A 72,089-nucleotide genomic window follows, 5' to 3' on the forward strand; every position below is an offset into this window, starting at 1 on the left:
AGTTATCCAGCCTGTTGCATAAGAAATGTAAATAGACAGCAAAACATAGGCTCTCTCTCTTTCTATCTCTCTCCATATGTCTGCCTGCATTCCAGATTGCTGAGGGACAACATAGTCAATGACACGTTTTTGATATTCTAGAGAAAACAGACCATGTCCAATGCATTTTTTTAGTTTTGTGTATATGCACGTCTTTCAGACATACAGAGTGAACAAAACATTAAGAACACCTGCTCTTTCCATGACAAAGACATACCAGGTGAGAGCGATGATCCCTTATTGATGTCACTTGTTAAATCCACACTCCATGCCCCGACGAATTCAGGCTGTTCCGATGTTTGGTATACTCAGTGTATATGATATTGGGATTACTCCGAATATCACACATGGACATTTCCTATGGCCGGATATGGACTCATTCAATATCCTGAGACATCCTATTTTCTCTCTTCATGTTGACAAATACTGACGGTTTACAACATCACATATGTGTTTTCTCAGCATTCAATATGTTAAGCTATATTAATTCCAGATAGGCCTATGTTTGTCTTGGCTGAGGTCCATATCAGGATCTTGATATGCTTTTTGATATGATGAAAATAAGGACGATATCAGATGCATTTGAGTTTTCCGCCCGTGCTCAATAATTTGACAAATATGAAATACATATTTATTTTATGCAAAAATCTTTCCCTCAGGATATCATACATAATATGGCCGGATATTGACTCATTAGATATTCTGAGATAGAGAAAATAAGATGTCCACATAGGCCTATGATGACAAATACAGTAGGCCTACATAGTATATTTTCTCAGCACATACAATTCATATGAGCTTGCCTGAGGTCCATATCAGGATCTTGATTTGCTTTTTGATATGCTAAATAAGGACAGTTTCTGATGCTTATTTGAGGACATGCTCAATAATTTCACAAATATTAAATCCATGTCATTCTTTCATACACTAGCTATAATTTTTATATTGACTCTGCGTAAATGTGCGCACAAACTAAAATCACTGTAACTGGTAGCCTAGCAACAATAATCAAGTATTTTCTGCTGTTGAGTTCCAACTGTAATTTTTTTATTTGGGCGCCACAATGAGTCGGTAAATGGTTTGTGATCAAACTGACAACTGGAGTAACAAAATGTGAAGCTGTTCAAAAAATACCTCAAGGAAGTTTAAAGTAGCTAATTTGAGATGTTTTATTTATCTCAGTAACTAGAATCAAGAACGTTAGCTAATCAAAAATATGAAATAACATATGGAATCATGTAGTAACCAAAAAAGTGTAACAAGTATATTTGATATTCTTCAAAGTAGCCACCCTTTGCCTTGACAGCTTTACACACTCTTGGCCCTCTCAACCAGCTTCACCTGGAATGCTTTTCCAACAGTCTTGAAGGAGTTCCCACATATGCTGAGCACTTGTTGGCTGCTTTTCCTTCACTCTGTGGTCCAACTCATTCCAAACCCTCTCAATTGGGTTGAGGTCAGGGGATTGTGGAGACCAGGTCATGTGAGGCAGCACTCCATCACTCTCCTTCTTGGTCAAATAGCCCTTGACACATCCCTGAGTACCGCTCTTCATATTTTCAAGCATGGTGGTAGCTGCGTCATTTTATGGGTATGCTTGTCATCGGCAAGGACTATGGAGTTTTTTAGGATTAAAATAAAATGTAATACAGCTAAGCACAGTTAAAATCATACAGGAAAACCTGGTCATTCTACTTGCCAACAGACACTGGGAGACAAATTCACCTTTCAGCAGGACAATAAACCTAAATCACAAGACCAAATCTACACTGGAGTTGCTAACCAAGACGACATTGAATGTTCCCAAGTGGCCTAGTTATAGTTTTGACTTAAAATCGATTAGAAAATATGGCAAGACTTGAAAATGGCTGTCTAGCAATGATCAACAACCACCTTGACAGAGTTTGAAGAATTTAGAAAATAAAAAAATTGGCAAATATTGTACAATCGCTACAGAACTGTTTTGCTAGCACAGACGGGAATATGTTGCGGGACTCATTCAATGGCATTGAGGAATATACAACCTCAGTCACCGGCTTCATCAATAAGTGCATCGACAACGTTGTCACCACAGTGACCGTACGTACATATCTCAACCAGAAGCCATGGATTACAGGTAACATCCGCATTGAGCTAAAGGCTAGATCTGCCGCTTTCAAGGAGCGGGACACTAATCCGGACACATAAGAAATCCCACTATGCCCTCAGACGAACCATCAAACTGGCAAAGCGTCAACACAGGACTAAGATTGAATCCTACTACACCAGCTCTGACGCTCGTTGGATGTGGCAGGGCTTGCAACCTATTGCGGACTACAAAGGGAAACCCAGCCGCGAGCTGCCCAGTGACGCAAGCCTACCAGATGCGGTAAATGCCTTTTATGCTCATGACGAGGCAAGCAACACCGAAGTATGCATGAGAGCACCAGCTGTTCCGGATGACTGTGTGATCACGCTCTCCATAGCCAATGTGAGCAAGTTCTTTAAAACAGGTCATCATTCACAAGACCGCGGGGCCCGACGGATTACCAGGATGTGGACTCCGAGCATACGCTGACCAACTTGCAAGTGTCTTCACTGACATTTTCAACCTCTTCCTGACCGAGTCTGTAATACCGACATGTTTCAAGCAGACCACCATAGTCCCTGTGCCCAAGAAAGCGAAGGTAACCTGCCTAAAGGATTACCGCTCCGTAGCACTCACGTTGGTAGCCATGAAGTGCTTTAAAAGGCTGGTTACGACTCATATCATCCCAGAAACCCTAGACCCACTCCAATTCACATACCCACCCACCCCAACAGATCCACAGAAGACGCAATCTCAATCGCACTCCACCCTGCCCTTTCCCACCTGGACAAAAGGAACTCCTATGTGAGAATGCTGTTCACTGACTACAGCTCAGCGTTCAACACCATAGTGCCCACAAATCTCATCACTAAGCTAAGGGCCCTGGGACTAAACACTTCCCTCTGCAACTGGATCATGGACTTCCTGATGGGCTGCCCCAAGGTGGTAAGGGTAGGCAACAACACATCTGCCTCACTGATCCTCAACACGGGGGCCCCCTCAGGGGTGCGGGCTTAGTCCCCTCCTGTACCCCGTTCACCCATGCCTGCGTGGCAACATTAAGTTTGCTGATGACACAACGGTGGTAGGCCTGATCACCAGCAACAGTTGTGGCCAAAAGGTTTGAGAATGACACAAATATTAATTTTCACAAAGTTTGCTGCTTCAGTGTCTTTAGATATTTTTGTCAGATGTTACTATGGAATACTGAAGTATAATTACAAGCATTTCACAAGTGTCAAAGGCTTTTATTGACAATTACATGAAGTTGATGCAAAGAGTCAATATTTGCAGTGTTGACCCTTCTTTTTCAAGATCTCCTCAATCCGCGCTGGCATGCTGTCAATTAACTTCTGGGCCACATCCTGACTGATGGCAGCCCATTCTTGCATAACCAATGCTTGGAGTTTGTCAGAATTTGTGGGGTTTTGTGTGTCCACCCACCTCTTGAGGATTGACCACAAGTTCTCAATGGGATTAAGGTCTGGGGAGTTTCCTGGCCATGGACCCAAAATATCGATGTTTTGTTCCCCGAGCCACTTAGTTATCACTTTTGACTTATGGCAAGGTGCTCGGTCATGCTGGAAAAGGCATTGTTTGTCACCAAACTGTTCCTGGATGGTTGGGAGAAGTTGCTCTCGGAGGATGTGTTGGAACCATTCTTTATTCATGGCTGTGTTCTTAGGCAAAATTGTGAGTGAGCCCACTCCCTTGACATGGCATGACACAGAACTGATGGTAGTGCTCACCTTGTCTTCTCCGGACAAGCTTTTTTCCAGATGCCCCAAACAATCGGAAAGGGGATTCATCAGAGAAAATCACTTTACCCCAGTCCTCAGCAGTCCAATCCCTGTACCTTTTGCAGAATATCAGTCTATCCCTGATGTTTTTCCCGGAGAGAAGTGGCTTCTTTGCTGCCCTTCTTGACACCAGGCCATCCTCCAAAAGTCTTCGCCTCACTGTGCGTGCAGATGCACTCACACCTGCCTGCTGCCATCCCTGAGCAAGCTCTGTACTGGTGATGCCCCGATCCCGCAGCTGAATCAACTTTAGGAGACGGTTCTGGCACTTACTGGACTTTCTTGGGTGCCCTGAAGCCTTCTTCACAACAATTGAACCGCAATCTTACTGGCAGAAATATCCTTGCCTCTGAAGCCCTTTTTGTGCAAAGTAATGATGAGGGCACGTGTTTCCTTGCAGGTAACCATGGTTGACAGAGGAAGAACAATGATTCCAAGCACCACCCTCCTTTTGAGGCTTCCAGTCTGTTATTCGAACTCAATCAGCATGACAGAGTGATCTCCAGCCTTGTCCTCGTCAACACTCACACCTGTGTTAACGAGAGAATCACTGACATGATGTCAGCTGGTCATTTTGTGGCAGGGCTGAAATGCAGTGGACATGTTTTTTTGTGGATTCAGTTAATTTGCATGGCAAATAGGGACTTTGCAATTAATCTGATCACTCTTCATAACATTCTGGAGTATATGCAAATTGCCATCATACAAATTGAGGCAGCAGACTTTGTGAAAATGTATATTTGTGTCATTCTCAAAACTTTTGGCCATGACTGTATAGGGAGGAGGTCAGAGATCTGGCAGTGTGGTGCCAGGACAACAACCTCTCCCTCAACATGAGCAAAACAAAAGAAGAAGCTCATGGACTACAGGAAAAGGAGGGCCAAACACTCCCCCATTCACCAACAATCTATCATGGTCCAAACACACCAAGAAAGTAATTAAGAGGGCATGACAATGCCTTTTCCCCCTCGGGATACTTAAAAGATTTGGCATGGGTCCCCAGATCCTCAAAAAGTTCTACAGCTACACCATCAAGAGCATCCGGAACGGGTGCATCACCGCCTGGTGTGGCAACTTACGGCATCAGACCATAAAGCACCCAGTACATCACTGGGGCAAAGCTTCCTGCCATCCAGGACCTATATACTATGCAGAGTCAGAGGAAGACCCCAAAAATTGTCTAAGAGTCCAGTCACCCAAGTCATAGACTGTTCTCTTTGCTACCACAAGACAAGCGGTACCGGAGTGCCAAGTCTAGGTCCAAAAGGTTCCTTAACAGCTTCTTCACCAAAGCCATAAGACTGCTGAACAATTAATCAAATGGCCACCCGGACTATTTGCATTGACCCCCCCCCCCCCCCCTTTGTTTTTACACTGCTGCTACTTGCTGTTTATTATCAAAGCATAGTCACTTTACCCCCACCTACATGTACAAATTACCTCAACTAACCTGTACCCTCGCACACTGACTCAGTACCAGTACCCCCTGTATATAGCCTCATTGTTTATTTATTGTGTTATTTTCTTTTTTACTGTAGTTAATTTCGGAAATATTTTCTTAACCAACAATGCAGGTTTAAAACAAATAAAGTTAAGGGCTTGTAAGTAATCATTTCAAGGTAAGGTCTGACAAATACAATTTGATTTGATCAAGGTGTGCAAAGCTTAGACTTACCCCAAAAGACTCCAAGCTCTAATCGCTGCCAATGGTGTTTCTAACATGTATCGACTCGCTAATCAAGACACTAGTGTTTTATTTTTCATTCATTTTTAATGCTCACATTTTTCTTTGACAGAGTATTTTGTGTAGATGGATGACAATTTAAAATTAAATCCATTTTAATCCCACTTTATAATAACAAAATGTGGCAAAAGTCAAGGGGTGTGAATACTCACTGAAGGCACTGTATGTACATGAAGACAGGGTCAAGTGACTAGGCATCAGGATATAATAATAATAATAATAGTGGTACAATATAGAACAGAGTAGCAACAGCATGATTAGTGTACAAGTGTGTGTGTGCATATGAATGTGAAGATGGAATTGAGGGACATGCTCAAGCATGCTCTCTCAAACACACACACACAAATGTAGTGCACTTCTTTTGACCGGAAAGCTATGGGCTATATAGTTTCCTACTATAAAGGGAATAGGATGCCATTTGGGACAGTCTAGGATGGAGATGAATGAGGGGAAGTATCTGCTTCATCTAATTGAATCCCTCAGTTTTAACGAGGGGAACTGCTAATCACCTTCACTCACTTCCAAATATTCAGACACATTTCACTGTTAAGGTGACACATTTCTCAGCATTTGGAGAACAGCAAGAACAGAACATAAGTTCTAATGGGGGCAGGCCATCAATTCTGGAGGTGGGAGAGAGGGAGATGGGGTTTGCGCTAAAATTAGACTTGCATCCTCTTACCTCAAGTTAAATTTCTACAATCGGAGTGGCCCTCGCTCTCTGTTAGCTTCTGAAGGAAAGAAAACGAACCAGACAACAACCATTTAGAGGTGAGGGCCCCAGAATGGTTTGTTGCAGACAATACTGCTGTAAAAACTTCTGTGAGGCCCTACTGAGTGAGTCAGAGAAATACTGTGATGACATTTACAAATGAATCCTGTTGCTAGCACTAATTCCTCACCCTCGGACCAAGGTGAACAGAAGAGCAAACAGAAGATAAAATATGCAGCCTCTCTAGGACAAAGGAAGCAGAATTTGAGAAGGCTTTTGTATTGCTAAAACTAAACCTTTCCGGCATGTAGAATTCACCTGATACTCCCTGGCATCAGCGGTATGTGTTGGTTTTTAACAATGTAGAAATATTTTCCTGTTGCGTTCTCATGATAACCATTTATTTATTTATTTTGCTCCTTTGCAGCCCAGTATTTCTACTTTGCACATTCATCCACTGCAAATCTACCATTCCAGTGTTTTAATTGCTATATTGTATTTACTTCGCCACCATGGCCTTTTTATTGCCTTTACCCCCATTATCTCACCTCATTTGCTCACATTGTATATACTCCATGTGTAACTCTGTGTTGTTGTATGTGTCGAACTGCTTTGCTTTATCTTGGCCAGGTCGCAGTTGTAAATGAGAACTTGTTAAATAAAGGTGAAATAAATAAAATAAATAAATTCACCACAGCACCACCAGGAGGAAACATTACATAGTTCTGTTTCTCAAACAGTGATGTTCTGAAGCTGTTCAACCAGAAAGTCCCAGCAGGTGGCACCAGGTACAAATATCAACTGTCTGTCCTGTTTATTTAGAAAGGGTAAAAATCACGTGTAAAATATTGAGGTACTTCAGTTTATTGTATTATTTAAAAGCATAAGGGACAGAGCACTATACTAACAATGAAATATTTAACACTAATATACTAATTGTAAATGCATAACTGTACTTCCAATGGGCTTAAATATATGATATATACAATGACAATCACATAAAAAATATCTTCCATATATTGATGTTTGAGGGCATAGAATGAAATTATCTGCATGTATATGCAATGTACTCAATCTAGAGACTAAAATGTCAGAAATTAAACTCCTACACAGAAAGGCCACCGGTCGTGGGGATATAATTACTGTAGGAGAGTGATTTGCCTAGCAACCTCTAATAAGTTTCAAGCTGTCAACCTGGACAAGAGAAGAGGCAGTCCATACAGACTACATCGCTCATTCGTTTCACTAGGCTAAGATTTACAATTGTGGTCTCAGATCGCTTGTTGAGTGCTTGGATACGAGGGCATCATCTTGGTCCCGCTTTAAAACGAACATCAACTTTGAAGCCTTCATAAACCCTTTATAAGGGCCACATAGAACCTTCACAAATGATTCCATACACTAAGCATATGTCTATGTGTAGCAGCGAGGGTGGAGGTTTGAGGGGCTTGCGGGTAGTTTCATTCAAAGACGGCTCTTCCAGCGGAACTGGGGGGTGTATTTCTACCGAGACGAGGGGTTCCCTATGGAAAGAGGGTGGATGCACACACACCACATGCACACGATTAGTTGGTATGGAACAGATGTACATCATTTTATAGAATAGGTATATAAAAACGAACTGAGGGACCCGATCTATAGATATTGCGTGTTACGAACCCCTGCCTGGCATTTGGAGAAGTTGACATGGGCATAGAGCAGCACTGCTATGTCTTTATGTCCAGTCTCAAGAGCTATGGACAGGGCCGTGCTCTCATCCTGCATACACACAGACAAACAGGGCACAAACAGTGAATCAGACAAACAGAGACACTAACACAGTGATAGTCTGCTACGGTGAGTGACAAACACACACACAGTAACTCACGCTATCACTCAGGGTGGCGTTACAGCCTGGCTTGGCCAGCAGCAGCCTGACTATCTCAGCGTGGCCGTGTTCGCTGGCACACATTAGCGCTGTAGAGCCCTCATCATCCTGAAGGTTGACCTCTGCCCCCTTGGCCAGGAGGGCCCGCACCATGTCCATCCTGCCGTGGCTCACTGCCAGCATCAGGGCTGTCTGACCAGCCTGGGGGTCAAGGGTTAGAGGTCAGCAGTAAGAGGTCAGAGACAGAAAGATGGACTCAAAGAGATTGCCACTCGGGAGCTTGAAGACGACACACTCAGCCAGTGACCAGACAAGCTGACTTAACTTGTCAAAGCTACCCCCCCCCTTTCCACATACCTGGCTGGCCTTGGCATTAACATCTCCTTTACTGAAGAGCTCCTCTACCACCTCCATGTCCTCTGGGGCCTCCACAGCAGCCAGGGCAGCCAGCATGATGGGGGTATATCCTGCCTTGTTCTGCTGGTTCACGTTACACACATCTTGAATGGAGGCCAAAGAGGAAAGGTGACAAAACAATGGCACAGAATTAAAAATAACACTACGGGTAGCTCAGTTAAAACCCTCTGACCAGATTGCGGGGATACTCGGAAAGTATAGAACAAGAAGGCCCGCACACTGTTAAAGCTCCAAATTCGCTGCTTTGTCAGGTCAACCAAACAAACTGAGTGCTCACATCCTAAAATATACACATTTCACCTCACATGACCACCACAAACTTTTCTATACCCTGAAAGAACACATTTTAGATGAATGTACTCAACAGAACATCATATGAGTGAGAGGTTCAAATAGAAGTCAGGTTCAGGTCTGAGTCAGAATCAGTACCTGCCAGCAGCATCCTCTTTACGACGGTGAAGTTGGAGTGGGACACGCTGTAGTGGAGTGCTGTGTTACCGTTACCGTCCGCCATGTTGGCTACGTGTCTCAGCACGGCTGGAGAAACTGACCGGAACGCCGTTAAATAGTCCCCCACCACAGCCGGTGCAGCTGACTTCTGACTGGACACACGGAACCACTCGTGCTGCAGCATGTTCAGGCAGGACCGCTGAGGGTGGGACACAGGATAATACATTCTAAGCAGGACGTCAACCAACACATGTATGGGCACACAAACATTTATGACATACACACACTCCTAGTAGAGACCTTCATTAGGTGAATTTGTTCTAGCTCGCCTGGACCGGCAGAGATTTCACTTTAGAACCAATGGCATGGTCTAAATGTCCAAACCCTGCACACCAGGGTGAGCTAAAACAAATGCAGCCAAACAAAGTCACACTGTCAAGCCTTCGTGTTTTTAATTTGGAAAAAGCAAAAACAGGCGTTGTTGTCAGTCAGGACGAACACAGAGTACTGTAATTTAGCAACCCTCCATCATGCAGTGTGTACAGAGCAATTTGAACAGTGAATTACCAGAGACATGTTGTAATTATAGGGACATTACTGAATGAAAATAAACATAATCAGCCAATACTTCAGTTCCTTTGACCTCACCAAACCCTCTTCCTTAGGGAGGAGACTGACTGACTGCCGATGGCAGTTACAGATCATCCACAACTTCCCTCTCACTACAAAACTAACTATTACAGGGGACTAGTGCCCAGGGCATTTTGAGTGGTGTTCAGAACATTAGGTATGGTTAGGACGAGGAAAAGTAACTATTACAGGGGACTAGTGCCCAGGGCATTTTGAGTGGTGTTCAGAACATTAGGTATGGTTAGGACGAGGAAAAGTAACTATTACAGGGGACTAGTGCCCAGGGCATTTTGAGTGGTGTTCAGAACATTAGGTATGGTTAGGACGAGGAAAAGTAACTATTACAGGGGACTAGTGCCCAGGGCATTTTGAGTGGTGTTCAGAACATTAGGTATGGTTAGGACGAGGAAAAGTAACTATTACAGGGGACTAGTGCCCAGGGCATTTTGAGTGGTGTTCAGAACATTAGGTATGGTTAGGACGAGGAAAAGTAACTATTACAGGGGACTAGTGCCCAGGGCATTTTGAGTGGTGTTCAGAACATTAGGTATGGTTAGGACGAGGAAAAGTAACTATTACAGGGGACTAGTGCCCAGGGCATTTTGAGTGGTGTTCAGAACATTAGGTATGGTTAGGACGAGGAAAAGTAACTATTACAGGGGACTAGTGCCCAGGGCATTTTGAGTGGTGTTCAGAACATTAGGTATGGTTAGGACGAGGAAAAGTGGTCAAGGATATCACATGGTTGGTCTAGCACAGGGCAGTTCATTGTCGGTCCTGGAGGGCCGAAACACTTCTGGTTCTCATCCTGTTCTTGTAACATGGGAATAATTCAGACCTGGGACACCTGGTGAGTACAATTAACTACCAGGAAGAAACCAAAACCAGAAGTGTTTCGGCTCTTCAGAACCAGAATTGAACAGCCCTATGCTACCATATCAGAACACTGTGTGAATAAGATTCTCTCTCTCTCAAACTCTCCATCCCTGCTCTTCTTTCTCCCCTGGGATGTATTCATTATACCAACTCTGTTGCAAAATGTTTCTTAAACGGAAGCAACCAGAACAAAATGGGGGAGGGACCAACAGTACCTGAATTTGTCCAGTAGAAATTTTTGTTGCAAAATGTTCCATTTTGAAACTGTTTGGACTAATGATTACACCCCTGCTCTTCTTCCTCCTTCTGTTTTCTATCACTCAACCAGTCACTATGACAAGATAAAAAGCAGATGATGTGGAACACATATGGTGGCGTCAGAGTCAGTTAGGTTTCAAGAGGCGTAAAGGATATAAACCAAGACAGAGCTACATGTTGTTGTCTGGCTGGAACACAGACAGAGAGGGTGTCTCTGTAACTCATACACAACCAGGCCTTGAAGTCCCTGCCCAGAAACACTACCAGAGGGCAGAAAATTACAGGAGTCGGCACATTCCTCAGTTATACATGTCACAAATGAAATATTTTTTCCTCTAGTTTAGATTCCAAGACATCGAGTTGACCTCGTGCCAACATTTATATGGTTTCATAAATTCTTGTATGATGAATCAAAAGGGACACAGGCAATTAGATAGCTCCTAAAGTCACAATTGTAGTCATTAACCAGTAATGTTCATGACCATTCCCATACATTCTTGTTAACAGACAAACAAACACACATTCATACATACATACACACACACACTTCCAGTCTGTCTACTTGTGCCACTGGCCTCTGTTTAGCAGTACTCACCAGTTCTCTGCTGGATAAAATCTGGTCGTCACTCAGATGGGTCTTCAGTGCATGGCAAGCAGACAGCATCTTCTCACTCAACTGAAAACTGTAGGGAGAGGATCTAGTTATTTGATACACTAATTGCACAATAACTATATACCCTGAACAAGCTGGAGAAGAATTCCAAGAGTGCGATGCAAAGTTATTGATGGCTGATGCTCCCCGAGGAGAGATGAGCCTAAGTGAAGTACATTCCCTAAAACCACTACCGTATTCACCTCTCCTGTATCTCGGTCCTCCCATGGCCACTACATTCTCTGTTGGCCACCCCTTTGTTCCCGCCCATTCGGCTCCGATCCTGGAAGCCACAGACCTCCCTCCCGTTCCCGTTCTTCTCCTCTTCTTCAGAGCTGGATGGTTCACTAGTGGACATGGACTCACACCTGCAGCCAACACACTCAGTTATTTCCTCTACTAGGCCATAGCTTACACAAATGAAATATGTTTAACCCATGATATGTAGACTTGAACCTGCAGCCAACACACAGAAATGAGATGATTTTAACCAGTGAAACATGATATAGTGAAGGAAAAAGTATTTGATCCCCTGCTGATTTTGTACGTTTGCCCACTGACAAAGAAATGATCAGTCTATCATTTTAATGGTAGGTTTATTTGAACAGTGAGAGACAGAATAACAACAAAACAATCCAGAAAAATCCATGTCAAAAATGTTATAAATTGATTTGCATTTTCATGAGGGAAATAAGTATTTGACCCCCTCTCAATTAGAAAGATTTCTGGCTCCCAGGTGTCTTTTATACAGGTAACGAGCTGAGATTAGGAGCACACTCTTAAAGGGAGTGCTCCTAATCTCAGTTTGTTACCTGTATAAAAGACACCTGTCCACAGAAGCAATCAATCAATCAGATTCCAAACTCTCCACCATGGCCAAGACCAAAGAGCTCTCCAAGAGTTCAGGGATTTTTTTGTTGTTATTCTGTCTCTCACTGTTCAAATAAACCTACCATTAAAATTATAGACTGATCATTACTTTGTCAGTGGGCAAATGTACAAAATCAGCAGGGGATCAAATACTTTTTTCCCCCCTCACTGTACATAACATACATAGTTCCAGTCCATAGTTTGGACACACCTACTCATTCAAGGGTTTTTCTTTATTTTTACTATTTTCTACATTGTAGAATAATAGTGAAGACATCAACACTATGACATAACACATATTGAATCATGTAATAACCAAAAAGTGTTAAACAAATCAAAATATATTTTAGATGTTTGATTCTTCAAATAAGATTCACTTTGCCTTGACAGCTTTGCATTCTCTCAACAAGCTTCATAAGGTAGTCACCTGGAATGCATTTTAATTAACAGGTGTGCCTTGTTAAAAGTTCATTTGTGGAATTTATTTCCTTCTTAATGTGTTTGAGCCAATCAGTTGTGTTGTGACAAGGTAGAGTTGGTATACAAAAGATAGCCCTATTTGGCAAAAGACCAAGTCCATATTATGGCAAGAACAGCTCAAATAAGCAAAGAGAAATGACAGTCCATCATTATTTCAAGACATGAAAGTCAGTCAATACGGAATATTTCAAGTTTCTTAAAGTGCAGTCACAAAAACCATCAAGTGCTATGATGAAACTGGCTCTCATGAAGACCGCCACAGGAAAGGAAGACCCAGCGTTACCTCTGCTGCAGAGGACAAGTTCATTAGAGTTAACAGCACCTCCATAATTGCAGCCCAAAATAATGCTTCACAGAGTTTAAGTAACAGACACATCTCAACATCAACTGTTCAGAGGAGACTGCCTGAATCAGGCCTTCGTGGTCAAATTGCTGCAAAGAAACCACTACTAAAGCACACCAATAAGAAGAGACTTGCTTGGGCCAAGAAACACAAGCAATGAACATTAGACCGGTGGAAACCAAATTGGAGATTTTATGTTCCAACCGCCGTGTCTTTGTGAGACACAGTGTAGGTGAACGGAAGACCTTTGCATGTGTGGTTCCCACCGTGAAGTATGGAGGAGGTGGTGTTATGATGCTTTGCTGGTGACACTGTTGTTGATTTACTTAGAATTCAAGGCACACTTAACCAGCATGGCTACCACAGCATTGTGCAGCGATAGTCCCATTAAGCGCAAACCAGATGAAATGGCCTATCATTTATTTTTCAACAGGACAATGATCCAACTCACCTCCAGGCTGTGTAAGGGCTATTTTACCAAGAAGGAGAGTGATGAAGTGCTGCATCAGATGACCTGGCCTCCACAATGACCCGACCTCAACCCAATTGAGATGGTTTGGGATGAGTTGGACCGCAGAGTGAAGGAAAAGCCAAGTGCTCAGCATATGTGGGAACTACTTCAAGACTGTTGGAAAAGCATTCCAGGTGAAGCTGGTTGAGATAATCCCAAGTGTGTGCAAAGCTGTCAAGGCAAAGGGTGGCTACTTTGAAAAATCTAAAATATATTCATTTTATTAAAAAAAAAAATTGGTTACTACATGATTCCATGTGTTATTTCATAGTTTTGATGTCTTCACTATTATTCTACAATGTAGAAAATAGTAAAAATAAAGAAAAAAAACCTTGAATGAGTAGGTGTGCCGAACTTTTGACTGGTACTGTTTATCAGACCCTCACCCTGTGGTCACACCCACAAACTTCAGGCTCTTCCTGGTTCCAGTGTAGCCTCGGTCACCATCTTGTTTCTTCATGATGGACCTCAGCATGTTGGCGTTCGTGGGCTGACCTGGAGCGTTAATGTTTCCCAATGAATTCTAATTTGATTGTTGTGAACCACTTGTTGTGAAGTTGAGGATTTTGTTAACTTATTGAATGTCTACTTCGCCTCGTACTTTCTAAAGAGAGTACAAACTCTCTCACATATACAAACACTCATACATAGACATACAATTTCAGCTCCAGCCTGTCAGCCACAGACCGCTGTGTAGTGAGAGATGTGTGCTTTCCCAAACCCAGCATCAGCCCAAATATTTCAATAGTAGGTCTTCCAGAGCCAATGCCAAACCAGAGAAAGAGCTATTTCCTCCATGGTTCTACTGGTTCAAAGAGGCCAGGCTTCTTCTAGGGAGCGGTCTGCCAGCAGAATGCTCCTTTAGTTTCTATTTTTCTCCCGCTCTCAACCCATCAACATTATGGAACTATTTAAAAAGGCACCACTGGGATACAACTGCATCCAGCCCCTTACATGCACACACAAACAGACACATACCAAAAAAACAAACACACCGTGCAATGCAGAGGAAGTTTGGTGTTCTATGCGTAGTATCTTTTGCTTGACCTCTGACTCCTTGGTGACATGCTGGCTGACCCCTGACCTTTCTGTGTTTCTCTGAGGTGAGGTGTTAGTGAACTTGCCGGGCCCTGCATTGGACTGGGACTGTACACAATCTATACAAGGGAGACGGAGAGAAAGGAGAGAGGAAGAAATCACTCACTGGATTATTGTGTATAAAGAAAAATGTCCATGATACAAAACAATTATTCCTAGTAAATACCCACTGCAGACACGAACTGTGAGTGTAAAGACTAGACAGACTATATCCATACCTGTGGATTGTGAGGGTATTGGCCTGTCCTCCGTGCCTCCCTGTGTCATGGCAGAGTTGATGGGTGACATGATGAGAGTGGTGGTGTTTGACGCCGGCTGGATGAACACCTCTCCCAGCTCACTGTAGCTCTCAGTCAGCAGGCCCTGCTGCTCCATCAGCAGACACTGCATCTTCTCTATGTAGTGGTCCAGACCAGGCTCTAACTGGGATTGCCCCTGGGCCTGGTGAGAGTGGGATGTCTGTGTCAGTGATGGTGGTCCTGCAAGGTCCCGTATGCGCCCCTCACCCACCCCGATCCCAATACTCCTGGTCTTGGTGGGGTCGGGGAGACAGGAAGGACCACAGGCGATGTTCCGGGTCTTCAGTCCAACCAGGAAGTTGTCGTTCACGTTAGTCATCCCGACCCCAGCGTCTCTGGTTGTTGCCTTGGCGACGGCCGCATTGGTTTGGGTTGGTTGTTCTGCGTTTCCTCCCCATGGCACGGTCGTTCCAATGCCGACGGAGCAGGTCTTAGCTACGGCCTGGATTAGCTCTAGGACCCTGCTGTTGCCAACAGCAATGTTCCGGGTGATAGTGTGTGTGGTGTTGGTGTGTTTCTCCTGGGTGTTGAGCACGGTGTTGGTGCTGGAGTTGGTGTTGAACGAGCGGCAGGTGTTTGTGAAACGGGTGACCGAGCTGAGTGTTGGTGATGTGTTGGTGCGCTGGGAGACCGTCTGAGGTGACACCATGACACCTGAATCCACCCGTCTGACTGGAGGGTCGGTTGCCATGCCGACCTCCTTTACAGCACTCATCACGTCGTCGACCGTACAGTCCCCGCTCCCCACCGACACCAACTGACACTCCCCCATCCCCCATCTTCTCGCTGCAGCCAAACTCTCCATGGTCAGATCTGTGTTCACTCCTGCCTCACACACCCTCACCCCTGTCCCCACACCTTGGGTGAACATCACCACCTGTCTCCCAACACATTGGTCCCGGGTCTCCACTCTCTCTCTGACCACCCACCAAGTCATCGGTACCTCTGGTCCTGAGCTCACACTCTTCAGCTCTGGCCTACAGGACACTCCAACACTACAGCCCCACCCCTCCACCTCCAGTCTACCTCCAGCGGAGGCATCCTGGACCTCTGTGTGGTTGCCCACCCCCAGGCTCCTGGTCTGGGTCTTGGGCCTGGCCTCCGGGGCCTCCGTGGCTGTGGAGGTGCTGTGGGTGGATGGCCTGGCGGTGGAGCCTTTATCAGCCTTGTTCCTGGCCCCGGCAGCCTGTAGCTCCAGCTTCAGCCTGCCCATCTCCGTCTGCAGGGTGGACTCCTTTACCTCTGCCTCCAACTGACACACCCTCTCCTTCAGAGCTTCTATGATTCTCTGCTGGGTATCTAGCTCCGACCCCTTATCCGCGGTGACAACGAGGTGGGCCTCAGTTACACCCGTTGCTACGCATCGTGTGTCTGTGGGCTTGGTCTTCATGGCGATGTCCCTGTGTTGTTTTGAGGACCTGACATCTAAGATGGCATCCAAGTCTTCATCAATGCCGATGGATACTGATTTGTGAGCTCTGCAGTTGCTGCGTAATGTGTTCTGGTTGAGGCCATGCCGTGCTTGCAGGCGACCGCTCTTGATGTTCCTCTCCAAAGCCTCCATCTCAGCAGTCAGCTGCTGGAACTCCTTCAGGCCAGAGGAGGCACTGTTGTGCTCATCCTTGTTCTCCAGCCCATCTTCAGGTTTCCCTAGAAGTTCAGAGCCCTTCCCAACCCGGAACCGACCGGCGCTGCCCGTGCTGTGGGCTCTCTTCCGGAACACGTCACTCAGCTCTTCTTTGTCCTGGTTCTTCATCCGAGAGACCAGCTGTCTCTTCTCCTCCTGGAGGACAGAGATCTTCACCTGTAGAACAGGGATGCTCCTCACCTGTATAGAGATACATTAAAATCAGCTAACTAAAACTGGCTAGCTAGCTAACTAACATATACTTGCACACTATCTACAAAATCATTATACTGATATTTTTTACCATGTTTGTGAACAATTTCTTATTTAACATAAATTAATACTGGGATTAAAACACACAATAGCTTTTTATACTTTATTTTAGCACATTAAGTCAGTTTCTAGAATGAAAGATTCCCTGACCAAGATGGCTAACATTTTAGACCTGATGCCAATGTCCATTCTAGTGTTCTATTTAATTCAGTGCTGACCTGTTCCTCCAGCTCCTTCAGCCTCTGGATAGCCATCAACATCTGGTCCCTGACATGCTGCAGGTGCAGGGGGCTGAGGCCCGTGACTGGGGTGTCCCTGCCAGAGCTCTGGGGGCTGGGTCTCAGGGACCCTCCGCTGCCCAGGGAAGAGCCATGGTGGAGGGATAGGGGCAGGGAAAGCTCACCTTCAGCATGGGGCTTGTTGACGTTTCCGCTGTTGTTCTGGTTGTAGGAACCACAGCCGGTGAAGGCGGACAGGGAGCCACTGGAGCCCACTCCCCCGAAGCTGGCTAGGCGCCGGCGGGGATGGGGCTCAGGGTGGGGCTGGGCTGGGGTGGTGCTGGAGGTTTTCTCCTGCTCCAAGCGCCAACGGGTCTCCACCAGGGTCTTCTCCACTAGAGGGTTGAACCTGGGGGTGTTCAGGGAGCGGACGGCCGGAGCAGGCTTCCCCTCTTGGGGTTTCAAATGGACGGAGGACCCCTCTTGACTAGACGGGGTGGTGCTGCTGGTGGTAGAGGCACTGTGGGGTGGAGGAAGAGGGGGTTTCCCTCGGTTACCGGTCGACATGGCAGACTGACTCACCCGCGTGTCACCACTACTCGCCGAGGACAGGGATTCCGATGAGGTCCATGATTGGCTGGGTGTGGTGCCACTTTGCGCTTCTGCCCTGCTGTTGGTCGCCCTGAGGGGCTTCCTCCTCAGCCTATTAATGGTGGAGCCGTTCTGGATGTCGTCCACGTACTTGAGGAAGTCCAGGTCCAGCTGGTAGCCGTAAGGCGTCTCCAGACAGTAGGGGGCGGTCACCTCAGTAGCACTGACTGACCTTCCTCTGTTACCTGGTAGAAGAGAGTTAAAGAAAATGACTATTGTTCAATTGTACATGTCCTACCATCAGGACCAGAGGAGAAGAAAGCAGGAAGTTATGTTATGGCTTATGAATTCATGAAGAAATATTTAAAAAACATTGGGTTGGTTGGTATGAGGAAATGAAAGACAGCAGGCAGGAATGTGGAAATTATCAGATTCCTGAGAGCTCTCCCTGGTATCAAAAATAGGGTAGAAATCATGATTCAGTTAAATGTAGAAGACAAAGTTGTCAAACTGTATCATGTAGAACTACTGTTAGTTTGCAATAAAGATTTTGAATGCAATAGGCCTAGACATACCAGTATTTGATTTGTCGTCCGATGACCAAGAACTAAAAGCATTCCATTTGAATCAATGTATTTATTAATTCATTCATTGTCTGCATCAAGATTCTTTAGAGATATTTCTTTAGAATATAGATTAGACATATAGATGTAGACATATTTGGCTAACTCTAACCAAAAATATTTGCACGTATGTTTCTCAAATTTGTAAGGCAAATAAAGGAAGATACAAGTTCAATAACAAAGTATTTTTTCAAATTGAACAGTACTGAGTGGCATCAACCTTACCTAAATGTTACACGTCATCCTCAATCCAGTAGGCCTACACGGTATTGTTGTCCATGTTCTCTCCTCCCTGTATTAAGATTGTTGCCTCTCCTAACTTTTCTGACAATATCCTCTCCAGTCTCTCCAATGAGGCAAAATGAGATCGGCCAAGAGTAGACTATACCAACACAGAATGGAACGTCATTGGCTGACAGAACCCTCCAATCAGTAAGCCTCTCTACTTAGACTGGACCAACTGAACTCTATAATTACTGTGCAAGTAATTATATTGCCCAACCATTTTCTTGGCATTCATTCTATAAACTTCCTCCTTTTACAAATATTTCAGCTGCTCACTTACATAAGGATATTGACTAACTATGCATATCAGAATTCGGGTTATCAGTAGTTTACTGTCCTTCACAGGGTTACAACTCCTTCACAACCTCAGTGAATGACTAGGACACCACTTAGGTAAGGACAGAAACAACAATTGTACAATACCTTGGCCATTTCTGTAAATGTGTGTGTCTTGAGCCATTGGTACAGTTGATCCTTATGGCAAAGAAATGGTTCTGGGTCCATCCATGTGTGAAGTCCAGCTCAAGGCCTAATGTGCATCTTGAAGACTGTCAAATAGACAGAAATATCTTATAACATCTTGGAAGAATATAAAGCATATCTTCTCCTTTTGTCTCTCACACACACACACACACAAGCTGGCAATAACAGATCAACAGTGCTTACACATATGTAACTAAATACCAAATGAGACGTACTGTATGAGGGATAATTCTGCAGAGATGTAAAAGCTCAACACCGATCCTTAGAATCAAACAGTTCTTACTGCACTAGTATGCTTTTGGCACCAGCATTATAATACTGTACCCCTTTTCCTGTAAGGAAGAAGCACACAACAGTGATTAAGACAGACCATTATCTTCTTAGAGAGTAATGTAATTTCATTGAAGGAACATTTCTACTAGGAAGGGGTTCTCTTATAAAAAGGCTGATCCTCACAGCAAGTCTCTACGCCCTATGCAGGGAATAGGGTGCTATTTGGGACACAGCCCAGAGTTCTGTCCTATGAACCTGCTCTCTTTCACACCTTTCTAATCCAGCCAATTCCTACTGTCAACTTCTGACACTGTCCAGGTACATGTGTAGTGCTGCAGACAACAGTAGTGTCAACTCAATACATAATGGTGTTCAAATTCTATTTCTATGGGTGGACTCTGAACGAACACACACACACACACACACACACACACACACACACACACACACACACACACACACACACACACACACACACACGCTTAGGACTGTGAGGAATGCATGCAGCCTAGCACTTAATCAGCACATGCCAATCTGAAGCAGGTAAGGAGGGACATGTTTGGCATTGAGACTTGTGAACTACACTTTACAACTCTAAAATTAAAAGTATGACAAAAATTCTGTCAGGCAGTTCGAAGTCATTATGATCCCATTCAAATCACTGCTCGTTTATGTATGGGGTGAAGCTGGCAGGGAGGGTTGATTTTGGTTGGAAACGCTCCACTCTGCCCCATAAAAAGCCCATCTATTTGAGGACTCTGGTTAGGACTGTTAGATGGTGGTGAGAAGCCACCATTGGCTCCAGCTCAGAGCCAAGGCAGAAAGAAAATGCAGCAGCAGCCTGCCTCGACCCAACCTACACTGCACTGCCATCTGTAGGGCTTGGAGAAGAAGATGTTGGTAGGAGCTGAGCAGAATTGGCAACATTCGATTTGGCCAATCATGAAAATTAGAAAAAAACATTCAAGCCCAAATCAGACTATTTTGTCACAGAGTAGACAGCTATGGAAAAGAGTCCATGATGCAGGGCCAAACTGAGAACATCCAGGGCGGGGCAGTCAGAGACTTGCCATGCTGAGCCAAGCCTTACTGACCCAATCCAAGCCACCTCCATCAGGGCAAGGTGGCCTGAAGAACACACTCATCAACAGCTTATATTATATTTAGAGGTTCACATGTCCTGCCATTGTTAGGTGAGGAGGCAGAATTTGGATACATGGCTGTTTGTACTGGGTCCATTACTTAAAGACATCCTCTTGGATGAAGTCAGTGAATGCAATTTGGTTCAGATTTTCCTCAGCAGACAACTGGGAGTTTGGGACGTTGTACTCAGAGAAGATAAAACAATACAGAAAAACTCACAAGCATGCCAGAGGTCAATTATGGACTTGTCTGCTTGTGTGAGAAGGAAGCTGGCTGTGTAACTTCAGAGAGAAGAAAGAACAAACTTGGTGTTCTATACTTCATTATAAACTGAGTAGTTTGGGTCCTGGATGCTGATTGGCTGAAACAGCATTTCAGCCGTGTGTCAAATCAAAATCAAATTTGATTTGTCACATGCGCCGAATACAACAGGTGTAGACCTCACCATGAAATGGTTACTTACAAGCCCATACCCAACTTTGCAGTTCAAAAAATAGAGTTAAGAAAATATTTACAAAACAAACTAAAGTAAAAAAAAAAATAACAAGGCTAAATACAGGGGGTACCGGTACTGAGTCAATGTGCTGGGGTACAGGTTAGGCGAGGTCATTTGTACATGTATGTAGGGGTAAAATGACTATGCATAGATAAAAAAACAGCGAGTAGCGACAGTGTAAAAACAAAGGCTCCGGTACCGATTGCCGTGCGGTAGCAGAGAGAACAGTCTATGACTAGGGGGACTGGAGTCTTTGACAATGTTTTGGGCCTTCCTCTGACGTCGCCTAATATATTATGTACTGGATGAAAGGAAGTTTGGCCCCAGTGGTGTACTGGGCCGTACGCACTACCCTCTGTAGCGCCTTACGTTCGGATGCTGAGCAGTTGCCATACGAGGTGGTGTTGCAACCGGCCAGGATGCTCTCGATGGTGAAGCTATATAACTTTGAGGATCTGGAGAACAATGCCAAATCTTTTCAGTCTCCTGAGGGGGAAAATGTGTTGTCCTGCCTTATTCAAGACTGTTTTGGTGTGTTTGGACAATGACAGTTTGTTGGTGATGTGGACACCAAGGAACTGGAAATCTCGACCCGCTCCACTACAGCCCCGTCGATGTTAATAGGGGCCTGTTCGGCCCTCCTTTTCTTGTCGTCCACGATCATCTCCTTCGTCTTGCTTATGTTGAGGGAGAGGTTGTTGTCCTGGCACCTTCTCCCTATAGGCTGTCTCATCATTGTCGGTGATCAGGCCTACCACTGTTGTGATGTCAGCAAACTTAATGGTGTTGGAGTTGTGCTTGGCCACGCAGTTGTGGGTAAACAGGGAGTACAGGAGGGGACTAAGCACGCACCCCTGAGGGGCCCCAGTGTAGAGGATCAGCGTGGCAGATGTTGTTGCCAAGCCTTACCACCTGGGGGCGGCACGTCAATAAGTCCAGAATCCAGTTGCAGAGGGATGCGTTTCATCCCAGGGTCCTCAGCCTAGTAATGAGCTTTGTCTAAATGCAGCTGTATTGACCCTCTGGGAAGAATTAAACTTGTTTAAGCTTTCATAGTGTCCGTTGAGTTTTTTCTACTCTGAGAATTAGAACCTAACAGCGTGAAGAAAAGACAGAGACAAAGGGGGCAGAGATCTGGCTGCCTTCTGAGAATTTGTAGGCGAGTGAGTAAACCCCCACTGCCATCCGTTCTATTGACCAATGAGCAATCATTGGAAAATAAAATGGATGACCTACGATCAAGATTATACTACCAACGGGACATTAAAAACTGTAATATCTTATGTTTCACCGAGTCGTAGCAGAAAGACATGGATAATATAGCGGGATTTTCCATGCACCAACAGGACAGAGAAGCTATGTCTGGTAAGATGAGGGGCGGGGGTGTGTATCTATTTGTCAACAACAGCTGGTGCACGATGTTACATTTTAATGAAGTCTCGAAGTATTGCTTCCCTGTGGTAGAGTGCCTTATGATAAGCTGTAGACCACACTATCTATCAAGAGATATCAGTTATATTATTCGTAGCGGTCTATTTACCACCACAAACCGATGCTGGCACTAAGACCACACTCAACCAGCTGTATAAGGCCATAAGCAAATGAAAAAAATGCTCATCCAGAAGCAGAGCTCCTAGTGGCCGGGGACATTAAATCCATTTTTCCCTAATTTCTACCTGCATGTAATAATAATAATAATATTAATTATTATTATTATTATTATTATTATTATTATTATTATTATTATTATTATAAAAATATATATATCAAATATTAAAAAATAAAATAGAAATAGGCAAATCGGTGGCCAAAAATACCGATTGTTATGAAAACTTGAAATTGGCCCTAATTAATCGGCATTCCGATTAATCGGTCGACCTCTAATCCAAGTCATAGACAGTTCTTTCTGCTACCGCACGACAAGCAGTATCGGAGCGCTAAGTCTAGGACCAAAAGGCTCATTAACTGCTTCTATCCCCCCAACCCATAAGACTGCTGAACAATTAATCAAATGCCCACCGGACTATTTACAGCGACAACCCCCCCATTTAAAAATAAATGATTTACACTGCTGCTACATGCCGTTTATTATCTATGCACTTCACCCCTACCTGCATGTACAAATTACCTCGACTAACCTGTGCTTCTGTACCGGTACCCCCTGTATATAGCCTCGTTATTGTTATTTTATTGAGTTACTTTTACCTTAGTTTATTTGGTAAATATTTAAACTTTTTCTTGAACTGCACTGTTAAGGGCTTGTAAGTAAGCATTTCATAGTAATGTCTACACATGTTGTATTCGGCTCATGTGACAAATAAAGTTTGATTAGATTTTTTTATAGTTTTCAAGTCTTCACTATTATTCTAGAATGTAGAAAATAGTAAAAAATTTATAAAAACCCTTGAATGTGTAGGTGTGTCCAAACTTCTGACTGGTACTGTATGTGTGTGTGCGTGCGTGAGTGCGGTAAGGTCCGGAGAATCAGAGCAGGTGGTCAGTCCAGTTCGTCTTCAGTAGTCTGATGGTTTGTAGATAGAATCAGGTTCTGAACCTGTTGGCATCAGACCTCATATTCCGATAGCGTCTGCCCGACGTTAAGGGAGTGAACAGCTCGTGGCTGGTGTGTGGGTTCCTTGATTTTGCTGTGGGCCTTCCTCAGGCACCGTTTCCAGTAGATGTCCTGGAGGGGTGGGAGCACTGTACCAGTGATGTACTGGGCCATCATCACCACCCGCTGGGGGGCCTTGCAGTCGTGGACGGAGCAATTCTCACACCAGGCCATGATGCAACCAGCCAGGATGCTCTTGATGGTGCAGCAGTATTATTTGGAGAGAATTTCTTCAGTTGCCTTAGGAAGAAGACGCTGTTGCGCCCTCTTGACAATAGTGGTGGTGTTGTTGGTTCATATCAAGTCCTCAGTAATGTGGACGCAGATTAACTCAAAACTTCTGACTCTCTCTACTGCAGTCCTGTTGATGTTCGATCGTGGCATGTTCGCTCCTGTGTAACAATCAATTATTTTGTTTTTCTGACGTCGAGGGCAAAGTTTGTGTCCTGGCACCACAATGCCAGTTGATGATTGAGTTGGTTTTGTGCAAAGCCACGCTGTCGTGTGTGAACAGGAAGCACAGCAGAGGGCAGAGGACACACCCCTGGGGGGCCCCTGTGGTAAGAGTCAGTGTGGATGAGGTGTTGTTGCCAATCCTCACAGCCTGTGGTCTGCCTGTCAGAAAGTCCAGGATCCAGTTGTTGCAGAGGGTGGTGTCCAGACCCAGGCATCTGAGCTTGGTGGGAACAATACTGTTGAATGCTGAACTGTTGTCAATGAACAGCATTCTCACATAGGTGTTTCTCTTGTCCATATGCATTACTACTGTGTGAATAGCGATGGGAATTTTCCATGGATCTGTTGGAACGGTAGTCAAATTGGATTTGTCCAGTGTGCCTGCCATGCAAGCCTTGATGTGGGCCATGACCAGCCTCTCAAAGCACTTCATGATGTCCGGGTCATTTGGGCATGTCACCTTGTTTTTCCTTGGGCACTGTGACGATGGTCTCCTTGAAGCAGGTGAGGACTACAGCCTGGGACAAGTTGAAGATCTCAAAGAAGATGTCTGCAAGCTGGCCAGAACACTGAGGACACGACCAGGGATGCCATCTGGGCCGGCGGCTTTGTGAGTATTCACTTTTGGAGAGTTTTCCTCACGTCAGCCTTGGAGAGCGAAAGAATCTGGTCTGCCTCGAAGCAAGCATAGAATGTGCTGGGAGGGAGGCTTTGGTGGGCACCACACAGCTGGAACATGAATTCAAGTTTGAGTCTTGACAATATATCACGGGTATGATGCATAGATACTTGTTTATTGTTCTATTAATGTTGGTAACCAGTTTATAATAACCAATATATTATAAACTGGGGGCTGTATCCAGGCACTACACTTCTCGTCCTGCATAAGAACAGCCCTTAGCCGTGGTACATTTAAGCAATAAGGTCTGAGGTGGTGTGGTATATTTGCCAATATAGCACGGCTAAGGGCTGTTCTTAGGTACGAGGCGAAACGAAGTTGAAAATAAGTTATAGGGAATGGGATGAAAAGAAGGACGAACAAACTGAATGAGAGAGGGACAAATGACAGAGCAAAGAGGGGGAGGAAATGGCAGAGAACAAGGACAAGGCTTCATGCTGATAATGTCCTGAGAAAAGACCTCCAGCACCTATTTTATCTCGCTCTCCCTCAGCGAGGATGTTCCCATTCAGCACACTGGTCGACAAGGAAGCCCTGTTGCCAAGGTGATCCCTCCCTGGCCCAGTCTCTGCTGGGAGGGCAGAAACCTGAGAGGGCCTTTCTCTGAGTGGGCCTTTATAACAGACACTGAGCTGAGGAGGCTGAACAACCAACACCACACACACACACCAAGCCTTTAGAACTCTACACAGCACTCTAGGACAGTGGATCCTGAATGTTTCTGAGCTGTGACCCATCTCCAAGTCGTTTTAATTTCCTTGTGACTGAAACAATGTTGAAACTTCCTGACTACAGTCTAATCTTTCCCTGTGATCCAAAATAAACGAGCTCCTGACACAGATGGGAGACACTGTAAGGGAGACCTGGTTGTCAGAAAGCGTGTAACTATAAACCATGCATATGTGACTGGATGTCAAAGTTCCAGCCCTGGAAGTAATCCCACTTAAGCCTTGCTAAATGCAAAGAGGAATGATTTCACATTGTTTAAAACAAAATACATTTCTCAAGACTAAATATCCAATTAAAGTCCTACAAAATACTTCTACACTATGGTTTCTCAGAAATCTCTAACCAGACCAGTGCATGAATGCTTTGATGTGTGAGATTATCTCTACTTGGTACAAGTTACAACCAGGAACAATTTTGCCAGATCTATGGATTACCTGGATTTGGGGGACTGGTACAGAATAGTCCTATTTCTTATCTTCTCTATCCATCCATCAATCAAACCTTTTTAGACCATAATAGCCCATCACAGCCATCATTCTCAGCTGAAACACTAAATGAATATGCATGGCTTGCAGTGACGTAGATTGAGGTATGATTCACTGGTCCAATAAAAAATAGAAATAGGAGAATAGCATAATTGGGGAAGAATACTTTTGTAAAGTTTCAGGCCAAAGTAAAAACATTTTTTTTAATGGTTTGATATTCTGAGTTCTCTCTTCGACAGAAGGTCCTAGAATGATATAAATGCAGCAAAAAAGAAAATTCCCTTGTTCAGGACCCTGTCTTTCAAAGATAATTCGTAAAAATCCAAATAACTTCACAGATCTTCATTGTAAAGGGTTTAAAACACAGTTTCCCATGCTTGTTCAATGAACCATAAACAATTAATGAACATGCACCTGTGGAACGGTCGTTAAGACACTAACAGCTTTCAACGGTAGGCAATTAAGGTCACAATTATGAAAACATAGGACACTAAAGAGGCCTTTCTACTGACTTTGAAAAACACCAAAAGAAAGAAGCCCAGGGTCCCTGCTCATCTGCGTGAACGTGCCTTAGGCATGCTGCAAGGAGGCATGAGGACTGCTGATGTGGCCAGGGCAATAAATTGCAATGTCCGTACTGTGAGACGTCTAAGACAGCGCTACAGGGAGACAGGACAGACAGCTGATCGTCCTCGCAGTGGAAGACCACGTGTAACACCTGCACAGGATCGGTACATCCGAACATCACACCTGCGCGACAGGTACAGGATGGCAACAACTGCCCGAGTTACACCAGGAACGCACAATCCCTCCATCAGTGCTCAGACTGTCCACAATAGGCTGAGAGAAGCTGGACTGTAGGCCTGTTGTAAGGCAGGTCCTCACCAGACATCACCGGCAACATCGTCGCCTATGGGCACAAACCCACCGTCGCTGGACAAGACAGGACTGGCAAAAAGTGCTCTTCACTGATGAGTCGCAGTTTTGTCTCACCAAGGATGATGGTCGGATTCGCGTTTATCGTCGAAGGAATGAGCGTTACACCGAGGCCTGTACTCTGGAGCGGGATCGATTTGGGGGATCCGTCATGGTCTGGGGCGGTGTGTTACAGCATCATCGGACTGAGCTTGTTGTCATTGCAGGCAATCTCAACGCTGTGCGTTACAGGGAAGACATTCTCCTCCCTCATGTGGTACCCTTCCTGCAGGCTCATCCTGACATGACCCTTCAGCATGACAATGCCACCAGCCATAGTGCTTGTTCTGTGCGTGATTTCCTGCAAGACAGGAATGTCAGTGTTCTGCCATGGCCAGCGAAGAGCCCGGATCTCAATCCCATTGAGCACGTCTGGGACCTGTTGGATCGGAGGGTGAGGGCTATGGCCATTCCCCCCAGAAATGTCTGGGAACTTGCAGGTGCCTTGGTGGAAGAGTGGGGTAACATCTCACAGCAAGAACTGGCAAAGCCATGCAGTCCATGAGGAGATGCACTGCAGTACTTAATGCAGCTGGTGGCCACACCAGATACTGATTGTTACTTTTGACCACCCGCCCTTTGTTCAGAGACACATTATTCAATTTCAATCACGTCTGTGGAACTTGTTCAGTTTATGTCTCAGTTGTTGAATGTAGTTATGTTCATCCAAATATTTACACATGTTAAGTTTGCTGAAAATAAACGCAGTTGACATTGAGAGGATGTTTCTTTTTTTTGCAGAGTTTACCTAGAATCAGATGACGATAGAGAGCAAGGTACCGAATTTTCCCTCCCTTCCCCATATGTTTTCAAAAAGTGACTTTAGTTGGTTTTAATAGGTGAATATTATTTGCTCCAGGCTAAGGGACCGTCTTAAAAGTGCAATCAGCTAAACATATGTATTTCTAACAATTCAAATTATCTAGAGATCTTAAAACAATTATGTTTTCTCCCACAACAATTACATTTTAAAATAGCAATCCTTTAAAATAAACGATGACATGTAAAAATAGAGCTAAAAAAACACAGGCCTATGATATTTATGACTCACCACTTGGATTCGGTCTTATGTAGCAAAATTCTAAATTGTGTTTTTTTACATTAGATAAAAGTAGAGACTCAGAGCTACAACATAGTATATCATACACTGCATTTGAGGAACAATGGGAAAGTAATTCCTCTTTGAAAGTTGATCAACTGGTAAACTCACTTTTGAGAAAATCATCTTTGAAAGTTTTGCTATCTAGTTTAGAGCTCTTCTTTGTCTACACCCATTCAGCATTGTTCACACCCTCTTAAGCTTTAGCCCCACCCATCTCGTTTTGCTCTCGAAGCACACACTTGACGCTCTGGCTCATGATTTGGTTACCTCTGGATAACATGAAAACAGCCTAACCAGCTCTGCTGGCAACAATTTAACCTCTCTAGGGTAGGGGGCAGTATTTTCACGGCCGGATGAAAAATGTACCCAAATTAAACGGCCTACTACTCGGGCCCAGGAACTGGAATATGCATATTATTAGTAGATTTGGATAGCAAACACTCTGAAGTTTCTAAAACTGTTTGAATGATGTCTGTGAGTATAACAGAACTCATATGGCAGGCAAAAACCTGAGAAAAATCTAACCAGGAAGTGAAAATTCTGGTGCTTGTAGTCCTTTCAAGTCATTGCCAATCGAACACAGTGACGTAGGGTTCATTTTGCACTTCCTAAGGCTTCCACTAGATGTCAACTGTCTTTAGAAAGTTGTTTGAGGCGTCTATGATGAACAGAGAGCGAACAAGAAGGTGGGGAAGTTGGTGACCCAGGGAAGGACATCAGTTCATTGGCGCGTATTCACGTGAGAGTTAGCTGTGTTCCAAAACGTTTTTCAAGACTATGGAATCGTCCGGTTGGAATATTATTGAAGTTCTAAGTGATAAAGGCCCTAAAGATTGATGCTATACTATGTTTGACATGTTTGAACGAACGTAAAAATAAAACTTTTTTTACTTTTCGTCGTGACATTTTCCGTGCGCTTCCTACACTTGGAGTAGCTAACTGAACGCTCTAACAAGGAGCTATTTGAACATAAATTATGGACTTTATCGAACAAAGCAACATTTATTGTGGACCTGGGATTCCTGGAAGTGCCTTCTGATGAGGATCATCAAAGGTAAGTGAATATTTCTAATGCTATTTAATATTTTTGATGACTCCAAAATGGCGGGTATCTGTATTGCCTAGTGTATTTTTCTGAGCGCAGTACTCAGATTATTGCAAAGTGTGCTTTCCCCTTGAAGCTTTTTTGAAATCTGTCACAGCGTTAGCATAAAGGAGATGTTCATCTATAATTCTTTGAATGACAGTTTAATATTTTATCAACGTTTATGACGAGTATTTTTGTAAATTGTTGTGCTGATTCACCAGCAGTATTGGAGGCAAAATATTTTCTGAACGTCACGCGCCAATGTAAAATGGGGTTTATGGATATAAATATGAACTTGATCGAACAAAAAATGCATGTATTGTGTAACATGATGTCCTAGGAGTGTCATCTGATGAAGATCGTCAAAGGTTAGTGCTTCATTTAGCTGTGTTTTGGGTATTTGTGATGCATCTAGTTACTTCGAAAATGGCTGTGTGGTTATTTGTGTCCATGTACTCTCCTAACATAATCTAATGTTTTGCTTTCGCTGTAAAGCCTTTTTGAAATCGGACAACGTGGTTCGATTCAGGAGAAGTGTATCTATAAAATGGTGTAAAATAGTCCTATGTTTGAGAACTTTGAATTATGACATTTTGTAGTTTTGAATTTGGCGCTCTGATTTTTCACTGGCTGTTGAATAGTGTGCACAGTGGGTGGGACAATATCGTCCCACCTACCCTAGAGGTTAATTTTGTTTTGTTGCAAACGTTTACTGACACCGGCCATATTCAATGGGTGTTGTACACACGTCACTTTAGCTAACAATCCAGCCAGCTAACTTTAGCTAGTTAAACAACAATGAACAGTGCCAACAATGCCACAGTGCTGGGAGCTAACCAACCATGTTTAATGTTAGCTAGCTAACTTTAGGCTCTAACTAGAACAGCAAACGGCTCTGGGAAAAAAATAATAATGTCAGCTAGGGAGCCAGCCAGCTAACGTTAGCTATCTAACAGTACACTTCAGCTTGAAATGAAACAACTTTCTGTCAAAATTAGAAAACATGTAATCTCACCTATATACATCATCGTGCATGGACACATCTCCCTGTCAGGAATGCCATGCCACAGTTGCCCTGGGTTTGAATATGTAATCTGGAGACAGGTGTTTTCTCCATCTCGTTAGCTATCATACTCATTTCAAAACTTGATCCTACAGAAAGTGGAGAGCAACACTTATGCAGTTCAATTACACATTTAAGAAAAAGCCGCGTTCGACAGGATTACCAACACAGACTGAAGAAAATCTATGGCAGACCAATCCAAACTCCTCTCTCGGCATGTCCAGCCCACTCATTCTCTCAGCCAATCATGGCTAGTGGGAAGGTTGCTAACTTTTTCTGTGGCTTAACAAGGCTCGCAATTTAACCATTTTATTCATATTTACAGATGGCATGCAAGTTTGTTATTAAGGCACATGAACGTTCACATGTTTGAGAAGGCATTTCTGACAAAAAAAGCGCATTTGATAAATATTTTTTACATTCAAAACGGCTCTCCTGTGAAGTCGTGACTTGCGACATACGCCTAGTTTCCTGAATTGGGTCACATTTCTAACTCATACACAACCTACTGTAGCCTACTTGCATGACCTAGATAGCTCAAAGCACTGGTAGCAAAGTGACTGATGTCCCTAATCCATGATACTCCCATTAGAATTCACATTTTAAAGTTATATGATTATTAGTAATTATAATGGTTCAGATCCACAGACAATTGTGTGTTCCCTGACCTTTATTATGAAAGCATTTTTTTCTTAGATTTTCTACAAATATTTCCCCTATTCATAGGTTGCACCTCCATCACTCAGTTGTGTCATGCCATTGTTATAAACGTTCTCAAGCCGCCCTCTGTCGACAGCACCATTGTGGTGCCCTAAAGTGGTAATAAGCCCAGTCATATTCAAAAAATAAATAAAAGGTGTACCTTTAATTTGAGATGTCAAGGAACACACAGCACCAGACCTACCCATCACAAGACATATGCCTCTAAAAATCAAGTAAGTGGTGAACTGGAATTCTAATGAATGTACTGTAACATGGATGAGCGAGGTCAGTGACTTCATATGTGGTTTTACATCTCCATTTCACATGGATAGGAAGCTTTTGAAAAGTATCCTTGTAAATGGGTCAAATATAGCACAGTAGTTAGAGGTTACTAATAAAAATGTTAGTCCATTCAGCAACTGGAAGTAGTATGTGTAAAATTCATATTGCACCTTTACGACGGTCCCTAAAACACCTGAGCGCTAGAAGACAGCATATTGCCTTCTTCGACTCTGTTTTAAGGTAATAGTCTTACTATAGGTAAATACAAAGGCTGTACCTTGCCCTCTAGAGTTATCTTATACTAGATATATCACTCATCATCCTAGGACCATCCGTCGGAGAGCTATTGACGACCGAACTCAGAATATCTCAAGTAAAAACAAATGTACTGCGGTTCGTTACCATGAGTGCAGTGGTCGGTTGGGTGCAATAAAACGTGCACAGCATGTTGGCATAGGTCTATGTCGAAATCCTTAGCCTACAATACGTTTATATGGCAAACAAATGTTTATATATATAGACAAGAGGTAAAAGTTACCATGATGCATGAAAGTTAAAATAATTAGCTAATTAATTCGACTCACCTGGATCAGAGAGTTGTACAAACGTTTAGCATGCCATTGTTGAATAAGTGTTTAAAGTATTTTTAAAAAATCGTGCATCCAACTCGTTTTACAACTTCTCGTGAACATTCACGCTACATAATTTACTTTTCATCCAATTTCACTTCCTTTGGCCTTCAGTTTGGTGCGCCATTCACTTATTCTGTCCGACCCAATGTTTCACTGTCCACGGGCCCTTTCACTGCCCATGCGCAGAAAGTTATCAACAAAGCACACCCGAGAGCTGAGCGACGCTCGTGAACGTCAGGTGCTTCTGTCGATGGTGAGAATGGGTTGATTCCATATGGATGAAATATTGATGAAGCTTTTTCAAACGCTGACTCAAACCGCTGGTGAATGGTTCTGAAATGCAAAGTAGCCTACATCCTTTTGGTGTCTATTTACAGATGCGTGGCACAATGTGGAACTGTGAGTGAGTTAGGACAACATAGCCTATCACTGTAGGGCAGTGGCCCCTAGACACACACACACATCATTTAAACACAGGGCTTATCTTGTTTTCTAGATTTTACAACTATTCTACTTGACAACTTTAAACTTTTTTTGTTTGAGTAGGTGAGTGATGCTATGCTGAGTATCAAAACCTCACAGGTAAAGAATGTATTGATTCATATTGATTCATTAATCTAGCTTGCAAATTTGTCAAGAGGCTGAGACAAATCACTTGGAGAGGGACAAGATTTAAACATTCCAAATCATGTTGGCTGTTCTGCTCTGTCATTTTCATACCATGTGACACTGTTTCATGTGGATTAATTTCCTTATAGCATTTTTCTTTGTGCCTGTACTGTAAGTATGCTCAAGTATCAGTGTTTGTTGACGCTGTATTCATGTAGAAGTATTCTTGCTCAGCCAACAAAACGATTAAGGAACAGCAAAATCAGACAACCCCAAATGAAAATAGTTTAGGTCAGCTTGTGTTATATGCAAGAGAAAAACAGCAAAAAAGTGCTGTTTGAATAGAAATAGTGCTACATAACATTGAACCATATAGCTCAAAACTTCTAACTTTTTTTGGTTTTTCCACAACACTAGAATTTTTTGTTGTTGTTGCGTCCATTCGAATAGCAAAGAACACTCTTCAAGAAGAACCCTCTCCCTCTACATGGTTTCTTTGTTTGATGCCATTCCATTCGCATCAAACACATTGCCATTCCATTATTATGAGCCATCCTCCCCTTAGCAGCCTCCATTACTATAGAACCATTAATCACTTCAAAGAATCTCTCATGAACCGTTTTTTAAGTGTATCCCAATCTCCAAGTCCAACAGCCAAAGTTGCTTCATTACCTTCACAATTTCTATATTTACACCCTTATAGGATAATGTGGAGCACTTTATTGAAATAATATCAGGCTAACCTCATTCACAAAGCAAACAAATGTAGGTCAATAGCGAAACATAAAGGCAATAAATATCACTACCACACAAAAGTTAAAGGCCAAGGTAACTAAATGGCAGCAATTGGAGATTTCAGCACCATGTACTGCGGCAAAACCTGGATACCGAGATCTGACGTTCTGTACCACATGGCAGTGGACAGTGCCGCGGCAGTCTCCGGTGAAGCTGGGACTGGGGAAGATGCCTAGAAAGCAAAAAGACAGAAGGGTTTTTATTGGCTATATCCACAGATTATCCATTATACTGACCAGATACTCTAGTAGCCGCTCTAACAATGAAAATAAATGTCTTAAAAAATGGAAGGTGGTCGGGAGGAGGCAACCACCACATTCAAGCAACCACCATGACATCCTCTCCATAGATACTGTATATAATTAGGAGATGGTCTTGTCTCCGCCCTAACAATGGGAGATGTTGTCCCAAAGGCGTGAAGGCAGGCGAACCGCTTATCGGTCTGCTTATCTCTGTATTCCCGTGTGGACACATTTTGACTGGAGTGAACCCTCTTCTTCTCTGCCTTCTCCCTCACTGTCATTACCAATTAATACTTTTTACCTAGACTTATACACATCTTGGACATTTACTTTTGCTTTGTGAACTTAAAGAATGGGAATTGCTTTTTGTGTCAGTGTCAAGAGTGAACCTCGTATTTGCGTTCACAAAGGGGAGAAAGCTTGCTAGCTAGCTATGTACCTAGATTCAAAACTGACCTGCTGAAAGGGTGAAATAGCTAATATATCTTGCTAGATATTAAGTGATATGTTGTGTTTGCTATTTAGTTGTAAATATCTATGCAAGTGTTATAGCTACTACTGTATGTATTACTTGTTTGTTTTGATTCATTGTTTTTAAGCCACGTTAGCTAGCTACTGATAGTGTAGCTGGCTGACTGCGCCATGCATTGGTTTGTTTCATTTGAATATAAATAAAATGTTTCTTCTAAATGTATAGCTAACTATATGTATCCTTGATGTTGTTATATTGTGTTGTATTTCTGATGTCTGTGATCTGAAAGCCACGTATCCGAATTATTCAGATGAAATGTGTCCATATATTGGTATTTTAGTGCCACCTAGTATCAGTTGTAACTGTGAATGCTACATCAGCCTATGGCTGAGCTCCGTTGAGAAGTGTGTCATTTTGTCGGATGATAGCTATGAAGTATGCCGCCATCAGAGGCTATCGCTTGTGTATCTTGGCTACATTGGTATTTACATTTGGTGAAAATTGTTAGTCAATTTCGATTAATAACCTATGTCACTGGTTGTTGGAGTTATCTGTTGTATGTTGAACTTGGGCTTCATCAAGGTTTATTTGTGAGTAAATCTGGCTTTGATAATAGCCAGTGCTTACCCAGCCACGAACCTCACCGTAACTGATTGCCTCAGAGGGATTCTGTGCAGGTTTGTGGAGAGGATGTATCCCGTCACCACAGCAGACATCCAGTTCCTCCCTCACCCTGGCCGACCAGCTCAAGAGCTGGGGGAAGAGTTGGAGATCTTGTCTGCGCCCACGTAGGTGGCCACTAACGGTTGAGATACATGCTCTGTGGGGAGTATGAGTCCACTGACCGGTTGAGATACATGCTCTGTAGGGAGTATGGGGCCACTGACCGGTTGGGATACATGCTCTGTAGGGAGTATGAGGCCACTGACCGGTTGGGATACATGCTCTGTGGGGAGTATGAGGCCACTGTCCGGTTGAGATACATGCTCTGTGGGGAGTATGAGTCCACTGACCGGTTGAGATACATGCTCTGTAGGGAGTATGGGGCCACTGACCGGTTGGGATACATGCTCTGTGGGGAGTATGAGGCCACTGACCGGTTGAGATACATGCTCTGTAGGGAGTATGAGGCCACTGACCGGTTGGGATACATGCTCTGTAGGGAGTATGAGTCCACTGACCGGTTGGGATACATGCTCTGTAGGGAGTATGAGGCCACTGTCCGGTTGGGATACATGCTCTGTGGGGAGTATGAGGCCACTGTCCGGTTGGGATACATGCTCTGTGGGGAGTATGAGGCCACTGTCCGGTTGGGATACATGCTCTGTGGGGAGTATGAGTCCACTGACCGGTTGAGATACATGCTCTGTAGGGAGTATGGGGCCACTGACCGGTTGGGATACATGCTCTGTAGGGAGTATGAGGCCACTGACCGGTTGGGATACATGCTCTGTGGGGAGTATGAGGCCACTGTCCGGTTGAGATACATGCTCTGTGGGGAGTATGAGTCCACTGACCGGTTGAGATACATGCTCTGTAGGGAGTATGGGGCCACTGACCGGTTGGGATACATGCTCTGTGGGGAGTATGAGGCCACTGACCGGTTGAGATACATGCTCTGTAGGGAGTATGAGGCCACTGACCGGTTGGGATACATGCTCTGTAGGGAGTATGAGTCCACTGACCGGTTGGGATACATGCTCTGTAGGGAGTATGAGGCCACTGTCCGGTTGGGATACATGCTCTGTGGGGAGTATGAGGCCACTGTCCGGTTGGGATACATGCTCTGTGGGGAGTATGAGGCCACTGTCCGGTTGGGATACATGCTCTGTAGGGAGTATGAGGCCACTATCCGGTTGGGATACATGCTCTGTGGGGAGTATGAGGCCACTGTCCGGTTGGGATACATGCTCTGTGGGGAGTATGAGGCCACTGTCCGGTTGGGATACATGCTCTGTGGGGAGTATGAGGCCACTGTCCGGTTGGGATACATGCTCTGTAGGGAGTATGAGGCCACTGACCGGTTGAGATACATGCTCTGTGGGGAGTATGAGGCCAATGACCAGTTGGAATACAGTTTCTGTGGGGAGCACCAGAAATCACCGGCAACAACGTCACCTATGGGCACAAACCTACCGTTACTGGACCAGACAGGACTGGCAAAAATCGCTCTTCAGTGACGAGTCGCGGTTTTGTCTCACCAGGGATGATGGTCGGATTCGCGTTTATCGTCGGAGGAATGAGCGTTACACCGAGGCCTGTACTCTGGAGCAGGATCGATTTGGAGGTGGAGGGTCCGTCATGGTCTGGGGCGGTGTGTCACAGCATCATCGGACTGAGCTTGTTGTCATTGCAGGCAATCTCAACGCTGTGCGTTACAGGGAAGACATCCTCCTCCCTCATGTGGTACCCTTCCTGCAGGCTCATCCTGACATGACCCTCCAGCATGACAATGCCACCAGCCATACTGCTCGTTCTGTGCGTGATTTCCTGCAAGACAGGAATGTCAGTGTTCTGCTATGGCCAGCCCGGATCTCAATCCCATTGAGCATGTCTGGGACCTGTTGGATCGGAAGGTGAGGGCTAGGGCCATTCCCCCCAGAAATGTCTGGGAACTTGCAGGTGGAAGAGTGGGGTAACATCTCACAGCAAGAACTGGCAAATCTGGTGCAGTCCATGAGGAGATGCACTGAGGTACTTAATGCAGCTGGTGGCCACACCAGATACTGACTGTTACTTTTGATTTTGACCCGCCCTTTGTTCAGGGACACATTATTCAATTTCTGTTAGTCACATGTCTGTGGTACTTGTTCAGTTTATGTCTCAGTTGTTGAATCTTGTTATGTTCATACAAATATTTACACATGTTAAGTTTGCTGAAAATGAACGCAGTTGACATTGAGAGAACATTTTCTTGTTTTGCTGAGTTTAGCTGGTATGCCGAAAGTTCCTGGATATCATACTAAATTCGCCAAAATACGAGTGTACATGCAGTGGACACTATTTCCGTGCTTTTAGGGCCCATAATGCATTTCTTCCGAAAATGGGCATGGCTTCACAACATTTTCAGATTTGAAGAAAATGGCAGAAAGTATGCAGCCAAAGTCTGACGAAAGCGGATACAAATTCTTTGCTTTAACTAATTATAAAAAATGATGAAGAAAATGTTGAGCAATGTAATAAAGGGTTAGGGTTTCAAGTAAGTTACGTTACACGTTATATTGGTTGACAATTCGTTAGCTACGCTATCCTTAAGAATCGCATAGCATTACAGCAGTAGGTACCGGTATGTTAGCTAGCTACCTAACGTCAGTTGGCTACTAATACATCGAATTTACCAGGCAGTATTATTAACTATCTGCTATCTAACTAACTACCCAATGTTTATTGACTTGATTATTCACATCATTCTTTGCTTAGTGGTATAGTTGTTGTGCGTTTCAATGGACATTGTTCATTCTGGCTATCTACTCCGATTTCATAGGACTCTCGCGCAGAATAACTGATGAATTTACGAACACTCAACACCTGTTGAATATGGCCGGTGTCAGTAAATGTTGTAAAAAAAAACTTTATTAAATTGTTGCCAGCAGCACATTTACAGTCACCAACGCTCTGGATAACATGAAAACAGCCTAACCAGCTCTGCTCGGGAGAGTAAAATGGTGAGGTATCTGTCATTTGTGTCTGGAAGTAGCTAGCCAATATTAGCCAGTTAGCTCTTCCGTTGAAGGCTCGGATCAACCCTACTCCTCGGCCAAGAGTGTCCAGTGTCCGCTCTGAATGCTCCGAGAGCGAAGCGCTCTGAATTTATGAATGGACAATCTGACAATGCTCTGGATTTACGAGCGCCCAGAGCGCACTCTGGCACTCCAGATTGAATTTACGACCACAACCGAAATCGTAAAATGTTTAGCTAGTCAGTTGTTATGCTAACAAGCTAGCAAAAGGTTGCATAGCAACAGCATAAACTTCTGGTAGACAGGCGAATCTCTAGTATGCTCAACTGAAATGATACCGTTCGTTTACAGTATACTAAAATGAACTAATAGTATGTAGTATACAGTATATTAGTATGGGTATTCGAACACAGCGATGGTTAAAATGGTATGCACATGTTCAGTGCGTGATATTGGAAGTATGTATCTGATTGGATACGCATAGCTTTATTGATAGGCCCTCATTGGTTGTTGACAAGGGTATTCAAGTGTGCTACCTTTGATCGTGTACAGGTGGATTTAGCTTGGAACCGGCTAGGTTGTATTCGCTGTCATGTTGGAAATAAACCATCTTCATGATGTTAATGCTTTATACTGTCGAGTTTCTCTTTGCAATAACTAAAAAAAAAACTTTATGCAACAATGGTGGGATCTTTTTGTGTCTGTAAAATGTATTATGTGAGAAAAGGCGCTGGAAACGCATTTATGTGCAAATATATTGATATAATAACAGTCATATTAAAGTATACTTGGAGTCATGCGATGATATGGTGTTGGTGTGTGGTCCTCCCTCTACAACTTGGGAAACCATGCAGTTTATTAGGCTACAGATGAAATAAATTATGATGAATATCATAGGGTGGTGAAAGTGCACAGTGATGAGCTTGATGCTCCTTTCCAATAAGTATTGTGGGTCATGGTGACATGATGATTGACACTTGACTGCCATTTGACATAAACAAATATTCTTGCTCTTATCCAAAATAATCTCATAATGTAGATTAGCCTACCCGCACTGTATTTGGGCTCCCGAGTGACACATCGGTCTAAGGTACTGCATCTCAGTGCTAGAAGCATCACTACAGACCCTGGTTCGATTCCAGGCTGTGTCACAACCGGCCGTGATTGGGAGTCCCATAGGGCTGCGCACAATTGGCCCAGTGTCGTTAGGGTTTGGCCGGGGTAGGCTGTCATTGTAATTAAGAATTTGTTTTTAACTGACTTGCCTAATTAAATAAAGGTTACATTTTTTTTTTAAATAACGCTGTGAACTGTTGGCTAGAGCGCATGTGACAAGACCAGAGTAGGCACATTTAATGCAATAGTTTTTGTAACAAAACTATCCATATGCTTTAAAATGCGATGGAAACACATTGGACTTTATATTTTTTGGGGGTAAATGAAACCTGAAGCGAAAGTGCATGTGCACTGTAATCATGCAATGATTTCTGAGAGAACCAATCAAAGCTCAAGCCAATTGTTGCTGAAATATAGCACAAACAAACTGACTCCTGTCCAGATTAGTGTGTCACAACTCTCCCTCAAGGTGTACCACGTGAGTCGCATCAGCCCGGCTACTGGTCTTGGCCCAGGGACCTCAATCCTCACCTGAGGCCAATGGAGATCCTTGACTTCATAAATTATTCCCAAATCAACTCTACTCCTGTCACGCCCTGACCATAGAGAGCCATTGTTTCTCTATGGTGAAGTAGGTCAGGGCGTGACTGGGGGGTATTCTAGTTTATTATTTCTATGTGGGGTTATACTGTAGGTTATTATTTCTATGTTGGTGATTTGTATGATTCCCAATTAGAGGCAGCTGGTAATCGTTGTCTCTAATTGGGGATCATATTTATGTAGCTGTTTTTCCCACCTGTGTTTGTGGGATATTATTTTGTGTTTGGTGCATGTGCACCACTTAGTCACGTTTCGTTTATTCTTTATTGTTTTGTGCGGTTCTCTTAAATAAAATATGTGGAACCCAGAACACGCTGCACGTTGGTCCGAGTATGCTTCCAGTTCATACAACGAGCATGACAACTCCCCTACCTAGTTTCAGTCTTAGACATACAGTAGGTGTTTACAGTACATTCAGAAAGTATTCAGACCCCTTTACTTTTTCCACATTTTGTTACGTTAGTCTTATTCTAAAATGTATAAAATCGTTTTTTTTTCATCAATATACGCACATTTTTGCAAATGTATAAAAAAAAATAAAAAAATGAAATGTCACATTTTTTATTTTTTTTAATCTCAACTTTATTTAACCAGGTAGGCCAGTTGAGAATAAGTTCTCATTTACAACTGCGACCTGGCCAAGATAAAGCAAAGCAGTGTGACAAAAACAACAACACAGAGTTACACATAAACAAATGTACAGTCATTTAACACAAAAGAAAAGAAAAATAGACAAATCTATGTACAGTATGTGCAAATCTAGAAGAGTAGGGAGGTGTCGTGTCTTTGCTATGCCGGATTAAGTGATATGACATGCTATTCTATAAAATAATTTCTCTGTAATTAATATTACCTGATTGAACTAATCAGGTAAATGTAATTAACTAGAATGTCGGGGCACCACGAAAGAATGTTTATAGAGCTGTTATCTTCCGAATAAACTCTTAAAGACCTGGTAATCTTTTACATCAATAGTGGTCAATTCTTAATCGTCACCTTATTCAGTCTCATCTGAAGTCGTGGAATTCTTGGTTATCTTCACAAACTCTGGCTAACAAGTTGAATCAGAAATACAACATTTGGTTTAATTATTTATTTACTAAATACCTTAACAATCACACAGAATTACCATACACAGGATGGGTCATACATTGATTACTAATTATGTCATAAAAGAAGACGGCTAGGAGGAATCACTTCTTTAGTGAATAAGAGTTCAAAGTTCATACCAAGTTGCAATACTTTAAGCTCACGCTGAAGTCGGCTTAGTTCTGTAGTTTGATATAAATGTACAATTTTCGTAAAGGGCTTATATAGTGGTGGAGAGAAGGGTGTGTTTCATAGTTTATAACCAATATCTGTTCACATGGGTGGGGCCACTCAGTTGAGCCTAGTTCACTCATGAAAACCAATTCTCTCATTTAGAAGCTAAAATTACATTTCATCTTTTCACAAATAGTTTCATATTTAAACATTTAAATTGCACAACAATTCCATGTGAATCTGATAACTAGAATGTGTAGACTTTCCAAGATACAGTTTATGTCATCCTATCATCAGTAATAATGTCTCAGATGACAACTGATTGGATATCATATTCTTTCAGTACCAACGCATATTTTGAACTGGTTGGATTACCGAAATATGGTTCTGGTCCCCACCCTTTTGATGTTTTCAGACGCTCTATGTTAGCAAAGGGCTTTCCAAGAGTCACTCTGTAGAGTAAAGAGAGAGGAACGGGGGAAAGGTATTTATGGGAGTCATAAACCTCACCAACAGGCCAACGTCATGACAGAGGTAGGGAATAAATAGGCCCTAGAGGTGAAAATAATTACAACTTAGCATTAATACTGGGGTGATAGATGTGCAGATGATGTGCAAGTAGAGATACTGCAATGCAAGAGGGTAAGTAATAATATGGGGATGAGTTAGTCAGGTGTGCTATTTACAGATTGGCTGTGGACAGGTACAGTGATCGGTAAGCTGTTCAGATAGCTGATGCTTAAAGTTAGGGAGGGAGATACTTTTTCCCCCCACTGTATTTGATCCCCTGCTGATTTTGTATGTTTGCCCACTGACAAAGAAATGATCAGTCTATAATTTTAATGTTAGGTTTATTTGAACAGTGAGAGACAGAATAACAACAAAAATATAAAGAAAAACGCATGTCAAAAATGTTATAAATTGATTTGCATTTGAGGGAAATAAGTATTTGACCCCCTCTCAATCAGAAAGATTTCTGGCTCCCAGGTGTCTTTTATACAGGTAACGAGCTGAGATTAGGAGCACACTCTTAAAGGGAGTGCTCCTAACTGCAGCTTGTTACCTGTATAAAAGACACCTGTCCACAGAAGCAATCAATCAATCAGATTCCAAACTCTCCACCATGGCCAAGACCAAGACCAAAGAGCTCTCCAAGGATGTCAGGGACAAGATTGTAGACCTACACAAGGCTGGAATGGACTACAAGACCATCGCCAAGCAGCCTGGTGAGAAGGTGACAACAGTTGGTGGGATTATTCGCAAATGGAAGAAACACAAAAGAACTGTCAATATCCCTCAGCCTGGTGCTCCATGCAAGATCTCACCTCATGGAGTTGCAATGATCATGAGAACTGTGAGGAATCAGCCCAGAACTACACGGGAGGATCTTGTCAATGATCTCAAGGCAGCTGGGACCATAGTCACCAAGAAAACAACTGGTAACACACTACGCCGTGAAGGACTGAAATCCTGCAGCGCCCGCAAGGTCCCCCTGCTCAAGAATACAAATACATGCCCGCCTGAAGTTTGCCAATGAACATCTGAATGATTCAGAGGACAACTGGTGAAAGTGTTGTGGTCAGAGGAGACCAAAATGGAGCTCTTTGGCATCAACTCAACTCACCATGTTTGGAGGAGGAGGAATGCTGCCTATGACCCCAAGAACACCATCTCCACCGTCAAACATGGAGGTGGAAACATTATGCTTTGGGGGTGTTTTTCTGCTAAGGGGACAGGACAACTTCACTGCATCATTTGACGGGGCCATGTACTGTCAAATCTTGGGTGAGAACCTCCTTCCCTCAGCCAGGGCATTGAAAATGGGTCGTGGATGGGTATTCCAGCATGACAATGACCCAATACACACGGCCAAGGCAACAAAGGAGTGGCTCAAGAAGAAGCACATTAAGGTCCTGGAGTGGCCTAGCCAGTCCAGACCTTAATCCCATAGAAAATCTGTAGAGGGAGCTGAAGGCTCAAGTTGCCAAACGTCAGCCTCGAAACCTTAATGACTTGGAGAAGATCTGCAAAGAGGAGTGGGACAAAATCCCTCCTGAGATGTGTGCAGACCTGGTGGCCAACTACAAGAAACGTCTGACCTCTGTGATTGCCAACAAGGGTTTTGCCACCAAGTACTATGTCATGTTTTGCAGAGGGGTCAAATATTTATTTCCCTCATTATTAAAATGCAAATCATTTTATACCATTTTTCACATAGTTTTTCTGGATTTTTTTGTTGTTATTCTGTCTCTCACTGTTCATATAAACCTACCATTAAAATGATAGACTGATCATTTCTTTGTAAGTGGGCAAACGTACAAAATCAGCAGGGGATCAAATACTTTTTTCCCCCACTGTATAAGACTCCAGCTTCAGAGATTTTTGATATTCGTTCCAGTCATTGGCAGCAGAGAACTGGAAGGAAAGGTGGCCAAAGGAAGTGTTGGCTTTGGGGATGACCAGTGCAATATACCTGCTGGAGCGCATGCTATAGGTGGGTGTTGCTATGATGACCAGTGAGCTGAGATAAGATGGGGTTTTACCTAGCAAAGACTTATAGATGACCTGGAGCCAGTGGGTTTGGCAACGGATATGTTGTGAGGGCCAGCCAACGAGAGCATACAGGTCGCAGTGGAGGGTAGTATATGGGTCTTTGGTGATAAAACGGATGGCACTGTGATAGACTACATCCAGTTTGCTGAGTACAGTGTTGCGGGCTATTTTGTAAATTACATCGCCGAAGTCAAGGATCGGTAGGATAGTCAGTTTAACGAGGGTATGTTTGACGGCATGAGTGAAGGAGGTTTTGATGCGAAATAGGAAGCCGATTCTAGATTTCATTTTGGATTGGAGATGCTTAATGTGAGTCTGGAAGGAGAGTTTACAGTCTAACCAGACACCTAGGTATTTGTAGTTGTCCACATATTCTAGGTCAAAACCGTCCAGAGTAGTGATGCTGGTCGGGCGGGAGGGTTTGGGCAGCAATAGGTTGAAGAGCATGCACTTAGTTTTAGTAGCATTTAAAAGCAGTTGGAGGCCACGGAAGGAGTGTTATATGTTGTTGAAGCTCGTTTGGAGGTTTGTTAACACAGTGTCCGAAGAAAGGCCAGAAGAATACAGAATGGTGTCGTCTGCGTAGAGGTGGATCAGAGACTCACCAGCAGCAAGAGCTACATCATTGATATATACAGAGAAAAGAGTCGGCCCGAGAATTGAACCCTGTGGCACCCCCATAGAGACTGCCAGAGGTCCAAACAACAGGCCCTCCGATTTGACACACTGAACTCTATCTGAGAAGTAGTTGGTGAACCAGGCGAGGCAGTCATTTGAGAAACCAAGGCTATTAAGTCTGCCGATAAGAATGCGGGGATTGACCAAGCCTTGGCCAGGTCGATGAAGACGGCTGCACAGTAATGTCTTTTATCGATGGCGGTTATGATATCATTTAGGACCTTGAGCATGGCTGAGGTGCACCCATGACCTGCTCGGAAACCAGATTGCATAGTGGAGAAGGTACTGTGGGATTCTAAATGGTCGGTGATCTGTTTATTAACTTAGCTTTCGAAGATTTTAGAAAGGCAGGGCAGGATGAATATAGGTCTATAACAGTTTGGGTGTAGAGTGTCTCCCCCTTTGAAGAGGGGGATGACTGCGGCAGCTTTCCGATCTTTGGGGATCTCAAACGATACGAACGAGAGGTTGAATAGGCTAGTAATAGGGGTAGCAACAATTTTGGTGGATCATTTTAGAAAGAGAGGGTCCAGATTGTCTAGCCCAGCTGATTTGTAGGGATCCAGATTTTGCAACTCTTTCAGAACATCAGCTGTCTGGATTTGGGTGAAGGAGAAGCGGGGAAGGTTTGGACAAGTTGCTGCAGGGGGTACTGAGATGTTGGCCGGGGTAGGGGTAGCCAGGTGGAAAGCATGGCCAGCCGTGGAAAAATGCTTACTGAAATTATCGATTATCGTAGATTTATTGTTGGTGACAGTGTTTCCTAGCCTCAGTGCAGTGGGCAGCTGGGAGGAGGTGCTCTTACTCTCCATGGACTTTACAGTGTTATTTATTACGTTTTTCATTTTATTTTATTTCACCTTTATTTAACCAGGTAGGCTAGTTGAGAACAAGTTCTCATTTACAACTGCGACCTGGCCAAGATAAAGCACAGCAGTTTGACACATACAACAACACAGAGTTGCACATGGAATAAACAAACATACAGTCAATAATACAGTAGAAAAAAAAGAAAAAAGAAAGTCTATATACAGTGAGTGCAAATGAGGTAAGATAAGGGAGGTAAGGCAATAAATAGGCCATGGTGGCGAAGTAATTACAATATAGCAATTAGACACTGGAATGGTAGATGTGCAGAAGATTAATGTGCAAGTAGAGATCCTGGGGTGCAAAGGAGCAAGATAAATAAATAAATACAGTATGGGGATGAGGTAGTTGTATGGGCTGTTTGCAGATGGGCTATGTACATGTGCAGTAATCTGTGACCTGCTCTGACAGCTAGTGCTTAAAGCTAGTGAGGGAGATGTGTTTCCAGTTTTAGAGATTTTTGTAGTTCGTTCCAGTCATTTGCAGCAGAGAACTGGAAGGAGAGGCGGCAGAAGGAGGAATTGGCTTTGGGGGTGACCAGAGAGACATACATGCTGGAGCGCGTGCTACAGGTGGGTGCTGCTATGGTGACCAGCGAGCTGAGATAAGGGGGAACTTTACCTAGCAGGGTCTTGTAGATGACCTGGAGCCAGTGGGTTTGGCGACGAGTATGAAGCGAGGGCCAGCCAACGAGAGCGTACAGGTCGCAGTGGTGGGTAGTATATGGGGCTTTATATGGGGCTTTGGTGACAAAACGGATGGCACTGTGATAGACTGTTTGCAGACGACACTACAATGGTAGGCTTGATTACCAACAACGACGAGACGGCCTACAGGGAGGAGGTGAGGGCCCTCGGAGTGTGGTGTCAGGAAAATAACCTCACACTCAATGTCAACAAAACAAAGGAGATGATCGTGGACTTCAGGAAACAGCAGAGGGAGCAGCCCCCTGTCTACATTGACGGGACAGTAGTGGAGAGGGTGGAGAGTTTTAAGTTCCTCGGCGTACACATCACCAACAAACTGAAATGGTCCACCCACACAGACAGCGTGGTGAAGAAGGCGCAGCTGCGCCTCTTCAACCTCAGGAGGCTGAAGAAATGCGGCTTGTCACCAAAAACACTCACATACTTTTACAGATGCACAATCGAGAGCATCCTGTCGGGCTGTATCACCGCCTGGTACAGCAGCTGCTCCGCCCATAACCGGAAGGCTCTCCAGAGGGTAGTGAGGTCTGCACAACGCATCACCGGGTGCAAACTACCTGCCCTCCAGGACACCTACACCACCCGATGTCACAGGAAGGCCAAAAAGATCATCAAGGACAACAACCACCCGAGCCACTGCCTGTTCACCCCGCTATCATCCAGAAGGCGAGGTCAGTACAGGTGCATCAAAGCTGGAACCGAGAGAAAAACAGCTTCTATCTCAAAGGCCATCAGACTGTTAAACAGCCATCACGAACATTGAGTGGCTGCTACCAACATACTGACTCAACTCCAGCCACTTTAATAATGGAAAAATTGATGTAATCAATTTATCACTAGCCACTTTATATTATATAATATTTACTTACCCTACATTACTCATCTCATATGTATATACTGTACGCTATACCATCTCCTGCATCTTGCCATCTTGATGTAATTAAATGTATCACTAGCCACTTTAAACAATGCCACTTTATATAATGTTTACATACCCTACATTACTCATCTCATATGTATATACTGTACTCTATACCATCTACTGCATCTTGCCTATGCCGTTCGGCCATCACTCATTATATATTTTGTGTACATATTCGTATTCATTCCTTTACACTTGTGTGTATAAGGTAGTTGTTGTGAAATTGTTAGGTTATATTACTTGTTAGATATTACTGCATGGTCGGAACTAGAAGCACAAGCATTTCGCTACACTTGCATTAACACCTACTAACCATGTGTATGTGACAAATACATTTGATTTGATTTGACTGCCTCCAATTTGTTGAGTAGAGTGTTGGAGGCTATTTTATAGATGACATCGCCGAAGTCGAGGATCGGTAGGATGGTCAGTTTTACGAGGGTATGTTTGGCAGCATGAGTGAAGGAGGCTTTGTTGCGAAATAGGAAGCCATTTATAGATTTAATTTTGGATTGGAGATGCTTAATGTGAGTCTGGAAGGAGAGTTTACAGTCTAGCCAGACACCTAGGTATTTGTAGTTGTCCACATATTCAGAACTGTCCAGAGTAGTGATGCTGCATCACAAGAGATCCTTCGCCCCAGTCTGAGGTCCTGAGCACTCTGGAGCAGGTTTTCATCAAGGATCTCTCTGTACTTTGCTTCGATCATCTTACCCTCAATCCTGACTAGTCTCCCTGCCGCTGAAAAACATCCGCACAGCATGATGCTGCCACCACCGTGCTTTCCTCCAGACATGACGCTTGGCATTCAGGCCAAAGAGTTCAATCTTGGTTTCATCAGACCAGAGAATCTTGTTTCTCATGGTCTGAGAGTCTTTAGGTGCCTTTTGGCAAACTCCAAGCGGGCTGTTTTGTGCATTTTACTGAGAAGTGGCTTCCGTCTGGCCACTCTACCATAAAGGCCTGATTGGTTGTGTGCTGCAGAGATGGTTGTCCTTGTGGATGATCCTCATATCTCCACAAAGGAACTCTAGAGCTATGTCAGAATGACCATTGGGTTGTTGGTCACTTCCCTGACCAAGGCCCTTCTCCCCTGATTGCTCAGTGTGTCCTGGGCAGCCAGCACTAGGAAGAGTCTTGGTGGTTCCAAACTTCTTCCATTTAAGAATGATGGAGGCCACCGGGATCTTGGGGACCTTCAATGCTGCAGAAATGTTTTGGTACCCTTCCCCAGATCTGTGCCTCGACACAATCCTGTTTCAGCGCACTACGGACAATTCCTTCATGGCTTAGTTTTTGCTCTGACGTGCACTGTCAACTGTGGGACCTTATATGGACAGGTGTGTGCCTTTCCAAATCATGTCCAATCAATTGAATTTACCACAGGTGGACTCCAATCAATTTGTAGAAGCAAGGATGATCAATGGAAACAGGATGCATCTGATCTCAATTTCGAGTCTTACAGCAAAGGGTCTGAATACTTATGTAAATAAGATATTTCTGTTTTAGGTTTTTTGTAAATTTGCCAAAAAATCTAAAAACCTGTTTTCACTTTGTTATTATGGGGTATTGTGTGTAGATTAAAGAAGATTTTGTTTTATTTAATCCATTTTAGAATAAGGCTTTAATGTAAAAAAAATGTGGAAAAAGTCAAGGGGTCTGAATACTTTCCGAATACACGTATATATTTGAAATGCATGTTGATTCTTTAATGTTATCGACTAGAGAATTTGAAATAAAAAATGTAACAAGTTTTTTTCTTGCTTATCAGCTTTACTGTAAGAACATAGTCCATGTGTTTCTCAAGAATTTCATCGACCAGTCTCTCAGTTCACGTGGCCAGATATGTTTTTATTTGACCACGTTTTTGTATATTTAGAGAAGTAAGGAAACAACGATTTTGACCTGTTAACCTAGTACTATTGACCATGTGAAACAGGCATGCGGTAGCCACACTACCGCATGGCAAGCGGTACCGCAGTGCTAAGTCTAGAACAAAAAGGCTTCTCAACAGTTTTTACCCGCAAGCCATAAGACTCCTGTACAGGTAATCAAATGGCTACCTGGACTATTTGCATTGTGTGCCCCCAACCCCTCTTTTTACACTGCTGCTACTCTCTGTTTATCATATATGCATAGTCACTTTAACTATACATTCATGTACAGTACATACTACCTCAATTGGGCCGACCAACCAGTGCTCCCGCACATTGGCTAACCGGGCTATCTGCATTGTGTCCCACCACCCACCACCCGCCAACCCCTCTTTCACGCTACTGCTACTCTCTGTTCATCATATATGCATAGTCACTTTAACCATATCTACATGTACATACTACCTCAATCAGCCTGACTAACTGGTGTCTCTATGTAGCCTCGCTACTTTTATAGCCTCGCTACTGTATATAGCCTGTCTTTTTACTGTTGTTTTATTTCTTTACTTACCTATTGTTCACCTAATACCTTTTTTGCACTATTGGTTAGAGACTGTAAGTAAGCATTTCACTGTAATGTCTACACACCTGTTGTATTTGGCGCACGTGACAAATAAACTGATTTGATTCATAAAGTCTGCTAATACATAAAATAAACAACAAGTGTTTAAAGGCCCAATGCAGCTGTTTTTATCTCAATATCAAATAATTTATGGGTAATAATTAAGCACCTTACTGTGATGGTTTTAAATTAAAATGGTCAAAAATACATAAAAATCACTTCTTAGCAAAGAGCAATTTCTCCAGTAAGAATTTCTCTAGGACTGTCTGGGAGTGGTCTAAGTGGGGAGGGGAAAACTGAAAACTAGGATGTAATTGGCAGACTATTTCTTATTGGTCTAACACAACACCTAACAGGTCTAGACATCACAAGGCAGGGCAAAACTCCATCCCACCAAAACAGGCTGAAATTCCAGGCAGTGTTTTCAAACAGTTCCTACACTAAAAGGGCATTATCAGAATTATCACAATTTCACATGATTTTTCCTACCTCATAGTGTGGAAATATATATAAAAACACAGAAAAATCACATTTTTGACTGCACTTGGCCTTTAATGAGCAAAAACATCATATTAGGAATTTCATAGTAAGTCATGTAAATGAGTCAGCCAAATTTGTTTTGTTTAATAAGTCAATAATAAATTCTAATCACTACCTAAAACAATTCAATTCACCGCTCTATTTATACCGGAGTCCAGAGATGTCCTTGGTCAGGTCACATGTACAGGAAAAAACCTGACCGGCCTTAACCAAAGATGGTGGTAAATACTTCATCTCTATACTGTAATTGTTCAACTCTCTGGGAATCGGCTATTGAAAGTGTTAAGAAGGAAAGCCCACCACACTGGGGTAGTAATAAACCGGAGGTGATTTAGAACAATTCCGGATTCTGATCCCTGATTAGCTGCTTGGAAGGAAAGTCTCCCAAATGCAGGGTAAAGGTAAGGAGAGAAGGTGGTGAGAGACAGGGGAGAGAATGTAGAGAAACAAGGGACAGGGAGAGGGGAGAGGACAGCGAGAGGGGAGAGGACAGCGAGAGGGGAGAGGACAGCGAGAGGGGAGAGGACAGGGAGAGGGGAGAGGACAGGGAGAGGGGAGAGGACAGCGAGGGGGGAGAGGACAGCGAGAGGGGAGAGGACAGCGAGAGGGGAGAGGACAGGGAGAGGGGAGAGGACAGGGAGAGGGGAGAGGACAGTGAGAGGGGAGAGGACAGCAAGAGGGGAGAGGACAGTGAGAGGGGAGAGGGAAGAGGACAGTGAGAGGGGAGAGGACAGTGAGAGGGGAGAGGACAGCGAGAGGGGAGAGGACAGGGAGAGGGGAGAGGACAGTGAAAGAGGAGAGGACAGGGAGAGGGGAGAGGACAGTGAGAGGGGAGAGGACAGTGAGAGGGGAGAGGACAGGGAGAGGGGAGAGGGAAGAGGACAGTGAGAGGGGAGAGGACAGCGAGAGGGGAGAGGACAGCGAGAGGGGGAAAGAGAATGGCATGAGAGTGGAGAGAGAGGGAGAGCAGGGCATATAATTGAATAACATTCCTAGAGGATCTGAACTGGAGCGTAGGCTACTAGTAGCGGAGCTGCTGATTTAAACAGGACACTCAGAAGAGTAGTGGAATGCTGAGTTAATGGATCTTTCTTGAGGCATTGAATACTTACGGTAACTGAATGTATTTTGTTCAAAGAGTCTCTGAGTGGATTGTGAGAATAATTAGATTACATTATATTTTCCTATATGCAGGGTATCGCAAATAAAAACAAATCCAACCAAATTGCTGGATTTCTAGGTTTTCTGTTTTCACTCAGGGATTGACTTTAAAGATGATCTTGACTCGTTTTTGTCAGAACCTTGACTAACTCAGACAGGTAGGTGAGAATGCATGTTACTGTATGAACCGATAATATAATAATTATATCATAATTGGGCTGTTTTATGCGTTTTATCTCTAGATTATTGTACAGGGTGTGAGTTGGGGAGAACTATTTCCATTTCCTACTGTTGTATAATGAATGAATATGTTTGTTAAACTATGTCTGTTTATGTGCTGAATAACCTTACTGTACCTTACATACTGTAACTGGAGGGCTTGGTTTCCTTGAGGAGGGGTTAACATAATGATTCACTCAATTTGAGTTTGACTTCAGTAATACTTGCTAAGTAATACTTGCTAAGTCATGCCCCCCTTTTAAAGCTTTGCCACACTAGGATATATTGCTTGTGGAAAGTGTTTTTCACTGTACATATGTTTTTATGTGCAAAGCATTTGATAATGCAACTTATAGTAAATTGGGCAGTATTAGTTATGGGCATGACCTGCAATGGCACCAGACGAACTGGGAAGGGGGTCAAACCTCTGATTTAACCTTTGACTGAGGACCTAAAAATAATTATGCTAATTTAAGATCCAGCAGGAATAAAACTGACCTCAACGTGGAATAACAGGACATAGCTGTGTGTGTGTGTGTGTGTGTGTGTGTGTGTGTGTGTGTGTGTGTGTGTGTGTGTGTGTGTGTGTGTGTGTGTGTGTGTGTGTGTGTGTGTGTGTGTGTGTGTGTGTGTGTGTGTGTGTGCGTGCGTGTCCTGACCCTGAATGTAGTTTATGGACCCAGAGAGCCAATGACCCAAACTGTGGATTTGCAGTATCTATTGAATAGCATTAGCTAGCATTGTTGAGGTCAGGCAGTGGGAGTGGTAGGTAGGACCCCTGTTAGCATGCTCCAGATATCAAGCCAAAACCAACTAATTTACTGCAAACCAGATGGTATAGCAGCACAGTATCTTAAAAACATTACTGTCCAAAGGTATCACATTGCAATTGTTTGGAATTTAGCTTTTATCGCTCCACTGTGGAGTTAGTAAATCAACAATATGGTCATGACAGCATATCCAGATAACTTAGAACATTGTTTTGGAACATTCTGAAACTCAGTCTGGGCCTAGGCCAGATACTGTAATGATATGATACATTTAATTATTGAATGTTATCTACTGTGTATTATTATAGCTGCCCTGCAGGAATTGAAGCCACTAATGACGACCCCAGCGATGGAGAAGGAGGCGAGGCCTGTAGAGAAAGGGGCTACTCTTACATCCCATCTCTCCAGAGCACTCAATCTCCTTACTGGGGACATGCGTGTGTATGGAAAATGGATAAAAAGTAAGACATGTTCAATATATGATAAAGTAAATATATAAAAATCCGGGCCTTAAAGTCCCCTGCACTGCTGGGTCATGTTAAGTAAGGCACACTGTAGCAAAAACTTTTGTAGCGGGAAATGTAAATCTGTATTCTTATTAGACACGTTTAGGTAGTCGCTCCCTGTTTTACGCTGTTTCAAACATTTACTTCTCACTGAACGTGACCCAGGTTGTCATCCTTACCCTCTAATCAGAGACTGATTCAGAGAGTGGATACAATGGTCAATCAATGACTGCCTGTCTGTCTTTCTCTGTTGCTCTGCTGCAGGGCAGATTGTTGTGGTCCAGGTGGTGGACTGGGTCCTACGTGGGGTGGCCCAGGTCATGTTTGTCAACAACCCCCTCAGTGGGCTGCTCATCACGTTTGGCCTGGTGCTGCAGAACCCCTGGTGGGGCCTGAACGGACTGCTAGGATCCCTCGTTTCCACACTGTCTGCACTCCTGATTAGACAAGACAGGTAAGTCTATGGCAAGACCAGTAATCTACTTCCAATTAGGCCTAATATGGATATCCCTGGCAAAAGTCTCACACAGCCAGAGGGGTATGCTGCAAAGCAGGATCAATTAGTTAGTCTTTTGCTTTTTTAGAAGAATAAGCTTGAAATGGGCATGGTCTAATTAACTCAACAACCAAAAAATATCTAAGTATAGATTTCTTAAGGAACAAGATGTTTATCAAAGTTAACTGGCTAACTCATAGATCTTGGTTTGTAGTCCCTCAGGAGTTGTAATCTTGAATATGCTCTGCAAACTGAGGTTGGCGTGGGGAAGTCTGTTTGTCTCAGTCTGAAACTCACACCAGATGTATCATTATCTCGCAATACCTTGCTTTCCCTCCCACTCTCTTGGTATTTTTTGCACCCAACATTTCTCAATATCATTGTTTTCTGTGCTTCAGGGGGGCCATATCTGCTGGTTTATATGGCTACAATGGGACCCTGGTTGGAATGCTGATGTGTGTCTTCTCGGCCAAAGGGGACTGGTACTGGTGGCTTCTGCTCCCTAATATGTTCATGTCCATGTTATGGTATGTTACAGTAAGATTGTACTCAGTATTTTTGATCAATGTAGGTGAGAGTGGAGTAAGTTGAGACATATATTTTTTTAAATCATTCAGCATCACTCCGTCAAGGGAAATATAGTATTCTAACCAAGATATCTACATATATTTCCGGATGTTGTTTATCCCTGGAAATAATCAGAATTCATGTAAACATTCCAGTTTTGAAAATGCAGCTTGTGCCAGGAGCCCACTTTTTTGGACAACTTACCCCGGGTATGGGACAGGGTACTGTAAGTTAAGCCACCTACACATATCTGTACTGAATTAAATATTACCACTACTTTTTTAAAACCATGTCTATCTTTATTTACCAAACACATTTCAACATTATATAGAGATATATAGATAGATAAAACATCACAAATCACCTCCACAAATAAATCTTGAATCAATACTTTAAATCAATACTTTTTGGGACAAGACTAACTACCAATTGGGGAGAAAAGGGGTAAAAATAAGTAACAAAAAAACGAAATGCAGATTTACTTAGCTCGGTGGATTATTATTTATAGGAACCTCAAGAGTTGACCAATCCTGTGAACGGGTTAGGTACAGTTCTACACTTCAACAGCAAAGTTAGATAAGACGGAAGTTAATGAAGTAGGGTCAAAAAGGGAGTAATGTAGAGATCTACAGGTCTTTGGCGAAGTCCAGCCAACCTTTTGATAAAGTGATACAGTGATGATTATCAAAACTGTCACCTGTAACAAAATGAAGGGCACTATGGTAGATGGCATCCAACGGTTTAAGAGTAGTAGCAGCATAAATAATATCAACCCTGGGCCTTCCCTGTGGCTCAGTTGGTAGAGTATGGTGTTTGCAACGCCAGCATGGTGTGTGCAACGCCAGGGTTGTGGGTTCGATTCCCACGGGGGGGGCCAGTACAATTTTATTTATTTTTTTAAATGTATGAAATGTATGCATTCACTACTGTAAGTCGCTCTGGATAAGAGCGTCTGCTAAATGACTAAAATGTAAAATGTAAATGTAAGAACAAAGGTTGACTGAATCATTTACTTCCTACTGCTTAGAGAAAGGTACGATCTGTTTCTATAGAAAAAAAAAACTTTAAATCTTAGCTTCTTAACCAGCTCATCTCTGTTTTTTAAAAGTCACATTTTTAACAGATTGACCAACGGTGTTTATATAAATAGTGAAATTTAGACAACCCCACCAATCACCATGGCCTGAGTTCTGGCACTAATATAATCATGAAACCATGAAGAGTCAGAGTTCAGGGCTTCGTAGACAACTTCAATAACAGTATCAACAGTATCAAACGCTTTAGACAGGTCCACAAACAAAGCTGCACATTTCATTTGAGTGTCTAAAGCATTGACAGTGTTATTAACAACTAAAGTGGTTGATGTAATAGTACTAAGCCCAGGCCTAAACCCGGATTGGTTTACATTCAAAATATATTTCTCAGATAAATAAAGAGCAAAGTTATACATTTACCAAGGATTCAGGAATTTTAGCTAGAAAAGGAAGCCTTGAAATGGTGTGATAATGATTAAGATCATATTTAATAAATGTGGGTTATTGAGCCAACAATGATGGGTGCTGCACAGTTAAGTAGGCAGGATCCAATTGGTCAGCCCCTGTTGATTTCTTGTCTATTGCTAGCAAAGCATCCATTACTTATTTTTCTGTAAATAGCCTAAAGAAAAGCTTTGACTATCATTTCTCTGATCATTCAGCAAGTTTCCCCAATCAGCATCCAGACCAATATCATTGTGAATAGGCTTAGAAGTTGTTTCAAAGAGAGCCTGCTGAAATAAAATGTTGATTAAATGCATCAATGATGTAATTATTTTCCTGTAATGAGGCCAGTGTCTGAAGAAATTTGTTGTGGCAGAGAGAAGGAAGTAGTGGCGCAGTGGTCTAAGACACTGCATCTCAGTGCAAGATGCTGGTGCAAGACACTGAAAGCCTGTGTTCCTGGCCTTGATCCAAGCATCCTCTCTTTTATGAATGACTTCTGATAATTCCGGAGTGTACCAGGAATTCAATCACCTTTTAACCCTTAATGTTTTGAAGGGAGCATGATTATTGAAGACATCTGCTAAATGTCTCATAGCTAATTCAGGTTCAAGGATAGCTGAAATACAAATCAAGGTCACTAAAAGATGTTAAAAAAAAGCCTGTTCACTGATGTTTTTCAAGTTCCTCTTTGTGATGAAATGAGGCTTAGATTTTTGTATTCTCACATCTTTAACACAAACAACTGGGCAATGGTCACTAATGTCTTGGGCAGACACCCAGGATAATAACTTCTGATTTAATAAAATAAGACAAAAGACGGTAGACCCCTATAACAGTTACAGATACATTTTTCCCCACACAAAGCCTTAAAGATGGTAGCTAACATTTTTGGGCAAGGAAAATGGATTTCAGTTAGGAGATAGAGAAATCATTTTTAATAAGAATGGCCACTCCACCAACTCTACCCTGTCTGTCAGCTCTGAACACATTACAACTCTCAATATTAATATCAGAGTCTAGAATCTCCCCAGAGAGCCAAGTTTCAGTCAATACCAGAATGTCTGGATTCGTCTGCATAGCCCAGATCATGATGTTGTCCTGTTTATGAAGTAAGCTGCTAATGTTCAAATGCATCAACCCAAGTCATTTACGATTTTTAAAGTTGCATTGAGTCTCCAACTCAAAGAAGTTACTTCAATAGGCGGTTGCAGGCCCTGTCTTATGGCTGATATTGATTATAATTGGTATGACTATAACATCGCTTAGAACTGCATCATTTGGTCTATCCCTAGTAGTAGTAGAGGAAGGAGTAGAAATTGTAATTACTTGTTTAAGGCTAGCACCATAGGGCCTAAGGCTGCATCCAATACCAGAGTAACCAATGATGGAATGTTATAAGCTGACTTTACATGGGATTTGGTTGCTATAGTGCAACAGCCCAAGCCCTCTACGTGATTTGAAAACCAAGGGGGTATTCAAGTTTATGGAATTCATATTTGAACTAAAGGCACTGGGTGAGCAGACCAGTGGGCTTTCTCTTTTAATCTAACAATAGCAGATCTAAGAGTGGAGTTCAAATGAATACACCCCTGGCAGTTTAGACAAAAGTACGATGATAACACTCAGAAAGGATGGGAGGTATTACCTGAGCGGGGCTTGGTCTGTCCCTGAGTTAATATCTTAACGCGGCCTTGAAATGTGAAGAGAGAGTCCAGGCTCTTAGATGGTTTGGGTGGAGTCCATCATCTCTGGGTAGAGAATTTTTTTGTTTCCAAAAAGTGTTGAAATTGTCAATAAAATGTATGCCAACAGTGGCAGTAGTTTTTAAGCCAGATATGAAGTGCTAAGAGCCTGCGGAACCAGCGATGGCACGGGACCAGAGATAATCGGCTGCTTTTCAGAGCCTTTCAGGGTGTTGATTAGCTCAATAAAATCCTGTTTCGTTAGCTCTCATTGACCTTTTTTTATATAATTTGAACACAAAATTGTATATTTGCTAGTTTAGTAGGGGTCTCTGCAGTGTCGTGTCTTTGACTATGCCGGATTAAGTGATATGACATGCTATTCTATAAAATAATTTCTCTGTAATTAATATTACCTGATTAAGCTAATCAGGAAAATGTAATTAACTAGAAAGTCGGGGCACCACAAAATAATGTTTATAAAGCTGTTATCTTTCGAATAAACTCTTAAAGACCAGTAGCAGGCAATATTTAATCGTCACTTTATTCAGTCTCATCTGAAAGTTGTAAATTCTTGGTTATGTTCACGAACCCTGGTTAACAAGTTGAATCAGCAATACAACATTTGGTTTAATTATTTATTTACTAAATACCTAAATAATCACACATAATTACATCTACACAGAATGGATCATACATTGACTACAAATGATGTCATAAAGGAAAACGTCCCTAGCGGACGGAACAGATATGACGGCTGGTTACACAAAGAAAGCGGGTTGGGTTTTGAATGAAAGAGCGGGAAGACCGAGGAACAAAAATATTTTGTGTCTCTATCGGGCCGTAGGCAGCTATGCTATCGTAAATACAGTATCTTATGCATTCTAAATAACCACTAATTTGAAAAATGAAAATGCAATAAATATTTACTCTGAGCTGAGCTGCGCTTCGGTAGATTGGTCTTGGATAGAAGGCTGGGTTGTCAAGAGATTTTAGACTGGGACTGAGGTTCACCTTCCAGCAGGACAAGGACCCTAAGCATACTGCTAAAGCAACACTCAAGTGGTTTAAAAGGAAACATATTTTTAAATGTCTTGGAATGGCCTAGTAAAAGCCCAGACCACAATCCATTTGAGAATCTGTGAAATGACTTAAAGATCGCTGTACACCAGCGGAACCCATCCAACTTGAAGGAGCTTGAGCAGTTTTTCCTTGAAGAATGGGCAAAAATCCCAGTGGCTAGATGTGCCAAGCTTATAGAGACCTACCCCAAGAGACTTGCAGCTGTAATTTCTGCAAAAGGTGGCTCTACAAAGTATTGACTTTGGGGGGATGAATAGTTATGCAAGCTCAAGTTTTCAGTTTTTTAATGTTATTTCTTGTTTGTTTTACAATGAAAATATTTTGCATCTTCAAAGTGGTAGGCATGTTGTGTAAATCAAATGATACACACCCCCTAAAAAATCTATTTTAATTCCAGGTTGTAAGGCAACAAAATAGGAAAAATGCCATGGGGGTGAATACTTTCGCAAGCCACTGTACTCAATGCAATTAAATGCTGGGGCCCATCAAAACAGTAACGCAACGGAGGCAATGTTTCCAGTATGATAGCCAGGAGAGAAGCACATTGGAGGGGATATACAGTCGTGGCCAAAAGTTTTGAGAATGACACAAATATTAATTTCCACAAAGTTTGCTGCCTCAGTGTCTTTAGATGTTTTTGTCAGATGTTACTATGGAATACTGAAGTATAATTACAAGCATTTCATAAGTGTCAAATGCTTTTGTTGACAATTACGTGAAGTTGATGCAAAGAGTCAATATTTGCAGTGTTGACCCTTCTTTTTCAAGATCTCCTCAATCCGCGCTGGCATGCTGTCAATTAACTTCTGGGCCACATCCTGACTGATGGCAGCCCATTCTTGCATAATCAATGCTTGGAGTTTGTCAGAATTTGTGGGTTTTTGTTTGTCCACCCGCCTCTTGAGGATTGACCACAAGTTCTCAATGGGATTAAGGTCTGGGGAGTTTCCTGGCCATGGACCCAAAATATCGATGTTTTGATCCCCAAGCCACTTACTTTTGCCTTATGGCAAGGTGCTCCATCAAGCTGGAAAAGGCATTGTTCGTCACCAAACTGTTCCTGGATGGTTGGGAGAAGTTGCTCTCGGAGGATGTGTTGGTACCATTCTTTATTCATGGCTGTGTTCTTAGGCAAAATTGTGAGTGAGCCCACTCCCTTGGCTGAGAAGCAACCCCACACATGAATGGTCTCAGGATGCTTTACTGCTGGCATGACACAGGACTGATGGTAGCGCTCACCTTGTCTTCTCCGGACAAGCTTTTTTCCGGATGCCCCAAACAATCGGAAAGGAGATTCATCAGAGAAAATGACTTTACCCCAGTCCTCAGCAGTCCAATCCCTGTACCTTTTGCAGAATATCAGTCTGTCCCTGATGTTTTTCCCGGAGAGAAGTGGCTTCTTTGCTGCCCTTCTTGACACCAGGCCATCCTCCAAAAGTCTTCGCCTCACTGTGCGTGCAGATGCACTCACACCTGCCTGTTGCCATTCCTGAGCGAACTCTGTACTGGTGGTGCCCCGATACCGCAGCTGAATCAACTTTAGGAGACGGTTCTGGCGCTTGCTGGACTTTCTTGGGCGCCCTGAAGCCTTCTTCACAACAATTGAACCACTCTCCTTGAAGTTCTTGATGATCCGATAAATGGTTGATTTAGGTGCAATCTTACTGGCAGCAATATCCTTGCCTCTGAAGCCCTTTTTGTGCAAAGCAATGATGACGGCACGTGTTTCCTTGCAGGTAACCATGGTTGACAGGGGAAGAACAATGATTCCAAGCACCACCCTCCTTTTGAAGCTTCCAGTCTGTTATTCGAACTCAATCAGCATGACAGAGTGATCTCCAGCCTTGTCCTCGTCAACACACACCTGTGTTAACGAGAGAATCACTGACATGATGTCAGCTGGTCCTTTTGTGGCAGGGCTGAATTGCAGTAGAAATGTTTTGGGAGGATTCAGTTCATTTGCATGGCAAAGAGGGACTTTGCAATTAATTGCAATTAATCTGATCACTCTTCATAACATTCTAGAGTATATGCAAATTGCCATCATACAAACTGAGGCAGCAGACTTTGTGAAAATTAATATTTGTGTCATTCTCAACTTTTGGCCACGACTGTAGTTTCCAGTACAGGCCGGTGGAAGATGGGAGGGAGGCAAGCGCTACACCGGGCCACGGGAGAGTCAAAGAGAGTAAATCCAAGTAGGCTAAACAAAGTGGAGTTCAAGTTTGGCAGTAGTCTAAAAACATCCAAGACACAATGTCAAGTGGAAGTATGAAAGCAACAGTAGGCAGGTGTCTGCTCAGATAATGTCCCAGTGCAGGCTCCAGTGCAGAGTATGGTAGCCAGGTATATCCATGTAGGCCTCAAAAGTTTCAGCTGACCTGTTTTGTATATCTCCTTAAAAACACTGTATGCAATATTGCACTATTGTCCAATGTGTTCACAGCCAGCTGAAACAAAGCCAAAATTGAATTCAACTGAAACACCCTAACTTCTAAATAATGATCCAACCCTCCATTTCCTTTTTTCCTCTACCTGATTATGATCATATTTCAAGCTTCTTGTTGTGTGTTCTTCACTTCCTGTTCCTGTGCAGTCCCATAGTCTCCAGTGCCCTGGGCTCAGTGTTCAGCAAATGGGACCTCCCTGTGCTCACTCTACCATTCAACATCCTTGTGTGTTTGCACATGGCTGCCATGGGGTCTAACCACCCCTACTTTCCAGAGGTAGGCCCAAAATATACTCACGTACACACAGAGGTACACTATCGTTCAAAAGTTTGGGGTCACTTACAAATGTCCTTGTTTTTGAAAGATTTTTTTTTTAATTGTCCATTTAAAATAACATCAAATGTATCAGAAATACAGTGTAGACATTGTTAATGTTGTAAATGACTATTGTAGCTGGAAACGTCAGATTAAAAAAAACATTTCAATATCTACATAGGCGTACAGAGGCCCATTATCAGCAACCATCACTCCTGTGTTCCAATGGCATGTTGTGTTAGCTAATCCTAGTTTATCATTTTAAAAGGATAATTGATCATTAGAAAACCCTTTTGCAATTATGTTAGCACAGCTGAAAACTGTTGTCCTCATTAAAGAAGCAATACAACTGGCCTTCTTTAGACTAGTTGAGTATCTGGAGCATCAGCATTTGTGGGTTCGATTACAGACTCAAAATGGCTAGAAACAAAGACCTTTCTTCTGAAACTCGTCAGTCTATTCTTGTTCTGAGAAATGAAGGCTATTCCATGCGAAAATTGCCAAGAAACTGACGATCTCGTACAACGCTGTGTACGACTCCCTTCACAGAACAGCGAAAACTGTCTCTAACCAGAATAGAGCGAGTGGGAGGCCCCGGTGCACAACTGAGCAAGAGGACAAGTACATTAGAGTGTCTAGTTTGAGAAACAGACACCTCACAAGTCCTCAACTGGCACCTTCATTAAATAGTACCCGCAAAACGCCAGTCTCAACATCAACAGTGAAGAGTCGACTCCAGGATGCTGTCTTTCTAGGCAGAGTTGCAAGAAAGCCATATCTCAGACTGGCCAATAAAAAGAAAAGATTAAGATGGGCAAAAGAACACAGACACTGGACAGAGGAACTCTGCCTTGAAGGCCAGCATCCCAGAGTCGCCTCTTCACTGTTGACGTTGAGACTGGTGTTTTGCGTGCACTATTTAATGAAGCTGCCAGTTGAGGACTTGTGAGGCATCTGTTTCTCAAACTAGACACTCTAATGTACTTGTCCTCTTGCTCAGTTGTGCACCGGGGCCTCCCACTCCTTTCTATTCTGGTTAGAGACAGTTTGCCCTGTTCTGTGAACGGAGTAGAACACAGCTTTGTACAAGATTTTCAGTTTCTTGGCAATTTCTCACATGGAATAGCCTTCATTTCTCAGAACAAGAATAGACTGACGAGTTTCAGAAGAAAGGTCTTTGTTTCTAGCCATTTTGAGTCTGTAGTCGAACCCACAAATGCTGATGCTCCAGATACTCAACTAGTCTAAAGAAGGCCTGTTTCAGTGCTTCCTTAATGAGGAGAACAGTTTTCAGCTGTGCTAACATAATTGCAAAAGGGTTTTCTAATGATCAATTATCCTTTTAAAATGATAAACTTGGATTAGCTAACACAACGTGCCATTGGAACACAGGAGCGATGGTTGCTGATAATGGGCCTCTGTACGCCTATGTAGATATTCCTTCTTCTTTTTTTATCAGCCGTTTCCAGCTACAGTAGTCATTTACAACATTAACAATGTCTACACTGTATTTCTGATAAATTTTGTTATTTTAATGGACAACATTTTTTTGATTTTCTTTCAAAAACAAAGACATTTGTAAGTGTCCCCAAACTTTTGAACGGTAGTGTACATATGCACTCACACACACTTACATACCACGCACACACACACACACCTCCCAATATCCTAATACCCCCAGTTTCTGCTTTCCCCAGGTGCTAATGCAGCCAAAGTCCTCCCTCCATCTGAACACCACCTTGGCAGAACAAAGCATACCTCAGGTAGGACAGTACACTGTACGGTGTCCATATTAGGACAGCCTCCGAGTCACAACACTGTAACCTTGTGTGTTTCTAAAAAACCTCTACAACATATTCTAGATGATTCTGTCACTTCAACAACTAAGAAACAAAAATAGGTCAAACACATAATCCTCACAGATATAGTCCAAATAAACAATTTCACTGAACTTTCCAAGAGCAGGAAATTAGATTTCTAACAAAAGTGTATTGAGTGGATGTAGGATTATGGTAGCTAGTGGTGATAGCTACCATGAGGTAGAAGTGACTAGTAACCACAGATCTAGGATCAGATTACCTTACTCCCAATCCTAACCCAAAGTGAGGAAGGGTGATAGCCTGCTTGTTGGTTACTTCCTGGTGCAGCTCTTGATGGCGGTGCCAGTTGGCGTGGGTCAGGTGTACGGCTGTGACTGCCCCTGGACCGGAGGGATCTTCATCATAGCCCTGCTGCTCTCCTCCCCAACCATCTGCATGCACGCTGTACTGGGCTCTATTGTTGGTGTAGTGTCAGGTAAGAGACTTCCTCTCAGAGAATTGTGTACACCTGACCTCTAACCCCAGCACATACTGTGGAAATACTGATTGGGATACAAAACATGTTTGGTTTTAATGGCTATACTCATTATCAATACCAATGGACATGCTCTTTAGAGATATAACCGAGAGTAGTATAAGTTGCATCACAGAACACAATAGGAGCTGTACTTATTTTTTTTTTAAACTGTCTTATGTGTGCGTCTCAATAAATAACTAGGGAGCATAACAGTTGTGAACATGACTTTTTTTATGTACACCGAATTAGAAACATCGGAAGTATGCTATTGTTCCCGTGTTCATTAGTCAATTTTGAAGTTAAATTCAACATATCCCAAGCTGATTTGTTGTGCATCATCATGAAGCAAAATAATGCAGATGTAAGCCATTTATTGGCAATTCTTTAATCACAGGCTATAATTGGGGCCAGGAGTTTAACTAGGTACTAGGGCCCAGAGCTTTTCATGGTCAAATCACATGGGCAGGGAAATCTGGACCTAGCTGTATTGTATGTCCTGTTCGATGAAGGTCTTGTTCTGGCTGCTCCTCGTGAGGACATCTACTCAGGACTGTGGGGTTACAACAGTTGTCTGTCCTGCATCGCTATTGGAGGGGTGTTCTATGGACTGACATGGCAGAGTCATCTACTGGCTATTACCTGTGGTAGGTCCAGAAACAACACCTTCACCTTACTCAGTACTGTCAGTCTACTTCATGACCATCCATTCAATGAAGCCAGTTGTTGTTTTTCTACTTTCAGCCTTTTTCTGTGCGTACATGACTTTGGCCATTTCAAATCTGATGTCCATAGTAAGTACTTACATGTTTATTTCATTCTTGGTCAACATCTAATGTACTGCTGCCACTAATTTCAATGCTCTGTACTTGTCTAATAAGTCAAACAAAAATGCATTTCAGCCTATAAAGAGTGAATATTTTTATGTTCCGGTTCCTTTTATGTTGAGAGCTTTTGGTTACATAATGCAGTACAAGCAGCCGACCCTATACCATAATTAGTTGCAGTACTTCTGAATGAATGTATGAAACATTCTTACCTAACCAGGGCAATTTTCTGAAGTGTCAGTGAGTCTGTTACATCACCCAGTAGACAATCAACAATACCTAGGGTCGTACGTATCAAGCATTTCTGAATAGGAGTGCCAGGTAAAAGACAGAAATGATACTAAATAAGAATTATTATTCTGAGATGCTTGATACAATCTCTTAACTCCACTTCTACAATATCATCTGTTGTTTTCAGTTTGGGCTACCAGCATGCACCTGGCCTTTCTGCCTGTCCGCCCTCACCTTCCTCCTCATCACCACTGAAATCAGAGCCATACACAGACTGCCTCTGTCGGCCGTGATGTACCCTGAGGAGAACAGGCGCTACAACAAAGAGAGGTCACCAGAAAATCACCAGGATGATCAGCAGATCATCAGTAAAGAGGAGAAACTGCTGGAGAAGAGAGAAGAGATAAAGCCTCATATCAGCCTGTCAGTAGAGTAGTGTGTATACTGAGGACATGAAGTGAATAGCCTATCTCTCCGTGAAAGCTAGTAGCCCATGGAAAAATTCTAGGAAAATGTTAGCAAATTATAGTAAAGTCAACTCTGGCGTTAGAGACATTGAAAACATATTGGCTAGGATATCAATAGCTATTGTCTTACAGTCAAAGAAACCTCTGACTTAATTTCATCTTCTTCTACTGTTTTGAAAAGCAGTTTCTATCCTGGAATCCACACTGAATATGATTCCGGGCTGGAGTTTCACTATATTCTACAAATATTTTTGCAATGAGCCTAATAGTCTCTGGACTACAACAACTTTAGCATCCTTACATTGGACTCAATATTATATTGTCGAATTTATAGTTGTGTTTTGCTAGTACACCTTTTTACGTGTGGGCTTTGATTCAGGCTGTACCACTAATTTGTCATAACTTTATTGCTCAGTAGAGGGCAGCACTCACCAAATGAAGCCGATGCTACTGCTGTGTCTGAAGGAGTCATTTTTGGAATCTCAAAATAAGCGCTGTTAATATGAAACAATTTCTGTTACAAGTTTTCTTATTCTATTTATTAGATTAGTAGAGAGGTGAGGGGGGACACACCTGAACAGAAAAACATTTCTTCTCTTTGGATGTGGAGAGGAATTTACAGTGCAGTAGATCATCACAGCAGTTCAGCCAGTGAGTTGTTAAAGGGCGCTCTCATTATGTGCTCTTCCAGCAAAACCAGGCTATTTTCAGACAGGTACTGTACATCACGACCTCGCCTCGTCTGCACTCGGAGGTAGATTCATATTATTGGAGAGGACAGTGATGGATGTGAAGAAGACACATTTGTGAGAGATATTCTCTGAAACGTGTCCACGATCCTCTCTTTGTCTCACCAGTCCCCTCCCAACATCAGGTGGGAAATGACTGCAACTATTGTGTGTGCGTGTGTGCGTGTGTGTGTGTGTGTGTGTGTGTGTGTGCGTGCGTGCGTGCGTGCGTGCGTGCGTGCGTGCGTGCGCGCGCGCGTGGGTACATATGTATATCTGTATATATTTTCTCAGTGTGTCTGTGTTAAACCGTGACACACGTTCAACGGTCCAGCTGCAGTGACAGTCACACTCCCAGACATGTGAGAGTAAAAGCAGACAGGAGAGAGGGAGGGGAATAGAGCAGAAAAAAGAAGATGAGGGGTTGGGCGAAGAGATTGAAAAAAAGGATTACTCGACTAAAAATGAACTGAATCACGTTCTTGATAGTCTTCTTCCTCACATCCTCCACACTCATTAAAACAGCTCTGGGAACTGGTCGTCACTAGTTACCACAGCCACATAGTCATAATTATGGCTAAACCTGCCTATTTCTACAATTTCTCTTCTTAAAATCTGATTTTATATCTAACCTTAACCACACTGCTAACCTTATGCCTAACCTTAAATTAAGACCAAAAAACTAGGCAATTTAATTTTCTCATGAGTTTCTACTACAGTGCCTTTGGAAAGTATTCAGACCCCATGACTGTTTCCACATTTTGTTAAGTTACAGACTTATTCTAAAATGGATAAAATATCTATTTTTTCCTCAGCAATCTACACACAATACCCCATAATGACAAAGCCAAACAGGCCTTTAGAAAAAACAGAAATACCTTATTTACATAAGTATTCAGACCCTTTGTGATGAGACTCGAAACTGAGCTCAGGTGCATCCTGTTTCCTTTGATCATCCTTGTGATGTTTCTACAACTTGATTGGAGCCACCAATTTTGAATTTGAGGCTGTGGTAACTAGTAACAACCCTGGGGACTATTCCAAACACACCATCACTCTAGCGATGGGTGATTCTGATCGGATTCCTCAGGGATTCCTGCTTAAACTTCTCACACGCGTGCCAACCTCAGCGACTGATTTAGACTCGGAAAACCAGACAAACTCTCTGCACTCAATCTACAAATCAAATGTATTTTATAAAGCCCTTTTATTTGTATTGTTTACATCAGCAGTTGTCACAAAGTGCTTTACAGATCTACACCCTAAAACCCCAAAGAGCAAGCAATGCAGAAGCACAGTGGCTAGGATAAACAAACCCAGTGACATTAACTGATGAACAGGTACTTCAGGATTAGAGTTGTCTATCCCTGCTCTACTCAGATCAACCCACTACTGATCTACACTAAATTACACTGGGCTCTGTAACCTTTCAGTGACTGAATAGACTGTGACAGACAGTGTGTGAGTGGGATGAAGAGGGATGTCGTGGGTTAGTGTCACTTACTTTGGGAATGCACTGTCCTTTGTGAATGCTGAGAGCACAATGTGACTCACCACCTCAAGGACTCAGCAGCACCTACTACTCCCACATGGGGGAAGGTGGTGGACTGGACTGTGAAGGATCGCACTTACCACACACATACTGCCACACACCATAATCTGTTCATCTGTCATAGGTCAAACACTTTGATCAGAGGAAGAAAGATTAACTCATGGGATATTGTCATTCATATTCATGCTTTCAGTTTCTCATTAGCCATGGGTCATGGTATATAGTGCCTTCCGAAAGTGTTCAGACCCCTTGACTTTTCCACATTGTTACATTACAGCCTTATTCTAAAATGTATTTAAAAAATTAAATCCTCAGCAATCTATACCCCATAATGACAAAGCGAAAACATTATTTTATTTTTTTTAGAAAATGTATTTAAAATAAAAGAAAAACTGGTTAAAAAAACACCTGTGGTGAATTCAAATGATTGGACATGATTTGGAAAGGCACACACCTGTCTATATAAGGTCCCACAGTTGAAAGTGCATGTCAGAGCAAAAACCCTGTCATCAGGTCGAAGAAATTGTCCGTAGCGCTCCAAGACAGGATTGTGTCGAGGCACAGATCTGGGGAAGGGTACCAAAAAAATGTGTGCAGCATTGAAGACCCTCCATCATTCTTAAATGGAAGAAGTTTGGAACCACCAAGACTCTCCCTAGAACTGGCTGCCCGGCCAAACTGAGCAATCGGAGGAGAAGGGCCTTGGTCAGGGAGGTGACCAAGAACCTGATGGTCACTCTGACAGAGCTCTAGAGTTCCTCTGTGGAGATGGGAGAAGTTTCCAGAAGGACAACCATCTCTGCAGCACTCCACCAATTAGGCCTTTATGGTAGAGTGGCCAGCCTTTATGGTAGAGATGGAAGCCACACCTTAGTAAAAGACACATGACAGCCCGCATGGATTTTGCCAAAAGGCACCTAAAGACTCTCAGACCATGAGAAACAAGATTCTCTGGTCTGATGAAACCAAGGTTGAACACTTTAGCCTGAATGCCAAGCCTCACGTCTGGAGGAAACCTGGCACCATCCCTACGGTGAAGCATGGTGGTGGCAGCATCATACTGTGGGGATGTTTTTCAGCGGGAGGGACTGGGAGACTAGTCAGGATCAAGGCAAAGATGAACGGAGCAAAGTACAGAGAGATCCTTGATGAAAACCTGCTCCAGAGCGCTCATGACCTCAGACTGGGGCGAAGGTTCACCTTCCGACAGGACAACATCCCTAAGCACATAGCCAAGTCTGAACACTTATGTAAATGTAATATTTCAGTTGTTTTTATATACACTGCTCAAAAAAATAAATGGAACACTTAAACAACACAATGTAACTCCAAGTCAATCACACTTCTGTGAAATCAAACTGTCCACTTAGGAAGCAACACTGATTGACAATACATTTCACATGCTGTTGTGCAAATGGAATAGACAACAGGTGGAAATTATAGGCAATTAGCAAGACACCCCCAATAAAGGAGTGGTTCTGCAGGTGGTGACCACAGACCACTTCTCAGTTCCTATGCTTCCTGGCTGATGTTTTGGTCACTTTTGAATGCTGGTGGTGCTTTCACTCTAGTGGTAGCATGAGACGGAGTCTACAACACACACAAGTGGCTCAGGTAGTGCAGCTCATCCAGGATGGCACATCAATGCGAGCTGTGGCAAGAAGGTTTGCTGTGTCTGTCAGCGTAGTGTCCAGAGCATGGAGGCGCTACCAGGAGACAGGCCAGTACATCAGGAGACGTGGAGGAGGCCGTAGGAGGGCAACAACCCAGCAGCAGGACCGTTACCTCCGCCTTTGTGCAAGGAGGAGCAGGAGGAGCACTGCCAGAGCCCTGCAAAATGACCTCCAGCAGGCCACAAATGTGCATGTGTCTGCTCAAACGGTCAGAAACAGACTCCAAGAGGGTGGTATGAGGGCCCGACGTCCACAGGTGGGGGTTGTGCTTACAGCCCAACACCGTGCAGGACGTTTGGCATTTGCCAGAGAACACCAAGATTGGCAAATTCGCCACTGGCGCCCTGTGCTCTTCACAGATGAAAGCAGGTTCACACTGAGCACATGTGACAGACGTGACAGAGTCTGGAGACGCCGTGGAGAACGTTCTGCTGCCTGCAACATCCTCCAGCATGACCGGTTTGGCGGTGGGTCAGTCATGGTGTGGGGTGGCATTTCTTTGGGGGGCCGCACAGCCCTCCATGTGCTCGCCAGAGGTAGCCTGACTGCCATTAGGTACCGAGATGAGATCCTCAGACCCCTTGTGAGACCATATGCTGGTGCAGTTGGCCCTGGGTTCCTCCTAATGCAAGACAATGCTAGACCTCATGTGGCTGGAGTGTGTCAGCAGTTCCTGCAAGAGGAAGGCATTGATGCTATGGAATGGCCCGCCCGTTCCCCAGACCTGAATCCAATTGAGCACATCTGGGACATCATGTCTCGCTCCATCCACCAACGCCACATTGCACCACAGACTGTCCAGGAGTTGGCGGATGCTTTAGTCCAGGTCTGGGAGGAGATCCCTCAGGAGACCATCCGCCACCTCATCAGGAGCATGCCCAGGCGTTGTAGGGAGGTTATACAGGCACGTGGAGGCCATACACACTACTGAGCCTCATTTTGACTTGTTTTAAGGACATTACATCAAAGTTGGATCAGCCTGTAGTGTGGTTTTCCACTTTAATTTTGAGTGTGACTCCAAATCCAGACCTCCATGGGTTGATAAATTGGATTTCCATTGATTATTTTTGGGTGATTTTGTTGTCATCACATTCAACTATGTAAAGAAAAAAGTATTTAATAAGATTATTTCATTCATTCAGATCTAGGATGTGTTATTTTAGTGTTCCCTTTATTTTTTGAGCAGTGTATATACATTTTTTATTTACATTTGCAAAAATAAAATAAAACTGTTTTTGCTTTATCATTATGGGGTATTGTGAGTAGATTGATGAGAAAAAACGATTTAATCCATTTTAGAATAAGGCTGTAACGTAACAAAATGTGGAAAAAGTGAAGGGGTCTGAGTACCTTCTGAAGGCACTGTATAAGTCAGACATTTTCGAAAAATGTAATAGGAGTTATACATATCATTTTGGGTGCCACAGCAAAGAGTGCTGTAGTGACTCAGTCCACAACAACTCTGATGTAAACAACAGGCAAATAGCAGCAATCTGAGATTTCAGCACCACAGTGGTCGTGTCAAGTGAAGCCAAAATCACTGGGAAAAAACATTTATGCAAGAGGAGGCCTACACAGGAAGCAAAAACCCTGAAGAGCACTGATGCAATGCATGACTATTTAGTCATATTGATTACAATTGTTAAACATTTTGAATTGTAAATACAAGAGACTAAATCTGAAAATAGTGATTATTTGAAACTGCTTACAGGTGCCTTGCCTCAGTAGTATTTGAACACAATATACACCACATGGCCAAAAGTATGTGGACAGCTGCTTGTCAAACATTTCATTCCAAACTCATGGGCATTAATAGGGAGTTGGTCCCCACTCTGCTGCTATAACAGCCTCCACTCTTCTGGGAAGGCGGGACTTACTTCCATTCAGACACAAGAACATTAGTGAGGTCGGGCACTGATGTTGGGAGATTAGGCCTGGCTCGCAGTCGGTGTTCCAATTCATCACAAATGTTTTGATGGGGTTGAGGTGAGGGCTCTGTGCAGGCCAGTCAAGTTCTTCCACACCGATCTCAACCACAGAATTGTCTAGAATGTTATTCTAAGCAGTAGCGTTAAGATTTCCCATCTCTGGAACTAAGGGTCCTAGCCCGAACCATGAAAAACAGCCTCAGACTATTATTCCTCCTCCACCAAACTTTACAGTTGGCACTATGCATTCGGGCAGGTAGCATTCTCCTGGCATCCTCCAAACTCAGATTCGTCTGTCTGACTGCCAGATGGTGAAGCATGATTCATGACTCCAGAGAATGCGTTTCCACTGCTCCAGAGTCCAAAGAGCTTTACACCACTCCAGCCAACGCTTGGCATTGCGCATGGTGATCTTAGGCTTGTGTGTGACTGCTCGGCCATGGAAACCCATTTCATGAAGCTCCCAACAAACAGTTCTTGTGCTGATGTTGTTTCCAGAGGCAGTTTGGAACTCGGTAGAGTGTTGCAACCAAGGACAGATGATTTTTAGGATCTTCAGCACTCAGCGGTCCCATTCTCTGAGCTTGCATGGCCTACCACTTTGCGACTGAGCCGTTGTTGCTCCTAGAAGTTTACACTTGACAATAACAGCACTTACAGTTGACCGGGCAACTCTAGCAGGGCAGAAATTTGACCAACTGACTTGTTGGACAGGTAGCATTCCTATGTCTGTGCCACGTTGAAAGTCACTGAGCTCTTCAGTAAGGCTATTCTACAGCCAATGTTTGTCTATGGAGATTGCATAGCTGTATGCTCAATTTTCTACTCCTGTCAGCAACGGGTGTGGCTGAAATAGCAGAATCCACTAATTTGAATGGTTGTCCACATACTTTTGGACATGTAGTGTATCAGCCCTCAGGCAAATCACATAGACAAGAATAAAGGTGTACAACAATTCTGTATTGTACAACAATGTATTTTTGTGTGTGATAGCTTTTGTAGTCGGCTCCATAGTCCATAAATAGACCAGTGACAATACAGCCCCTAGCATGTGACAATGACAATGCTTAATTAGATTCAAATAAAGTACTGAAGTGTGACCGCATGCGAGTGTGCCCATTCTGCACGCTTGTCTGTGTATATTATTGGTACACTTTGGCACGTGAGCTGTCCCCCCTGCCGCCCCCTCCAGCCTTAGTCTCAGTGTGACACGACACATTAATAACTGTGATTTTCTATTCGAGGAGAGAGAAAAAGGCGAGAGAGACAGCGAGCTCTGATTTCCACCAGTCCCAATGTTCCCGTGGGCGGATGGGAGAGTGAGAATACTGTGAATAGAACAGAATGTCCTAATTCATTACATTCTAGAACCATCCCTCTCTCTGCTGTAGAAGAGCTCCAATCCAGCCAGTCAGTGACGCTCCTGACTCCCCATGTTCAGACCAAATTTGTCTCCATTTCCTGTTGGAGTGAATGGGAGACTCCACTGGAAGATGGAGAATCCATCTCTCCCATTGGCTGTGGTGAGCATCATAGAAGAGGAAACATGGCCATGTATGTCCGCTTTTTGTTCCATAACCATATACTGCTGTACACAACAACACAGGTCCTTACTTCAACTGTACTGGATGTCCACGTTATACAATTCATACTGCTAGACAAAATAACACAAAATAAGTCTTGCAGGATACTCAAATGGTTTCTTTGAATCTATCATCAGTTCATTTCTATTCTATACTTTGTTCATATGAAGCACATCTAATCTAACCAGATATCTAACAACCAGAGGAGCATCCTACAGAACCTAAAATAAACACTTTGTTATTATGAAGTAGATTGAGAATGCATGATGTCACCATACTGGGATCCTATGTCCTTATCTGTTCCCCTATTAAATGTGATAATATAAACCAGTTAGCAGACACTTTTATTTTAAGAGATTTACAGTCATGCATGCACACATTTTAAATAAGGGGGGTCCTGGGAATCGAACCCACTATCCTGGCGTTGCAAGCGAAATCCTCTACCAACTGAGCTTCAGAGTATATATAGTCATATAAATTAGTACTTGACTAGAAAACAATAACGATGAATTTCTCTGATCAAATAGCTTCAAGGGATTGTTCAATCCAATGGTCCATGTCAGGGGGA

At 43.2% G+C, this 72,089-nt stretch overlaps 2 protein-coding genes across 4 annotated transcripts; one reads left to right on the top strand and one right to left on the bottom strand.

The window, feature by feature from the left end:
- Positions 1–7,208: 7,208 nt before the first annotated feature.
- On the bottom strand, positions 7,209–32,053 carry LOC115159866 (KN motif and ankyrin repeat domain-containing protein 1). Of its 3 annotated transcripts, XM_029709942.1 has the most exons (14): positions 31,881–32,053; positions 19,154–19,278; positions 18,671–18,827; positions 17,232–18,067; positions 15,033–16,941; positions 14,712–14,873; positions 14,103–14,211; positions 11,716–11,880; positions 11,456–11,543; positions 9,076–9,295; positions 8,587–8,729; positions 8,230–8,430; positions 8,022–8,120; positions 7,209–7,885 (listed from the first exon to the last, which is right to left on the bottom strand). In XM_029709942.1, exons 4-14 carry the CDS (start codon positions 17,796–17,798, stop codon positions 7,823–7,825), a joined length of 3,726 nt encoding a protein of 1,241 aa, XP_029565802.1. In that variant the 5' UTR covers positions 17,799–18,067; positions 18,671–18,827; positions 19,154–19,278; positions 31,881–32,053; the 3' UTR covers positions 7,209–7,822. The 3 variants fall into 3 exon arrangements, with proteins under 3 accessions (XP_029565802.1, XP_029565800.1, XP_029565801.1); XM_029709940.1 differs by lacking the exon at positions 18,671–18,827; XM_029709941.1 differs by lacking the exons at positions 18,671–18,827; positions 31,881–32,053 and having other exon boundaries at positions 19,154–19,335.
- An 18,425-nt stretch (positions 32,054–50,478) lies between these two features.
- LOC115159867 (urea transporter 2) lies at positions 50,479–64,565 on the top strand. Its single transcript, XM_029709943.1, has 10 exons — positions 50,479–50,581; positions 51,927–52,079; positions 52,389–52,578; positions 53,019–53,147; positions 60,030–60,159; positions 61,896–61,961; positions 62,346–62,493; positions 63,045–63,179; positions 63,277–63,326; positions 63,778–64,565. The coding sequence occupies exons 2-10, from the start codon at positions 51,953–51,955 to the stop codon at positions 64,024–64,026; spliced, it is 1,224 nt and encodes a 407-aa protein (XP_029565803.1). The 5' UTR covers positions 50,479–50,581; positions 51,927–51,952; the 3' UTR covers positions 64,027–64,565.
- The last annotated feature ends 7,524 nt before the right edge of the window (positions 64,566–72,089 follow it).

The sequence above is a fragment of the Salmo trutta genome, chromosome 23 (assembly GCF_901001165.1).
Source record: "Salmo trutta chromosome 23, fSalTru1.1, whole genome shotgun sequence".
Classification (NCBI taxonomy): Eukaryota; Metazoa; Chordata; class Actinopteri; order Salmoniformes; family Salmonidae; genus Salmo; species Salmo trutta.

What these genes read in the sequence shown, in the direction of transcription:
- LOC115159867 (XM_029709943.1), top strand. Translation starts at nt 51,953, where the DNA reads ATGACGACCCCAGCGATGGAGAAGGAGGCGAGGCCTGTAGAGAAAGGG. An exon ending in GTATGGAAAATGGATAAAAA is followed by an intron (nt 52,080 to 52,388) that starts GTAAGACATGTT and finishes GCTCTGCTGCAG; the next exon opens with GGCAGATTGTTGTGGTCCAG. An exon ending in CAGAACAAAGCATACCTCAG is followed by an intron (nt 61,962 to 62,345) that starts GTAGGACAGTAC and finishes TTCCTGGTGCAG; the next exon opens with CTCTTGATGGCGGTGCCAGT.
- LOC115159866 (XM_029709940.1), bottom strand. Translation starts at nt 19,190, where the DNA reads ATGGCTCAAGACACACACATTTACAGAAATGGCCAAG. An exon ending in AACTTCCTCTGCATTGCACG is followed by an intron (nt 14,212 to 14,711) that starts GTGTGTTTGTTT and finishes TTAACGCTCCAG; the next exon opens with GTCAGCCCACGAACGCCAAC. An exon ending in AGGACCGAGATACAGGAGAG is followed by an intron (nt 11,544 to 11,715) that starts GTGAATACGGTA and finishes CTCTCCCTACAG; the next exon opens with TTTTCAGTTGAGTGAGAAGA.